This window comes from Prunus mume, linkage group LG1 (assembly GCF_029339155.1).
Source record: "Prunus mume cultivar Tortuosa linkage group LG1, ASM2933915v1, whole genome shotgun sequence".
Classification (NCBI taxonomy): Eukaryota; Viridiplantae; Streptophyta; class Magnoliopsida; order Rosales; family Rosaceae; genus Prunus; species Prunus mume.
Window position 1 is genome coordinate 1618096 of NC_142698.1, and position 72089 is coordinate 1690184.

General features: G+C 36.3%; 3 protein-coding genes and 1 pseudogene across 5 annotated transcripts; 3 read left to right on the forward strand and 1 right to left on the reverse strand.

Moving 5' to 3' along the window:
- Window positions 1-3174: 3174 nt before the first annotated feature.
- Window positions 3175-14161, forward strand: LOC103329564 (uncharacterized). 2 transcript variants are annotated; one of them, XM_008232056.3, is made up of 15 exons: window positions 3175-3630; window positions 4179-4700; window positions 5126-5227; window positions 5349-5401; window positions 6121-6178; window positions 6548-6630; window positions 7681-7758; window positions 8108-8187; window positions 9390-9571; window positions 10000-10074; window positions 10987-11027; window positions 11283-11388; window positions 11661-11743; window positions 12985-13058; window positions 13712-14161. In XM_008232056.3, exons 1-15 carry the CDS (start codon window positions 3454-3456, stop codon window positions 13816-13818), a joined length of 1821 nt encoding a protein of 606 aa, XP_008230278.2. In that variant the 5' UTR covers window positions 3175-3453; the 3' UTR covers window positions 13819-14161. The 2 variants fall into 2 exon arrangements, with proteins under 2 accessions (XP_008230278.2, XP_008230284.2); XM_008232062.3 differs by having other exon boundaries at window positions 5129-5227.
- Window positions 14162-25273: 11112 nt separating this feature from the next.
- LOC103329578 (BEL1-like homeodomain protein 1) lies at window positions 25274-29362 on the forward strand. 2 transcript variants are annotated; one of them, XM_008232074.2, is made up of 5 exons: window positions 25274-25505; window positions 25872-26803; window positions 27629-28002; window positions 28139-28199; window positions 28273-29362. In XM_008232074.2, exons 2-5 carry the CDS (start codon window positions 26048-26050, stop codon window positions 29047-29049), a joined length of 1968 nt encoding a protein of 655 aa, XP_008230296.2. In that variant the 5' UTR covers window positions 25274-25505; window positions 25872-26047; the 3' UTR covers window positions 29050-29362. The 2 variants fall into 2 exon arrangements, with proteins under 2 accessions (XP_008230296.2, XP_008230304.2); XM_008232082.3 differs by having other exon boundaries at window positions 25318-25505; window positions 25895-26803.
- A 12291-nt stretch (window positions 29363-41653) lies between these two features.
- LOC103329594 (beta-glucosidase 24-like) lies at window positions 41654-45834 on the reverse strand. The gene is made up of 13 exons (XM_008232093.2): window positions 45655-45834; window positions 45439-45508; window positions 44711-44769; window positions 44461-44536; window positions 44119-44196; window positions 43938-44025; window positions 43591-43846; window positions 43360-43475; window positions 42873-43090; window positions 42755-42786; window positions 42546-42648; window positions 42237-42345; window positions 41654-41834 (listed from the first exon to the last, which is right to left on the reverse strand). Exons 1-13 carry the CDS (start codon window positions 45832-45834, stop codon window positions 41654-41656), a joined length of 1566 nt encoding a protein of 521 aa, XP_008230315.2.
- Window positions 45835-67925: 22091 nt separating this feature from the next.
- Window positions 67926-69238, forward strand: LOC148920661 (E3 ubiquitin-protein ligase PUB24 pseudogene; annotated as a pseudogene).
- The last annotated feature ends 2851 nt before the right edge of the window (window positions 69239-72089 follow it).

The window sequence follows — 72089 nt, forward strand, 5'->3', positions numbered from 1 at the left end:
GAAGGTTGAAGGTATCTGCTGCAGGAGGAATCCAGGGGGTGTTGTGTCGCGGAGAGAGAGAGAGAGAGAGAGATTCAAAAATCTGACCTGGTAAATTACCATTTTGCCCCTCAACGTATTTTAGTTGTATCTCCCTCAATACAGCTAAGATTTGGGCCCACTATACGTCTACGGACTCATCTCGACGTGCTTTACACAACGGTACAACTGAAATTCCTAAATTTGTTCCCGAAAAAAGAGTCAACTTTTAAACCTTTAAAATATTCCTAGGTAAAATTGTCTTTTACTTGAATAAATTAATAATTAAATATTAATTTAGGATCGGGTTGTTACATCTTATTTCCAAACTTATCACCTCTCCGGTATCAAGTTTGCGGGGGAGTGTTAGGAGGTTACAAGGGTTACCATAGTTAAGAGTCTTCAATGACAATACATTAGTGTTTGAGCTATTATGTTGTTATTAGCCTTTATTAGGATATAATGGGTTTTCCGTTTCATTGTAACCACTAGGAAGATATCTTATAGTTTGAGTATAAATATAGTTTGTAATATCTCAAATATTATAATTGAATATATAGTTTCTACAAAATCTGTTAGATTGATGATGTGGCACACATTAGACCTCACACATCCAATAATATAACGCCACATGGATTAAATAAAAAATGCATTTTAAAAAATATATTAAAAATCAGAAAATATTAATTAAAAAAACTAAATTAAACCAAAAATAAAAAACTGCAACTTTCTCATCTCTTCTCTCCTCTTCCCCCCAACCCACCCCACTTCTCAGCCTATAATGGTTTGGGTCTGCAAAATCAGGTCTTTGTTCATTTTGGGTGTATAGCCTGCATCTTGAAAGATTTATGTATAAAAAGGTGTGGGCATTTTGGGTTTCTTCTTCAATCAAGCACATATATCTTATAATGATGCACAATGGTTCCGAATTGAGGATGGATTTGATAGGCTTTGAGGAACCATGAGGAACAATCATTCTAGGAAGGAGGTTTTGAAGCGATGTGCTAGTGTTCTTGGTCCCCTGTGCTCTGAAATCCAGTCATCAATGTGTTGCTATTTTCGTTTGGACTTACTGAGAATGAATGGGGTCAGATTTGGGGCCTTGCATGTGAGGTATAATGATTGGATGAGGCAGATAGGGTTGGAGTTTGTGGTGGTGAAGAGTCCAGCCGCCATGGAAGTACTTGGATCAGGTTGAGAGTAGAGAGAGAGAGAGAAGAGAGACTGTTGTGATGGTGGGGGTGGGTTGGGATGGGGAGAGGAGATAGGAGAGAGGATAGAGGAGAGAGGAAAGAGAGGAGAGAAGTTGTAGTTTTATTATTATATAGTTTTTAATTTTTAATAATTTATTTTTCATTTAATCCACGAGGCGTCGTATCATTGGATATGTGAGGCCTACATGTGTGCTACGTCATCAATCTAACATATTTTTGGACGGAACCTGACGACAAGGACTACTTGTGAACACGCATGATAACCTTGACCACGAATGACAAAAAAATAAAAAGGACGCAATCTGATAGTTTTGCAAACCTCAAGGACGTTTGTGATAAAAAGCCATTTTTTATTTTATTTTTTATAGTTGTATAAATATACAAATTGAAACAAAATTTTTATTTTTTGGGCTTGAAAATTTATAAATGATCCAATTTCATACAAAGAGAGATATTGGGCCTAAAAAAGAGAGATGTTTTTGATGTTGGGCTTGGTGAAATATTAGTTATGAGTTAAAAATGTAGCATTATAGTTAAATAATTTTGCAAAAAAATAAAAAATAAAAAAAATTATACACAACCAGTTCGATTTGGTTTGGTCTGGTTTGGTGTGGTGTGGAATCAGAACTAGAACCAGTTGGAACTAGTTCGGTCCGGTTTAGTACCTATTTGTTGACTTTTTAGTCAACCAGTTTATTTTTTATTTTTTTCCATCCGGTCTAGTTCAGTGCCGGTTTGTTGACTTTTTAATCAACCTGTTTTTTTTCCTTTTTTCCCATCCGGTCTAGTTCAATGGTTTGTTGACTTTTCAATCAACCTGTTTTTTTTCTTGTTTTTTTCCATCCGCTACGGTTCGATGTTCTAGTTTTTCGATCTCGATACCCACCCCTAGTAACCAACTCAAGGATGTCAACCTTGGGTAATACTTCAAGAGTAAAGTTTCTACTCTCTTCTTCTCATAGTCAAGAGTGTCTAGGAGAGGAACAATCTTCAGACCAAAAAAAAATAAATAAAGGAGAGGAACAATCTAAACGAAACCTTAAGATATTTGGGGTTAATTTTTTTAAAGCTCAAAGATTCATTTTTAGCTTTCGTTGCCTTGAGGTTACTTGTAACCTCATCTTTGTGGCCAAATCAAACTAAAATTTTAATGTTTCTTGTAGTGTTGTGGCGGGTGCTTTGGAGAAGGTGGGATGAGGATGAGAAGAGATTATGATTTTTATTCTTTTATGTTTATTTTTTAAAATATAAATGTTTAATTATTATTTTTAGACACATGTCACTTGCTTGGCAAACACTTGTTCAAAAAGCTGGGTCCCCTTCATGCCACGTGAGCCACTTTAATAGATTTTATAACAGACTTGACTGTAATAGGGCAAAGTGAAACGTCAAACATTGGTCAAAGAGGTAATATAGGTCACTTTGAGTTTCGGAGGGTAATATGAGATTTGATTATAGTTTCATATATAAAATAAATAAATAAATTAAAAAAAGGCGAAAAACTGGGAGAGAGAGAGGTTGGGCTTTATCAGGCATCTGCATAGCACACTCGCATGCTTGATACAAATTTTGGGGCCGGCACGTCCCAAGAGCTTCACCGTAGAAAGAATAATGCTCCATTCTTGGTTTTAGTGAGTAGTTACTATTCATACTTCCAAAGATCTCATGGCCCTTATCAACCAGGCCAGCATATGTCCACAAGCTGAGAGATCACTCAGAAATGTGATGAAATTGGGTTTAGCTTGGTGTTCCCTTTGCATTATACCAGCTAAACAGCTCATGAAAATACATTCTTTTGGGGCATGTAGTCAAAAGTTCTCGGCCTATCCTCAATTCTTCCACATTTTTGTAAGAGCACTTCGCATCTTTATGTTCACAAACAATTCAAGTCTTCATAGGTTGACTTTGGACTTGTTGGCCAGCTTCAAATGCCGCCAACACCAAGGAGGATTTAAAAAACCAAAAAAGATTGTTTAAGGATTTGGTGGGTTTTGCTTAGTGGGATTTTTGGTTTCTTTCATACAGAGAGAGAGAGAGGTTGACACTAGCGGGATGATTGGTGAGCTCTCTTTTACGTATTTGGGAAAAATAACCCATTTTTGAGCGACCCGTTAAACATGGTATTTTGGAGTTATTCAAATCGTGGTTTTTCTGCTTGGGCTTTGGCCCTCATTTCACCCCAAAAAAAAAAGAAAAAAAAAAGCAGTAGTCTCTGCTGCAAATGAGAGTGAAAATGGAGTGTGCAACTGCAAGAAGGTTCTTTGGTCCTTCAAGTTCAAGATTGTCAAATCCAAGGAGGAGGAGGATAGTGTTGAATAGAAATAATGGACTGAGTGCCCACAACTTGTGCTCTTCTTCTAAATTCAAAATTCAAGCTCAAACCCATCTGTCATCAGAGGTAATTTCTCCATCCCCACATCACCATAAAAAAGGAAAAACGAAGTAAATGCTAATTTTTGCAGTTTCCATTTTTCTATTATGATTTGAGTTTGTTGTAAATATTTGAATTTTGATTGTGGGTTAAACTGGGTATGTAAAAGGAGATATGGACCGATGAAGAAAGTTTGGGTTGTTATTGAGATAATTTAGCTTCATTTTATGCATTTTTGTGGGCGGCTGTAGTCTAAGTTAAATAGATATGCTTTAGTATTTGTATACGGAATTCATTTGTGGACGGCTGAAAGTTTTAAAATTCAAGGGGGAATAAATTTTGCATAGAAGAGGAATCCTATTGGTATTGGTTAAATTTTTTTGAAGCTGTGAATCTAATCAAAATCAGTACTAGAAGTTATTTGAAGCCTAAGTCTAGACTCTAGCCCATCATATATATTCAATTTGTAAATTACTCTGAATTTCTAAAACTAAGTCATAGATACTACAAACGTTTCAATTTCCATGTTTATTGTTATAATCACTATTATTAACTAGTAAAACTTCTATATGCAGGTAGGCATTGCCAAGCAAGGAAGTTTGACTGATTTTGGCGTTCAGGAATTCGTTTGGCCTTCTCCTACTGATGAAATCCCATTTTGGAAGAAGGGCTTCCCTTCTTGGGATGCGAACTTGGAAGTTCCCTCTGAAGTAAAGAAAGATTCCAAACTCATGCACATAATTCATGTCACAGCTGAAATGGCACCAATAGCTAAAGTTGGTGGTCTTGGTGATGTTGTAACTGGACTTGCTCGAGCATGTTTATCGCGGGGCCATAGAGTAGATATAATGCTTCCTTTCTATGAGTGTATCCAGAGGGAGCAGATCGATGACTTGACGTTGATCACAACATATAACTCTTATCATGATGGAAAGTGGATTCCCACTCATGCGTATAGTGGCACAGTTTCAGGAATCCCAGTTATATTTATTGAGCCATCACATCAGTTCTTTAAGGGCCAGCATGTATATGGGGGTTCATACAATGAGCTGGAGGCATATCTGTTCTTTAGTCGTGCTTGCCTTGAATGGATGCAGGTTGTTATCTGTACTTCAACTCAAAACTGATAGAAAGTTAATTTTTTCAGTTCTTATTTATGTGCATTGATTAAAAAAGTCAACTTGGTCTCCTGCCCTAGAAATGATAGATCGTAGAGGCTTTGTTTGTTGGCATCTTGGCTTTGAGTTTTAATTTGCATGAAAAAAATGGATATGGAAGCGAAGGACTTCTTGAATTCATGGTCCCATGAATGAGTTGCATATGTAGTGTTGTTTGAATATTTGTAGTACTTATATACACTACACAGGAAAAACAAATAAATAACTTCCAACATTCCAAATCAAGTGTTTCTTGGCTGTTCTGCCAAGTTATTTGTAGCATGATATCCTTGTTACAATTTATTTAAAACTGTCGACTTCACAAATTTTGTTCTTCCAATTTCTGACAAGAGTATGCATCATAGCAGGTGACTGGAACACAACCTGATATCATTCATGTCCATGAATGGCAGACAGGTGCTTTACCCTTGCTTTATTGGGATATGTATCATTATCTTTCGCTTCAGGTATTTACGTTGTTATCACTACTGTGTCATCTTCAAGGTTTCTGATGGATAACAATGTTGTAATATAGTTCATTTTTGCATATAATATTAATATTACCTTGTGTGATTCACTAATTTGTAGAAACCGAGAATAGTATTGACAATCCATAACATGGAGCATTATGGTGAATGTAGGTAAGTGAAAAAAATTTCTTATAGAGAGAAGTAAATAAATGCTTGTGTACTCTTATTTTTTCAATATACTTTGTCCCCTTGAGCTATTTCCGCTCCATTAATTTGACTTGATCATTCTTTCGTAGTTGAGAATCCTTGGATTTCTTTTTACCTGACTGAACTGTCTCAATTATTTATAGTTTCACCTAATATTGCAAGGTTTTACATGTGCCTTGTTCATGTTCTACTGATAAAAAATCCCAGTAAATTTCTTCTTAAACTCAATCATGGATCAGGAACCTATACTTATAAGCATATGTTTCACATAAAATTATTGAAGTGATTCTTAGCCAATTCTTGTGTTTCTGATAGGTATGGCCCCAATATTGGAATTGTGTTAATATGAATATCCTTGAAACATTCAGATTGCCTCACATATACAGACTCTAAAAAGTATATCTAATGACACCTAGTAAGTATTTTTTTTAAATATTTTTTTTTATTGTTGCTTTTTTACTTTAGTATTTCATTCCTCTGTTCCAGAAAGAATGCTATGTGACCTGTCAGTAATGGACTTCAGTTATCTAACAACAAAATACTTGTTTTATTTGTTGTATTCTTAAATTCACGTGACATTTTGTGATCCATGCAACTTCTAAAAGAGCTGTTTCATTATTGTATATGAAGTTCTTTAAGTCTTCCAAAATATCTTCATAACCGTTGTTTTATTTTTTTGGCAGACAGGAGCAACTTAACATGTGCGGTCTTGACGGATCTCTATATGCAACCTTTGACAAAGTGAGCTCTTTACATGGATGTGATTCGTGTGTGTGTTTTTATATTTTGTAAAATTTTAATTGGTTCTTTGTCACATGCGGTCACAGAGTAATATCATAGATGCTGAGTTCATTGCTTGTGCTAATTAGGCTGAAGCTATGTATTGAGATTTTAATCTGGCGTTGCTAGGATTTTTCATCAATTGATAACATGTTTCTTTGGTCACACCTAACTATTACCTTCTGGGTAGAAGGAAAAACAGTATTTTTCACGTGTGTGTATATTTGTCAGTACCTTTGCAAACTCAGATCAGCCCTGGTTGAATTTTCAAATTACTATCTTTAACAGCCAAAACTTACCATGTCTCTCACACTTATCAATATGGTTTAGGCAGTTGATGATCGAACTGTTGGCCATAATCCTGAGAGGTTAAGCTTATTGAAAGGTGGAATTGTCTACAGCAATGCAGTAGTGTAAGTGGTGTTACTAATTTTTGGGTTGTTCTCTATTTTTTTTATTTCTTGATAAACTCATATTTGCAGTTGATATCCATAGCCAGCCATGACCAAGTAATGCACATTTTCTTTGTATATTTTTTTAATGCCTTGAGTTGTCTAACTACGTTGGCCAAATGATATAGAAAAAGGTTGCTTATCATAAAAACTAAAATAGGGTTTACATTTTGGCCCAAGCGTTAAAATATTTGCTGTTGGTGGAAAGAAAAGGGGTGTAGTTCAGGGAGATGTGCTATGATGGCAATTTTCTGGGTTATGGATGGAAAGGAATATGAGGGTCTTTGAGAATGTGCTTCGTGAGCAGGTGAAGTGCACATGGGATAGGGTTCACTTTTGGGTTTCTTTGTGGGCATCTGTAGCTTCAGAGTTGAAAGAGCTGTCTTTCTCTGTTCTATCATTTTGGAAAGCAGCTGTTTTTAGTAACTCTGGTATTGTGTTACTAGGTCTCTCTTAGGATAGAGTTGATGTTGCAGGTTTCATGTTAAGCTTTTTTAGAAGTGGACTAGTTAACTATCTTTGTACTTATTTTGTATTTAATGGAAAGTTTTGTTTCTTATTACAAAAACAAAAATCATCCATTTGAGACTGCATCTCTTCCTTTGAGAGGGTGCCAGTACCAGTAACAAAGTCATGGTTGTGCCCAGGCTTCCCCACATCAATCACATTCAGAGTTAATCTGTATTATCAAGCTGCCCTCATGCATCTCTGAAAAGTGGTGCAACAGTTAGACTATACTTGTCCTGTGGGATAGAGTAAAGCATCAAGGTCTTTCTACTCCTTTCTCACTGACAGATACATATACCTGCCTTAAAGTAGCAAAAGGGCCTTTACCAAGAACTTGATTAAATTCCATATTAAGTCCACACAAAGTTTCTTTAATTTCCTTCAGTGTCATCATATATTTTCCATTGTGCCTGTGCAGGCATGAGCACACACCCACCCACATTGGCACAGACAAGCTCCCCTTGTATCTATTATGTCAACAAGTGATTCTTCTTTCACTTTCAGTACAGTTTCTCCAACATATCTCAAGGAAACACTCTGCTCTGGATGGCTTTCGAATACTTTGATAAGACACCGTGATAAGTAAGTTCCTTAACTGTGATAATAAACACAAATGGTTTTGCATTTTTATTAAAATCGAGGTTTCCTGTAGATTGCTCTGTGGTTGAATCTGACATTATTTCTTTGTAAGGAATTGAATCAGACATGTTGAACTACTGTTGCAGTACAAGATCCGGCAATTAGATAGTTGCACTTAGTGATCTCTTTTCATGCAGTTTTGCCCCTTGAAAAACTGCAATAACATTATGCTTTTGGCATATCACTTGTCTTTAAATTCAACTTTATTTCTATTTCTCCTCTCTGATTAAGAATATAAAACCTCTTATTGTCTTTGCATCTGTTGATATTTAAATTTCATGTAATTCTGTAGGTACGTAGGTATAGTAAATGGAATAGACACTGTGATGTGGAACCCTTCTATTGATGTTTTCTTGCCTTCAAAGTTCCATGGTAAGAACTTATGAGTAAGTTTGTATTAAATTTGCAATTTGATCATATATATATTTGAAGCTTTTCCTTTTCAAATATAAGCTTTTCTTATCTATCATTTTGTTGAAGTAGTTTTGGAAATAAAGCTAGATCAGTAAATGTCATAAGATTGCTAGATGAGGATGGAAAATGTTATTTCTCCGGGTCGTGTGTGTGTGAGTGAGCATGCGCCTGTTTGTATGTTCATCTGTGTGACTCACGTAATAAATGTTTTAGATATAGAATATTATATTCTTTTCTATTTTGCTCTTCCTCCCTCGAGATTGTAATTAATGGGGATCTTGGTGGCCTCTGTACCTATTTGCATAGGCTAAGAAATAATCTCGTGTAGTTTTCATTACAGTATTTGTTTCTTATAAAATAGAATATTATACTACATTAATTTAGTTTCTACTGTGTTTTACTAGTGATTAACTATTTTAATGTTTTCTTTTCCTTCATTTCCTTTTAGATTACACTTATTAATAGGCCATCCTTGTAAATGAACCCTAGTTTTGCCTATCAATTTTAGATTAGAAGACTAAAGTTAGAGTTATCCTGAATTTTTATTGTTTTTTGTTCTCTTCTTTTTTTCCTATGTGCTACATCTTCATCTGATAAACTCTAGAGAGGGAGCTGCAGTTTGCCTGCAGAAGAAGCTGAGAGAGAGAGAGAGAGAGAGAGAGAGAGAGAGAGAGAGAGAGATCAGTGGGATCCTATCCCTGACATCAAACACTATTCCTATCTACAATTTTCAGTTAAGTTAATGATCATGACATCCACCAGCAGCATATATCTCTGTGCGTGCAAGAACTTCTATGCCAGTGGCTGTAATTGTTTTCTGGCATTTTAATTACAGAATCCATTAAAAAATGCATAAATTACTAGGATTTATTTTCAGTCCCAGAAAAGATTAACAAACAAAGACTCCTTAGCTTAGGAGTGGCATGGGTAGTACATCTATGGAGGCGTGTTGGATGGTATAAGTACAAGTTTCCGGTTTGTTGTTTTTGAAAGTTTACACTTCTTTGGAGTGTCTGTTAGTCTTATCCTTAATGTATGTCGGGTTGACCAGGATACACTGGGGTGAAGGGTCCATGCAATGCCGGAAACTCTGTTGCTAAGAATTTAACCCAATGCACAGTAATTTTTATTCTCATTATCATTTGTTCTGTCTCTTGCAGCTCAAAACTCTGAGGGCAAAAAGTTATGCAAATACTATGTCCAAAGAGGACTTGGTTTGGCCTCGAGAAACCATGTGCCAGATACTGCACTCAAGGTGCCCTTGGTTGTGTGCATCACTCGCTTAGTTGCACAAAAGGGTCTTCATTTGATTATTCATGCAATTAAGCAAGTTGAAGAACTTGTAAGTTTGTTAGTGCATTACATTCTTTTGTGCTCCTAAGTTGTGCCTTGGGTGTGTGGATAGATGGGTGGGCATGGATGCGTTGGTGCATGTACACTTGCATATGCATGTGTGTATACTTAAGTTTTCCTGTATGTGTTGTCAGACAGTTTGGCAGTTATATGAGACTGGGCCCTTAAGAAAACTAGCAGTGTAATGTAAGCTGGCACAAGATTGGTTTTAGAAACAAGATGTCCAACAGACCCGACAGAAAGACATTGTTTGGAGAGATTTTTTAATTTGTTATGAAAATTTTGGCAATTCTTTGCCTGTATTTTTTTTTCCTTCACATTTGTGCTTTAGATCTTCCTGACTACAATCTCAATTAAGAGTAGAGAATGTGTTTCTGATTATTTTCTCTTTGCTCCAAATGCTGGAGTCAATTTCAGGGTGGACAGATGGTTATACTGGGAAAAGCTCCTGATTCTCGGGTTGAAAGTGAATTTGAAGGTCTTGTGAATTTGGTAATGGATTTGACGTTTATGTCTCTCAAGTTATACTAGGATTCAAGACATAATAATGTCTGAATTACTCTGTTTTTTCTTGTTTCATATTTCCCTTGTTGGTTCTCTCTTTGTTTAACCATGATTTGGCTTGTAAGTCTTTGGTTAATGACCATTCAAATAACTCGAAGAGTGTAAACTATATTTGGAGTGTATACCCAATAGTAGCTTTAAAGAACACTGTCTTTTTAAAAGCCAAATCACCCTTGCCCTTCATCTGGGATATGCATCAGGCTGTCAGATTTCAAAGCTTAGCAAGGAAATTTGTATGCTCTATGCTGTCTGCTCTTCTAGGTTCCCAATTATCTAATGCTATCTTTGTCTGTCCAATAGCAATATGATACTACTCAATTTTTCAGAGTCAGTCCTTGCCTTATTAATTGAAACAAGTCTACCAGATATTTGGAAACGAATGACTATTTTAGAATAGAAAGATAACTGCATTGAGAACCAGAAAAAGAAGGCATTTTATTATATTGCTACACTTATAGTGTGGCTCACAACACAAATGTCTAATAAATGTATTTCTTACACCAAACAATCTAGATGCAATTTTTTTCTTCTTCTGTTTTTCCTGGTTGTCATGCTTCTCACTTTGGATAGTGTCCCATATATGAGAGGATTTGAAATTTGTGATTTTGTTAGTAATTAATAATCATCGAAAACTTATCGTTTTTTAAGTCGCTAAAATTGGAATAATACAGAGAAGATGTCAGAAGTATCCTTGACAAGAGCAACAGGATATTCAATATTCCATGACATATTGAGTTTTGTGGAAGATCTGTGATTTTAAATATTTTTCTTGTTTTCTGTACCCTACCTTTTGAGTCGAAGAAAGCTGACAGACATTCATACTTTGTACCCTTTTTGTAGCATAACCAAGGTCCCAGCATTCGGATATTGTTGATGTATAGGTAATCAATCTTGAAACACCATCCAATTCATAATTTACATTTAATTGTACTTACAGATCTGTTTAAATACTATATTCATATTTTCTTATTCAGTGTTGGAACTTATTGTCGTGGGAAGATATAAATTTATTCCATACAAAATAGCTGAAGTGCCTGTCCTTTCTATATAAATTTCTGTTTATTGTCCAAGAAAGCTTACGGCTGATGTTTCTGCTTAGTAAATAAGTGGTGTTTCTGTTTTGCTTTGCAATGCAGTGAGGAGCTATCCCACTTGCTGTATGCTGCTGCAGACCTTATACTAGTTCCTTCCATGTATGAGCCATGTGGACTTGCCCAAATGATTGGAATGCGTTATGGGGCAGTATGTACTTCTATTGGACAATTAAATCCTACCATTTGATTTTTTACTTTAGTGATGGCTATGTACTAACAACTCTTCTGAAGCATTCTAGTGCTGGGAAACTATGTCTCACTAGCTACAACGTCTTGTCTATCTCTGGCTTTTTGCTTGTATAGCATTATATATAAGATATTTTTATTCACACTGCAGTAAATTGTAGATACACAAAATGAGTTAGTAGAGAAAACCAAAGTTATTTAAAGGTCTCACTTAGGTTGAATCAATTGTTTCAGGTCCCAGTAGTTAGAAAGACTGGCGGTCTTGCAGACACAGTCTTTGACATGGATGATGAGCCAAACCATGAGATGGCCAATGGGTAACTTCCTTTGCAATTTCTGAATATTAAATTAAGCTTTAACGGATTGGCTCACAACTTGAATCCACTGCACCAATTTGCTCGAGAAGCTAGGCAAATGCCTATTTACTATTAACCAGAGGCATTTTTCTCAGCTTTAAATACTAGGAAATAACTACTTTGGTCAGGTGTGGCGGTGATGGTGTCTATAAACTCAAATTCTTTATGGTGTGTAGGAAAACAAATTAACGACTGTAGAAATAAAGTCAAGCTGCAGTGATGCACTAACCAAATATTTACTAATCTGTATTGTAACAAGAAAGGCATTGTAAACTCAAACTTGATGAAAATGTAGAGAGCATGAAAACCGAGTAAGAAACTAGACAAGACACAGGACTGGAATGTGTTTCCAATCTTAAATCATACTAAATTATTGCTAAAGATTATTCAAATTTTCATCGAAAGGCCTAAAGTTACAAGTGGGCTGGAAGCAAAAAATTATGGCACAAGCAGTTCATGAGGAAGAATATGAAATTCCTTCTTAGTTTGTTTTAATCTCTCACTGTGCTGTCATGAATATGCTGTGTTTAAGTTGGTGGAGATTTTTACTGATGGATCAAGTCAAGGATAATAACACAGATTTATCATCATAGATTAGGGTACACCTTCCGTGTACCAGGGTTGAATTAAGCCTTAATTATTAAAGAAAACAGATCAAAGAACAAGGTTTGGCAGGTCTTTGGTTACTCTCCAGAGCTTAGGCTAACCATGTTTCTTTGATTTGCCTCAGACCACATGAACTTGTTTATACTAATTTCTTAGAAGTGTTTATTCTGCACTTTAGAGTGATTATTTCTTGATTATCAAGTCACTGAACTTGTGTTCACCTTTCACTCATCCTCAATGTTTAGATTATATAAGGAATTCTCTCTCCTTCTCTTTCTCTTTCACACAGACACAATTTAGTTTTAAGTGAAATTACTAATTTACAATTAAGAAGAGTGCGGAGACAAGCTCATTTAACCACTAGCTGACTTTTTTCTGTCATATTTCGTTCAAAGCATTGCCATTTATTTATTTTCAAAGAGAAGGGATCCTTTTTTTTGGTTGGTACTGTTCCTCACCAGATGATTGAAAAGTACATGCTCTGAGGTGCTAGTTCACATTACTAGGGTGATAGTGTGTTGCATATGCCCTGGCTGTGTGTTCTAAGTATAATCGTAGAAGTGTACCTATGAATGCTGCAAATTTGTTTTTGTTAGGTTTGTTTTTGAAGGAATTGATGAAGGATCCCTAAGTAGGGCCCTAGGTCGTGCATTCGCTTGCTACAGAAACAGTAAGTTCTGCTTGTATCATTAGTATTATTATTATTATTGTTATTATTTTAGAACCTCTGCTTGTATCATTATTAAATGTCTTTCATATGGAAAAAGTTGTTGAATTTCAAATTTCGGTGCTGAAACGACAAGAACCAAAGTGGTAAAAGTGGTAAACTACAGGGACCAAAAGTAACTTTTTGCCTAGAAATAATGCTTTTTGAAGTTATAATAAAAGAAACAATGAAGGCAGGGCTGGTTTGGTTCCTGATTCAGTACAGTTTCTGGCATTAAAATCATGAAAACAGATAATAGTTTGAAAATATGCAGCCAAATCAGTTTCCACAACTGGTTTTTCACAAAAGTTTCTGGAGAAATAACTTAAAATAGAAATGGGTTTTTTTTGTGTGGAGAATCTGGTTTAAGTTTCAGAACAGAAATTTTTTAAACTATTGAACAATACAGAAACTGTTCTGAAGCTATATTTGAAGCTATTGTCTTTTGTTTTTTGAAGCTATATTTAAAAACTCAGCCTACTGCAGCCCAAAGCAGTTCAAACGTTGTTTTAGATGTTTGCAATTTGATCAAAGTGTCAGTCATTGTCTTTGTTTTTTTTTTTTTTTTTTTTTTAATCTTTGTTCATTTTATAGTATTCTGTTAATTACTGGTGCAGGACCAGATGAATGGAATGGCATTGTTAAGAAGGTTATGGCAGTTGACAATAGCTGGAACAACACAGCTGGAAAGTATATTGAGATTTATGAATCAGTGAGAGCATGATAGCTACAACTTTTAGAAGGGGATTGCTACAGAAGCTTCAGTTTTCCCCGGGCTGAAATTCCTAGTGCTGGACGATCCTTAATGGTGTTCATCGGCCGTATTTCGTTAGAAAGACGTGTTAAAGCAAGGTTTCTTCGCCTTGCATCTAATGAAACCACGATGAACCCAGCTGGCAATGCATCATCCCAAGGCCTTGTCTCAGATGGTGGAAATGTACATTGTAAATGCTGATTATAGACTAGTGGGTTTCGTTTAACTTGCTTGTACACTGGTTGGTTTTATATCACTCTGACGAAAATGGTTCTGAGTAATAGATGACAGTATAAATATATTGTGCTAAAAACTACTACACAATTTTGAGTTCCATAAACACACGTAGAAGATCCTCTTTCTTACAGTAAAAAGGCACTGCATTTAGACTTTAGTGGTCTTAGGTTCGGGTGGCCGGTTGGCATTGTATGCAAGTGTCTGAAGAGGAGCCAGCGTTCGGAAGACTAAAATGTTAAAACGTTTTAGTATTTAAAATTGTTTTATGTTAAAATGTCATAGTAATTCCCCGTGGAACTCAAAAATCTGTTTCGGCAGCATTTTATAACAAAGATAGGAGAAAACGAAAAACATATTTATTTATTTTTTTTAAAAAGAAAAAAAGAAAAGAAAAAAAGAGAGTAAATATGACACATCGGGAATAGAAAGTTTAACAAAATGTCAAATTGTTATCATCAAATTTGAATTTGATGTATAGCTCTAAAGCTTAAATTTCTTTGCATAAGCTTTGCTTGTTTGTGATATAAATCAGTTAGAATAATGACCTCATATCTAGTAACCCCCACAACTCACTCTATTGTTTTAATTAGTATGTGTCATTTATCTAATAACATCCCACCTTATAAAAATTTATGTTCCGTCCTTACAAAGAAATATATGATGTAGAACATATGGCCGAGTTGATGGAGGAATAGCTGGACAGACACGCACGTTGTTGCGATAGCAAAGTCCAATTTGTGCAAGTATGGGCCCCGAACTCAGAATCGGGCCCATGACCTATCGTTTCGAAGAGAACGGCATGACAAGTGCAACACATTGCTTTGCTGTGACATATAGGTGACTTTAGCCAAATTCTATCGTTTACTTTGACTTTTCAACGTTTAAAGTTTTTAGAATATTTTGGGAAACTTTTATTATTTTCCTTTTTGTTTTCTAATTAGCTTTCCTAGCAAGTCTAGGGTTTCTCACTAGCTTTCCAAGCAAGTCTTGAGTTTCTCTTGTATAAAATGAATGCATTGGAGCATCCTGGATCATTCATCTTATTTTCAATCAATATATTTGAAGTCTACTCAATTTATCTGGTGGATTCCAGTTTGTTGGTGGATTCCGACATTGTTACTTGTAGGGTTATCATTCGATCTCCCAATCCTTTATATCTTGTTGCGTCAGTTGGTATCAGAGCTAGGTTTTTGTCTGACTCGAAGTGCCTCCAATGGCTCATCCAGACGGAGAAGATAGGACATGTGGAGACGGGGAACCAATCACTTGTGATGAATTCAATACAACAATCGAGGGTCTACATCAAATGATCCTGACCTTGGGAAACCAAGCACGGCCAGATGAAGACAGAGGAGAAGACCGGCATAAAGAATGATGTCCCCCACGGCGCCCTTGTCAGGAAAATAGCAATGCAGAGTTCGAGGAAGAAATTCATGACGATCATGCCCAACCCAATAACCAAAGCCAAGAAGGCTATCGCATGAAGAATGAAATTCCATATTTCAGTGGGCACTTACAAGTTGAAGATTTATTGGATTAGCTTGTTGAAATGGAGAGGTTCTTTAGGGTTTAGGCAATTTTAAGAAAAAATCTACCGATTCACCTGTCCGTGCAAAAGACAAAGGTAAAAAAGTTGCATAGGTTCATGAGAATAATAATACTAACAAATGGTAGGGCACAAAGGGAGCAGCAGAACGTAGTAGCCGCATTGGGGATAAAGGTCTTTTCCAAAGACCGAATCCTTATCCAAAACCTTATGGAGATCACTGTTATCGTTGTGGCAAACCAGGCCACAAATCCAACGATTGTCCAAATCGTCGGCAAGTTAACTTGTCTTAAGCGAATGAGGATGACAATGAGGATCATGGTGCTGATGAAAATTATGAAGGAGCTGATTTCGCTTATGAGGAAGTGAATTAATAAACCTAGGTTTGGAGCGGGTGTTATTCGCACCAAGACAAGAGGAAGGGCAATGACATAAAATCTTTTGATCTCTTTATATCATCAACAACAAGGTGTGCAGTTTAATTATCGATGGTGGTAACTGTGAGAATCTTATATCCAAAAAAGTCATGAATTATTTAAAGTTGTCAATAGAGAAGCATGAATCACCTTATTCCAAAAAGAGTGCAGAAAATTTTGCAAGGGTATAATGAGTTGATTGCTGATGACCAACCCAACCAGCTACCTCCCATGAGAGATATCCAACATTAGATTGATTTGGTGCTTGGAACAAGTCTCCCCAAACTGCCACATTACCGCATGAGTCCCAACGAGAATGACATTCTACGAGAGAAGATAAAAGAGTTGCTGCAAAAAGGGTTTATTCGTGATGGCATGAGTCCTTGTGCAATCCCAGTATTGCTGGTGCCCAAGAAAGAAAAAAACATGGCGTATGTGTGTTGATAGTAGGGCGATCAACAAAATTACTATTAAATACATATTTTCAACACCTTGGATGACATATTGGACGTGTTGGGGGGTTCTATGGTGTTTTCGAAGATAGATTTTTGAAGTGGTTACCATAAGATTTGCATCAAGCCAGGTGATAAGTGGAAAATTGCGTTCAAAAGCAAGGATGGCTTGTATGAATAGATGGTGATGCCTTTTGGCTTATCAAATGTGCCAAGCACTTTTATGTGCCTTATGAACCAGGTTCTTTGTCCTTTTATTGGTTCTTTCGTTATGGTGTATTTTGTTGATATTTTGATTTACAATCAAACCAAGGAAGAACATTTGGAGCATTTGAAACAGGTCCTTTGAGTTTTGGAGGAAAACCAATTTTTCATCAACTAAAAAAGTGAAATTTTTGCACCAATAAATTACTCTTTCTGGGTTATGTTGTTAGTGAGGATGACATTAAGCTGGATGTCGAGAAGGTGTGAGCTATTAATGACTGGCCTATACCGAGAACAGTAAGCAAGTTATAAAGCTTTCATGAGTTAGCTACTTTTTATCGAAGGCTTGTTCGTGATTTTACCACCATTATTGCATCCATCATTGAGTGTTTGAAGTAGGGAAAGTTTCAGTGGGGTGATGAGCAAGAGAAAAATTTCTCCCTTATTAAGCACAAGCTATGCATAGCCCTGGTCCTAGCCCTTCCTAACTTTGAGAAGATATTCGAGGTCGAATGTGATGCAAGTGGGGTGGGAGTAGCGCAGTTTTGTCTCAAGGGAAGAAACCAGTGGCCTTTTTCAGTGAAAAACTTAGTAAAGCTCGCTAAAAATGGAGTACTTACAAGCAGGAATTTTATACAGTGGTTTGTGTTTTGAAACAATGAGAGCACTACTTGGTGCAACGTGAATTTGTACTATGTATAGATCACCAGTCCTTGAAGTTTCTCAATAGTCAGAAATCCATGAGCAAGATGCATATAAGGTGGAGCACCTTCCTACAGAAATTCCCTTTTGTGATTAAACATAAATCAGGTACCCTTAATCCTATGGCGAATGCTTTAAGTTGAAGAGCAAATATGCTAGTTACTATGGCTCAAGAGGTTGTGGGATTTGAGTTCTTGAAGGAGCTGTATGAAGTTGATGAATACTTTAAGGAGATTTGGTTCAAGTGTGTTTACAACCAACTTGCTGCAAATTTTCACCTCATTGATGATTATTTATTTAAGGGCCACAAATTTTGTATTCCTGAGACATCCTTGAGGGAGAAGCTAATTCAAGATTTATATGGAGGCACCCTATGTGGACATTTGGGAAGAGACAACAATTGCTGGCATGGAGAAACGATATTATTGGCCACAATTGAAAAAGGACATGAGAAAAATAGTGCAAAAGTGCTACACTTGTCAAGTGTCTAAAGATCAATCTCAAAACACTGGTATTTACATGCCATTGCTTGTGCCTAATGATATCTGGTAGGACCTTTTCATGGACTTCGTGTTGGGACTCCCCCGTACACAAAGGGGAGTAAATTATGTTTTTGTTGTTGTTGACAGGTTTTCCAAGATGGCACGCTTCATTGCTGTAAGAAGACGATGATGCTACTAGCATAGCCAAATTATTTTTCAAGGAGGTTGTTCATTTGCATTGAGTACCCAAATCCATCACCTCTGATCATGACACTAAGTTCCTCAGTCACTTCTGAGTTACTTTATGGAAGATTTTGGAACCGCCTTTAATCGCACACCAAACTGATGGCCAAATAGAAGTTACTAACAGAACTTTGGGTAACATAATCTGTAGAATCTATGGAGATAAACCCAAATAGTGGGATAACGCACTACCTCAAGTGGAGTTTTCTTATAACAACGTTGTTCATAGTGCCATAGGAAAATCACCTTTTGCTTTGGTTTTCACTTCGGTTCCTAACCATGTGATTGATTTAGTGAAGCTACCTAAGAACCATGGTGTAAGTATCGCAATTGAGAATATGGCAGAAAATGTTTGGCCAATGAAGAATGAGGTGAAGGAGAGGTTAGAGAAAACCAATGCTAAATACAAAGTCGACACAGACAAACATAGGCGAGTCAAGGTGTTCAATGAAGGCGACTCCATCATGGTCTATATGAAGAAGGAGAGGTTTCCAGTGGGTACTTATCGCAAGTTACAGCCCCATAAATATGGTCCCTACAAGATTCTAAAGAAGATCAACGACAATGCTTATGTTGTGGACTTGCCCCTATCTATGGAGATATCAAGCACTTTTAATGTTGCTGACCTGTATGCATTTAATGAAGATGATATGCTCTATCCTGAAGAAAACTCAGGGTTGAGTTCTTCCGAAGCGGAAGAGACTGATGTAGAACATATGACCGAGTTGATTGAGGAACAGATGGACAAGAGCGCACATAATCGCAACAGGAAAGCCCAATATGTGCAAGTATGGGCCACGAGCTCAGAATAGGACCCATGGCCTATCGTTTCGAAGAGAACGGCGTGACAAGTGCAGTGCATTGCTTTGCTGTGATGTATGAGCTATTTTAACCAAATTCTATTGTTTACTTTGACTTTTTAGCGTTTAAATTTTTTACAATATTTAGGGAAACTTTTATTATTTTCCTTCTTGTTTTCTAATTAGCTTTCATAGCAAGTTTAGGGTTTCTCATTAACTTTCCAAGCAAGTCTAGGGTAGTATAAAAGGAATGCATTGGAGCATCCTGGATCATTCATCTTATTTTCAATCAATATATTTAAGGTTTACTCAATTTCTCTAGTGGATTCTAGTTTGTTGGTGGATTCCGACATTGTTACTTGTAGGGTTATCGTTCCATCTCCCTATCCCTTATATCTCGCTGCATCAATATACATATACAATCTTTAAGAATATGTCATTCATTAATTGGTAGTAAAAAATTGGTTGATGAACAATGCAAGTATAAAGAACAAAAACGCACGTGAGAAAACTAATATCAAAAGTATAAATAAAAACACTGAAGACTACTAAACATCTAAATTTTGTAGACTGTGCCCACTAGGTCTGGGCAATTGGACTAGAAACTTGGCCAACCCACCCGAACAAAACTGATTGGGTCGGGTTGATTTGGTTAAATATTTTTTTTTGACATTCAGCTTGTGGACCCGATCCGGGGCCCATATACTAAACCCACGGTTTACCCAACCCAACCCAATTATTTTAATTATATTTTAATATACACATGTAAGTCATTCGTTGGGGGGTTATTATATTTCCCATACACCCTCCACCACCGGATACTCCCTAACTAAACAAATACCCTGGCTTATGCAAGCTTTCTTCTTCGTCGCCACCATGTCTCTGTCACAGCTCTCGTCTCATTGCCAACTCTCCGTCGCCAGCTCTCTGTTTTTAAAACCCTTTGATTTTGATCTCATCTCTCATCTCTCATTGAATCTGACTCTCTCACCAATATTAGACTGGATCTCACTCACTAACACCAACTACAATTTGCTCGAAAAAGGAAATTTCTTTATTTACAGTCTTCTTTGCATATTTGTGTGCGTGTATTAGGAAGACTGTAAGGATCTTCACTTGTCATACTTGGATTTCTCTTATTTTGCTAAAATACTATAGGAGAAAGTAAGAAAAGTAAGTCTTAAAGACCAATACATTTTTTTGGAGAACTTTAGTTTTCCTTTCACAAAGCTTCATGGGCTAAATACATATTATCTTAATTAGTGTGTACCAAAGTTGATATTGATATCGAATGATTACTGTAAACGTGCTCCAAAGTGTGATATTATTATTTTTCATTCTTTCTCTACTATTCTCTCTGTTATTTTCTTTGTATTCAATGTCTGTAGGAAAAAGTGAAAATCTATGTATGTATTTATCTTGAGTTTATGAATCTTTTCATTGTGTAAATTTGTCTATAGAAGATAGCCAACTAATTGTGTAAATTTGTCTGCATTGGCTCCCTTCTAAGTGCAAACGAGCTTAATTGAATAAACTTCCATTTATCAAAGAGAGCCAGCTAGAGTTTGCATTGTGTAAATCTGTCTGCATTGGCTCCCTGCTAAGTGCAAATGAGCTTAATTGAATAAATGGAAAAAGTTTGATATTATTTTCCTCTTGCTTTCTTTACTACTCTTTCTCTATTATTTTCTTCATTTTCAATGTCTATAGGAAAAAGTGAAAATTTGTGTATGTATTTATCTTGTGTTTATGAATCTTTTCATTGTGTAAATCTGTCTATAGGCTTGAAAATACAAAGTATGGAAGGAAGTCCTCAAACTCCTACCATTAACATATCTCTCACCAACCCAAATGAAAGTCCTAGTCCTATACCTACCACTACTCCCACTGAGCCATTAGTTCAAGGGGGAACATCTACACTTCCCCCAATTCCTAAGAAGAGAGTACCCATTAGGAAAGCATCGAAGATTTGGAAGCATTTTACTAAGGACACGGTTGAATCGAGGAGTGATATAGGACCTAGAGTTTCTTACAATTATTGCCATCAATCTTATATATGTGATCCGGTAAGAAATGGAACATCTACATTATTGCAACATTTGAAAGTTCAATGCACGAGGAGTTCTCCAGTGAAAGAGGACAACAAACAAAAGGTTCTTTGATTTGATAAGGGAGGCTTAGTTTCACACACATATAGCAGAGAGAGAAGTAGACTTGCTTGTGTGAAGATGATAATAATTGATGAGCTTCCTTTCAGGCATGTGGAAGGGATTGGTTAACTTTTTTGTGAAAGAGCTACAACCTAGATTTGATCTACCTTCTCGTAGGACATTGCTAGAGATGTTTGGTCTCTCTTTCAAGAAGAAAAGGCAAAACTCAAGAGTGTCATATCTAAAAATTCACAAAGAGTCTCTCTTACCACGAACACTTGGACTTCACTACAAAATGTGAATTATATGGCTCTCGCAACCCATTTTATTAATGATGGTTGGAATTTGCACAAAAGGATCCTAAACTTTTGTCAAATTACAAATCATAAGGGTGATGCCATTGGGAGACTTGTAGAAAAGTGTTTGAGTGATTGAGGCAAAGAAAAATTATTCACTATCACACTTGACAATGCAATAGCTAATGATGGTGCTATTAGGCATATGAAGAGGCAATTGGGCCAATGGGGCACTCTTTTGTTGAATGGGGACTTTTTACATATGAGGTGTTGTGCTCGCATCACTAATTTGATTGTGTTTGATGGGTTGTGTGAGTTGAATGATTCAATCAAGAGTATTTGGAAAGCTTGTATGTATACAAGATCCTCACCATCTCAATTGGACAAGTTTAGGCAATGTTTGATGTTGCAAAGGCTTGATAACAAAGGTTTATTGCCCTTGGAGTGTACAACAAGGTGGAATTCAACCTATGAGATGCTAGAGACCACCTTAAAATTGCAAAAAGGTTTTGAGAGGTTGGAAGATGAGGACTCAAACTTTGCATCTTACTTTGAGGAAATCCTTAGACGTCGTGAGGATGAAAGGCCAAAAAAGAAAAAGAAAAAAAAAAAGGAAGGCTTGAAATGCAATGGAGTTTAAGAAAAAAATTGAGTCCCCCAAGTGTAGTGGATTGGGAATATGCAAAGGTTTTTGTGAAGTTCTTGAAAAGGTTTTATGAGGCTACCTTGAAGCTTAAAGCTTATAAGACGGTAACTTCCCATGTAGCCTTCCATGAGATGTGCTCTATTGTTGATCTCTTGAAGAAAATGATGACAAGTGAGGATCCTTTTATGAAAAAGGTGGCCACTTCAATGAAATCCACGTATGACAAGTATTGGGGTAATATTGGGGATGTGAACCAACTCCTAATAGTGGCTGTGGTTCTTGATCCCCGTTACAAAGTGGATTATGTCCACATTAGCTTTGGTGATTTGGAAGAGGATGCTTCCAAAGTTAATGTGATGATAAGTGGGGTGAAGGATCTTGTAATGAAGTTGTACGAGGCATACAGGAAAGAAGATCCAGTTGTTACCCAAGCTTATGTGGAGGCTAATTTCGAAGGTGCGGAGGAAACAAGTATTGTTGACAGTGATGAAAGGCTTGAAAAATTTATGAGATCAAGAAAAGAGAAACATGTGGTTCAAATTGAGAATGAAGTTGATAAATATTTGTTGAATCCTCCTGAGAATCCTAAAAATGCTGGGTTTAATTTGCTGGATTGGTGGAAAGAAAACCATCCAAGGTTTCCTGTGTCAAGTGTTCCATCAAAGGCTGCCTTTAGTGCTGTAAAAAAAGTTGTGGATCCTTTTCGGGCTTCTTTGACTCCAAAAACAGTGTAGACCCTTATTTGCTCCAATGATTGGCTAAGGGTTGCTAGCATTAACTTCCACAAAGAACCGACTGAAGATGAATTGGAATTTTATATTACTTTGGAGAAAATGGAGAAAGGTAAGAGTTGATTTCTTGCTTTTATTTGTTTTTTCATGTATTTGGTTTTGTTTTAACTTTGTTTATATTTATTTATGTTTTCAATGTTGTAGAAATGGAAACATTGCAAATGGTTGGAAAAGAAAACATATGTACCAATTATTAAGTCTCTACCTTAAATTGAAGACTTTGAGTCCTATAGCACCAGCAACAACAGTCAAGATGAAGAACCATCAATATGTTCCATTACATTTTTTGGTGATATTTTGTTTTTGTAATGTAATGGAACATATTAAACTGCAATTTGTCTGGTTTGTAATTTAAATTGGGGTTGACTTATCATGTTTTTGCCTTTAATTTGTAATTGCCATAGTGGATGTAAAGTAGATGAATGGCCATATTAATGGCATGAATATTGCATGAAGATATTGCTACTTTGTAATGAGATTGAACCTTTGATTTGATGATGGATATTTAGGAGGATGAATGGATGCCTAGCTTTTTGCTATGAATGAGATAGATGGAATGTGCTTAAATATGATTTTTAGCTGCCGAGGTTTGAGTTGAATATCATGTTTTGTGCAAAAAGAAATGGGCATAATTTGAAGTCAACATTGCCCATTTACCGCAAACCAAACCCAATCGAACCATAAAGTCCGGTTACACGAAGTGATCGGTTTTTCACTTACATGATTCGAGTTCGGATTGGAAAAAGAGCACACCGAAGGTTCAGGTTCTGTGTTCGAGTTGGGCCCAAAACCAAACCAACTCAACCCGAGTCCAAGCCTAGTGCCCACGAACTCTAGTGAATTAAAAAAAACCATCTAAATAGAAGTTTTGAAATAAATGTACACATGTTAAATCATCGAAGTTGAAGTCGATATATTGATAACTTTAAAATCTTAAATAGGAAGTTTTTCAGTGTATATGGCACATCTCAAAAATCCAGACACCTACTTTGAGGGTTTCGAAAATATAACACCTATGTCCCAAGTGTTATACTCCCAAAATGTATTAAGCTCTTTTTACTTAGTTAAAATGGATTGGATCAGAGTTTTCATGGCAGCAAAAAAAAAAATACTTTATACATAATTTTTATTCGAAAAGTAACAAGAGGTAATGGAATAGTACCAATAAAACGTTATTTCACAAACCAGAAAGTAATCTTCACTCTGCGATATTCAAAAGGTTGTGATTTACACTAGAAGCCGCACCAACCCGTAATATTTTGAGTTTGTCCTTGTGTTTGACATTTATGTTTTTATTTATTTATTAATGTTTTTATTCTTGTTCATATGTTTTTTGTTTTTGTTTTTCTGGTTGTCATATATGTTACCTTAATACATTTAGCCTTTTTGTTTTATGTGCACATTTTCCATGAAGGTTACTCAACATATATATATATATATTTTTTTTTCATATCGATACAAGATACGTAACCAAATAAATACATAGAATTTGGGTATAACTTTTTGTTTTTTTATTGGATATAAGTGATATTAGGAGTGGGAGAATTTGAACACGAACTTGAGTGCATAAGTTTATGATATTTAACCACTTGAACTACGATCCGTTTACAATTTGGATAGAACTTTAGAAATTATACGTCGAGAAAAACATAGAATTTGAATAAAACTTTAAATTTCATATGAAGTTTCCGCAAAAAATATACAGCCATCTGCCTCACTATCACAACTACTAACTAGACCACTAATTTGTAAATTAAGACCTCTTTTAACTGGGCTACAATCAATTTACAAGTTCCTTTCCTTTGTCCTTAAACCTATTGGTTAAAAGCATTTACATTGGTGTTCAAACTTTTCAGATGCATTATCTTCAACTCTCGCATCTCCAGCCACAAAAATTACAAAAGGAAAATAATATAAAATTAAAAAGTAAGTGAGAGACAAAGAGATATTTTTAAAGTTGGCAAAAGCTAAGGGACTTCCCAACCCAAGCATGCACCTCACTCTTTCTATCGTACTCAATTATTTAGCCATTTGGGGTAGAAGCAGACGTTTCCTCGTCTTGCAGCTGTTTCCATATCCTGCCCCACTTTCCTTTCATTTTTTTAATTTCACATCTCTCTATCTTTCACTATTTATCATCCATTTTTTATAATAAAAAAATTTCCATAGTTTCACATCAAACGTGCCTGCATCAATGACTTGGTGCTGGAATTTTCTTGTTTTTATCCATGAAACAAAAGAAACTAACCAAATACACTGCATGAAAGATAAATACGAGAGTGTAATGAAATTTTTTTTCAACTTGTTTATTTTAATTCCATAAAAAGAATATGAACCTAAATATATAGTCGTATGCATTATTTCTGCACTCTATTTGGGTGAGAATAATGATTAAATTATATAGAAAAAGGAAAAAGAAAATGAGGGGTATCTTATGTGGTGAAGCTTTATGAAAGCCCCATCTGTCTTTATTTATTTATTATCATTTTCAGCAAGAGAGAGAATTGCAGGAGATGGAGGTTTGAGTCTGACAAGAGCTAGCAACTCGAAACGAAAGCCTAAAGAGATTTTGTTATGTGAATAGCTCCGATGACGATAGGAGACTGTTAGATCCACTGACATGTACTGCTCAGATGAAAATCCATCAGTCCATCCACTCGTGTGTGTTTCAACTTTCAACCATAATTGGATGGTACAGAACTCGAACTCCCTGTTCTCTGCAAAAGGCCCTTGATGGGTTCCATATATATAATTTCCATTTTTTCAAAATTTTCAGTCTTTTTTATAATATTACTTTAAATTTGTTATGATCTTTGATGCGCTTTGTGTCACTAGCTACTACTTTCATCATCATCTAGCTATGCAATCCTTGAAAGTCATCTCTCTCTCTCTCTCTCTCTCTCTCTCTCTAAATTTTACATATAGTTCGTGGTGAACTTCACCCCTCCTTTTCTTCAGAAGTTTTCTGGGTCTCAATAAAACGACTCTCACTATTTTAGGCAGATATAATTTGAGGTTTCTGATTCATGGGTTTTCTTGGCTTGTTTGAGATCTGCAGATTCTTGTTGCTTTTTTCTCCAGGATCTTGCTTGTTCAACAATTGCGAAGGACCACTGATTAACCGATTAATATTGCTACCGGCTGGATCTTGCATATTAATTAGGTCTTGATGATCAAAATCAATTAGTAAGATTATATATGTCCGTACAAAGGAGAGCTTGAAGTACTTACTCCATGGCAACGTTCTTTCACCATGGAAGCTCTGAAATCCAAGCCCCAACTGATCATGCTCTCCAGACACTTTATCTAATGAACCCCAATTACGTGCCATCCTTCTCTGACAGTGCCCAGCAAAACCCAACACCTCCTAGCATGCTTCTTTTCAATCACACTCCGCCTCCAACAACCCACCACCTAGTCGGCATCCCGCTTCACTCTGCCGCCGTTGGATCAAACAATTCACACGATCACAGCCCTCCATCCTTGCATCACCAAACTGATCCATCTCGGCTTCACTACAACTTGTGGGGCCCAATGGGTGGCCAAACCCCCATCGGAGCCTCCGCGGTGTCCCCCACAAGTGCAACTACTCAACAGGGTTTGTCTCTCAGCCTCTCAACTCATCAGCAGCCAGGTTATAATAGTAACTACAGGCCATCATCATTTCCTGCCGAGCGTGACGTCCCGGACAAGGGGACTTCTCTGTCGTCGGTGTCGGCTATATCACATGGATTTTCAGGTGTGCTTTTGGGGTCCAAGTACTTGAAGGCTGCACAAGAGCTTCTGGATGAGGTTGTTCATGTTGGAAAGGGAAGCAACGCCGCCGAATTGGACGGTGGGATTAAAGATAAGATGAAAGTGAGTCGAGAAACAACGGCTGGGATTGGAGCTAGTTCGAGTGGTGGTGCTAAGCAAGGAGCTGAGCTTAACACAGCACAAAGGCAGGAGCTCCAGATGAAGAAAGCAAAACTTGTCAGCATGCTTGATGAGGTACTATTAAATTCTATGTTCATTCTTTTATTAAAATTTTTGCTGTTTTTGTGTTTTCATTGGTCATATTGATTCTGTAAAGTTTCATTTGTTATGCACGATTGTTTTTGATGTCTTATGCAATTTATCCAAATATGTAATTCAACCACACTTCTAGTGAATGATTGAATAATAAAAAAACACACCTGGCACTTGGGCAAGAGTTGGGCAGAATTGCCATAAGTCAGGCCTGTAATTATTAACTCTAGTTCCGCTGGTGGGTCCAATACGAAAATGTAACCACCTTTGTCAAGGGAATCTAATTTACTAATTTGTGTTTAGCTTATGATTATTACACGACGTTTAAAAAAAAAAAAGGTTTAAGATGTTAATTAAGTCGATTCGAGAAAGATGAAGAAATTATTGTGTGTGACGATAATATGACGTGAATGAGAATTGAAAAGTAGCTACTTGGTGGACTATAATACTCTTGAGTTTGATTGGGGAGGAAAAAGAAAAAGAGAAAAGGAAAACGAAAGTTGGGGCTTAATTGCAGTGGGTGGGGATCTGGGACCATTGTGTCTGTTTCATGTAGTTACCAAACTTTCCTGCTGACCCCTTCATTAATTAATGTATACATACATACATATATATATATATATATTTTTTCTATAAAACAAACATACGTAATAAAAAACTAGTACGACAGAAATGAACTAAAGTGGGTCATTTTCTTTGTTACCTTTTCGTGCATTTGGTTTGTTTGCAGTGAGTCCATTGGCCAAAACTGTCATGCAGCTCTGTAAATATGCTAATTTATTTATTTATTTGTCTTTTGTTATGAAGGTGGAGCAAAGATACAGACAGTACCACCAACAAATGCAGTTTGTGATCACTTCATTCGAACAAGCCGCGGGTTTTGGTTCAGCAAAATCATACACTCATCTTGCCCTGCAGACAATCTCCAAGCAATTCCGGTGCCTCAAAGACGCAATATCAGCTCAAATCAAAGCCGGCAGCAAGAACTTGGGTGAGGAAGAATGCTTGGGTGCCAAGATTGAGGGTTCAAGACTCAAGTACATAGACAATCATGTAAGGCAACAGCGGGCATTGCAACAGTTGGGAATGGTCCAGCATAATCCCTGGAGACCCCAGCGAGGATTGCCTGAACGAGCTGTTTCCGTTCTTCGAGCCTGGCTCTTCGAGCACTTCCTTCACCCGTAAGTACTTTTTCGAATTAATTCGACGCTTCGGTCGTGCTAAAAACCCTAAAAAATTCCCAGTTCGGTCTAGTATTAAATTCTAGTACAGTTTATAGGACGTATCAAACTAACAAATTTCTACTTGGATTTGTAGCTATCCCAAGGACTCAGACAAAGTAATGCTGGCAAAACAGACCGGGCTTACTCGGAGTCAGGTAGGTATTTACTAGGTTGTCATTAAAGTTTTGCAACGTTTAAGGCCATAGACTGATTAAAGTTACAAAGCAGGTCTCTAACTGGTTCATTAATGCCCGAGTTCGTCTTTGGAAGCCAATGGTTGAAGAGATGTACGTGGAGGAGACAAAGGAACAAGAGAAAAATGGTTCCGGGAACAATGCAAATTACAAGGAGTCAGGTTCAACAACTCCACGAGAGAGTGCTTCCACTAGAATTGATGATCAAATGTTCCGGTCGACGCATGAAAACTTTAGCAACCAGCATCCTTCTCCAAACGAGAAGTCGAATAATTCTTCATTGTCAGCGTCTCCCATGGCAGGGTCTCTTCAATCACAATCAGGATTTAACCTTGTGGGAATGTCCAACATGCAAGGAAGTCCCAAGAAACGAAAGAGTTCTGAAATAGAAAATTCTCCAAGTAGCATTCTTTCCGTGGACGCCGACATGAAGGCGAATGAAACAAATAGAGAAATCACTGCAGATCATGCCAATGGTTTTGGCACATACCCCATTCCAGAGATAGGAAGGTTTGATATGAATCCGGAGCATTTGGCACAAAGATTTCATGGAAATGGTGTATCCCTCACTCTAGGCCTTCCTCACCGTGAAAACAGCTCTCTCTCAGGAACACAACAAAGCTTTCTCTCTAACCATGGCCAAATTAATATTCATGATCAGCTGGGAAGGAGATTTAACACAGGAGGAGAAGCTGATTTTTGTGCAATCAACCATCCACAACCTTCACATTCCGGCATCGATTATGAGGACATGGACATGCGAAGCAGAAAAAGGTTCGCTGCTCAATTGTTGCCAGATTTTGTGGCCTGAGGGGAATATTGTGCACACATTTTGTTGCCAATGTTTCTCCAATATCACATTGCCACTGTATAGAAGGAAATTATAAGAAACTAGTATAGAATATAACTGATCGTGAAAAACGACCTAGCTAGATAGAAGTTATTACTTTGCTTGGATATGTTAAAGTAGGTTTGGGGATTGTAAAAGTTGATACCGTTAGATTCTAGGCAAGCTGAGACTTAAAAGATTCCGTACATATGCAAATTTAAATTTTTGTTTGTGCATTAATTGTAAGTTTTCAATTACTGGAGAAGGTGGTATAATATATGAAGCAGTACAATAATATGGTCTCTCTAGCATTTTAAATTTCCTGTTTATGTAGTCTTATTTTTTTATTTTTTATTTTAAGTACAAGCGATAGTCTAAATTAAAGAAGAGGATTTCTCACACAAACAACTAAGATGCCATGGGAGTTCGAACTTGAAAGGCAAAAGTTAATCCGGAACCTAGTTGATCAGACAAAAGAGAAAAGACCATTATGAAACAGAACATACAAACGCTTAGGCCAAAATGGGTTAGTAATATAATCCACCTTTTAGGTTGCATTAAGTGGAACGCTTTGTTGTTGTTTTGTTATTTCTTGATCTTTTCTTCAAGTCATATAATACACAATTTTAATATAAAAAAACGTGATCACTTTGTATTATTTATTCAGGATGAAGACAAACAAAATTAATCATACCTCGTTATCATCGAAGCCCTGATCGTCCACCATGCCTTGAAGAAATTGAGTTCTTCCTTTCCCTAATATGCTTTTGGCTTAAACAATCTGCACCCTTCATACGTAGTGTGTCCTGTTTTCATTTCCTTTGAAGGCATCAACATGGAAAAGCTTCCCCGTGACGTTGCCCTCGACATATTTTCCAGGCTGCCAATCACTTCCCTAATGCAAATCAAGTGTGTGTGTCGATCTTGGCGTGCCTTAGGCAAAGACCCTCGGCTCCTTATAATGTACCAGGCCATAGCAAATAAGAGAAACCCATGTCTCATTCTTCACTGCGATTCTCCGATCCAGAACAATTTACATTTCGTTGAAAGCAGCCAAATTAGACATCATGGGCACTACACGAACAATGCGAGAAGGATCAATGCACAAATCCGATATGTTGCACCCGAGTTCCATGTTGTTGGTTCGTGTAACGGCCTTTTGTGCATCTCCAACGCACTTTACATTCGGCTGCCAAACAAAACCCAATACCCCAAACAACAAGAAGTAGCCTTTGAATTTGGTTTCCACCCCACCACAATGGAGTACAAAATTGTTTGGATATCACACTTAAACAACTACTACCAAGGTCACCAGCTGCCTCTACAGTCCCGTGTCCAAGTTTTAACTCTTGGCTCAAACGCTTGGAGAATTTCGGTCTCTCCTCGTTGCAAGCTTGAGCAAGGATCATCCGAGGCATTAGTCAACGGTAATCTTCACTGGGTGACAACGCGCCACAAACATCAGCCTGGTCCTTGTTCGCGTATTGTTTGTTTCGATTTAGCTGAGGAAAAGTTTAGGGAGATCGAGAGTCCGGGATGTGGAATTCTCAACATTTGCAATTTTCATCTTGTGGTCTTAGGAGGGTGTCTCTCAGCTGTTGTTTGTCATGATGATGGAAAAATTGATATATGGATAATGAAAGAGTATGGTTTCAAAGGAGTCTTGGAACCAAGGATAACGTAATTGGGGAGAATTTATTTAGAAGCTTAAGCGAAAGAAGAAATTCTCGTCCAAGCTCAAGAATATGGAAGAGGCCAACTCTAAGCAAAGGTAAAATACAGGTTCTATGCTATCTGAGGAAAGGAGAGATATTGCTAGAGTATGAGAATGGAGTCTTGGTTTCATATAACACAGAAAGCCAGGAGTTTCAACAACTTATGATTCATGGACTTCCCAAGTGGTTTTGTACAATTGTTTCATTTTGAAACCCTTTATCCCGCTGACGTACGTAATTCTTCAAATGCAGCTATAGGAACCAGTATTAAGGTTACGGTTTTCTTATTCAGTGATCAGATTATATAGCACTCTTAGCTTTCAAATGATAGGCGGGGTTTCAGGTGAAATTTTTTATATCATTTTTTAAATATACAATTGTTGATTTTGGTAGTTCTATGTTTAATAGTGTTAATAAATACATGTCTAGAATTGGGTTTATTTATAAATTTGTATTTTTTTTAATTTATTTTGGTAGTTCAAATGAATCAGTCATTTGATTTCTGTGATATTTCATGTTTCATTTACAATTATAGGGTTATTACCTTCGCAAATTACAATTCACTCCACCTACTTGCTTTCCCGTTTTGAGGGTTCATTTCAAGGTCCAAAACTGATATGATATACTTCAAAATAATAATAAGAAGAATATGATATTCTACTACTAAAATAAATATTCTGCCGTTTTGCTAGGTGAATAAAATGTGCTATTATTTTGAAAAATTCATGTAAGCCACAACCTAAACCTAGATTACTTTAATTTATGCAACCGAAGCTATTTAAGAGATATTGAGCTTCTATTATATCTCCCAAATTCTAGCTGTTCTTGAGCTTCTATTATATCTTCCAAATTCTAGCTGTTCTCTCCCTCCGTAAGTCCTGAAGGAAAACTCCATAGAGGGGGGAGGAGGAAGAAGCATCACTGCCCCTCCTCCCCCTCTTCTCTTCTTATATTTTCCTTTTAGGTTAGTGAATAAGTCCATTGTGGCGTTTTGAGTGATATGTCCACTGGGGTGTTTTGAGTGAAAAGTCCTTGTGACTTTTGAATAAAAAACCTCTTGTTTCTTCTAAGTTATGGTTAGATTGAAGTTCCACATCACCCCTCTTAGTCTAAGTTCTCAATCAAATCCTACTCCTAAAACCCACTCCCTACGCCGCTTATGTTTTTTAAATTTGATTCTACACCGTCTTTGACAAAGTTGTTGTTTTCATTTATTTGTTCGCACTTATGCGTAGGTAGATTGCCGGAAATTATATTTTTCCTATGTTACGGATGCGGTGGTGGTGTGGCCATGACGACGCTTCTTCAGGTGGTGGTGGTAGGGTTCGTTTAGGCTCATGGGTTGATTTAGGATTTTGGTTATGTTGAGTTTGTGGGCTTTGTTGGGGCTTATGACTATTTGTGGTGATGTGGGCTACTAGTTTTAGTGCGGCTTTTGTTCGCGTTAGTTTTGCTTTTAGCATGTTAGTTTATTGCCCTCTTGGGATTGGTATTTTAGATGTCTTGTTGATGTCTTTGATTGTATCGTTGAAGTTTATCTAATGAAGTTTATATTTGATCCCAAAAAAAGAAAAAGAGATATTTAGCTTAAAAATAATAAAAACTTCATCATAGACTAAGAATGTTCCATGACTCTCTACCACTACTCTTTAATGGAGAAGAGGAAAACTTTTACCTTTGAAGCACCACCTCTCAAGGTCTATCACCCTAAGGAAGGCCTTCTTCTTTTGGCTCTAAAGAAATAGCCCCATAAATGTGAGATCTCTAAGTTCAACACACCAAGAACGTGATGGAAAAGATGAGTTATTCCTTGAAAGGAATTGATGCTAGTGAACTTACTTTCAAGATGGTCGGCCTTGGCTATGGCGTGGGAGAGCTTGATGGTTCTCTTCCGCTTCACAAAAATAACACAAAGAGATTGATGGCATTGGAGGCTAAGTTCCGAGAGAAAATATCCTGATCCCTTCTCTCTCCTAGTAAAACCGGCCCTATGGTTCTCTTGTGCCTATTAGGTTTACGTGGTCATCCTTCTAATGCCCACTTAATGTCAAATGCCCAATAGGTCCAAGCCCAATGGACATTGAACCCGGATTTCTTCTTGAGGCCTGAACCTAACCATTTGCATTTACTTAATTATTTACTCTATATTCAACTAATTAATTCATGCACGTCATCACTATTTTCTTTTTCCATCCAACGACCGTAGGAGTGTGCGATATATTTGGTTCTAATAGGCAAGGCAGTGGGTGATCCAAACTCTCCTTGATCGATTGTGAATTAAAACCCCCTTTCAATTCTCCATTTTATAAGCACCTAGTTACGATATGTCCCTAGGGCTTCCAGAAATTGTGACTGTGTCTAACAACATGTCACGATTACCCAAGCCAATATAAAAGGAGGTTGAGAACCTATTAATTTGGAATTATAATGTAATACAATCCTTCTCTTACTCAATGCTCTTGATCACACTATAAAGGCACAAAATTCAAATCAAGCTCCAAATGCAAATCCTCAGGTTATATGACTCATAAAAGCACAATCAGAATCTCTATTCTTAATCATGCTCAATGCTTTGGCCAAAGACTACCGAGTCATATCGTCAAAGCATTCTCATTCTTTATTTAAGTTAGAGATCCTTTGACGTACACTCACATGCTTCCATGAATTGATCATGAACCCAAACTACACCTTAGATTCATGCCCTAGAGAGAACATGGCTATTTAGTATGATCAAAGGTCTACTCCAAGCAGTGGTGGACTTGTGCAGCGCACAAGGAGGTGCGCCTGCACCTCCGGCCGCAAGAAATCGCCATTACAGAGCCTGGAGTTGCACCTCTGCTTCAAACCAGATATGCACATAATGTGTTCGACGAAATACGCAAACCATTGGGCGCATGGCTGGTGCGTGCTACGCGCTTCTTCTTTTTAACGAATCTCGGCCAAAACGACGTCATTTTGGACCGGATTTTTAAAATGCGATGCTTTATTTATTTATTTATATATATATATATATACCTTGCTAAAACAACGTCATTCGGACCAAGGTTTTAAATTAAAAAAAAGAAAAAAAAAAAAAAGGGAAGTGCTGCTGTAAGTTGTAACACGTGGGCTTTTCAAAAGGGCTTCTATTCCTTACTTAATTGGATTTTAATTGGGAGTTCTCTTTATTCAATTGGGTTTTGGGAATTCCTTAATTAAGTAGAATTGAGAATTCTCTTTATAAAAGACCAATTTAACATCACCCAATTTCATCAAAGTGTGTGTGCATCACAAGAATCATGCCTTTTTTTTTTCCTTCTTGAGTACGCCAATCCAAAGTAAGTCGAATGCATTTTTTTTTTCTTGAGCAAATGCCAATTTTGTTTATTCTATTTTAAATATTTTTTTCTTATTTAGCTCACTCTGTATTAGTAAGATCAGTAGCAAACTCGATGAGAAAGGGGCTACGTGACACGTTATCCGAGGTGTAATTAATTTTTATTTGTTTATTTAATTGATAATTTGATATTGATTATTTATTTAATTAATAAATTATAGTAAATTAGTCATAGTAATAGATATAAAACTCTTATTTTGTTTTAATTGTACATTTATGGACGTTCCTAACATGAATGATTTATTTGTGCCACAAGGGAGATCACGATGTAAAGCTCAGAAAATCACAAACCGCCATTATTATTGTGTGGACCTATTTCTTACTATCATTGATAAGCAACTAGTGGAATTGAATAATCGCTTCACTGAGGTAAATACTGAATTGCTTCTTTGTACAACATGTTTGAGTCCGGCTTATAATTTTGCATCACTGATTTTTCATCATTGAACGGAATTACTGATCTGGCAGAAAAATTGGTGAATACCAAAAGGAGTAGAATATACAACTATGTATATTTACTTCTTACATTGGCTTTAGTTTTACCCGTTGCAACAACTTCGATTGAGAGAGCTTTCTCTGTTATGAATATTGTGAAAACACCATTGAGTAACAAAATAGGGAATCAATGGTTGAGTGATAGCTTGGTTGTTTACATTGAGAAATATATTTTTTCTTGTATTAGTAATATAAATATAATGCGACTTTTTCATGATATGAAACCTCGTCGGCAACAATTGTAGGTTAATTGTAATGTTATTGTTTTAATTTATTATGAATAACATTAGTATTGTTTAAATTATAAGGATGCTTAGTTGTCTTTATTTATTTTTTTGGAGCTCTTAGCTTTTGAAAATTGCACCTCTGCTGAAAAATTCTTAAGTCCGCCGCTGCTTCCAAGAGACAACTATTGTGCATGCTAAAGACTAATTTACATTATATCTCCAAACCAATCTTGTGTCATATCCCAAATCCAATAGTGCACATATAACTATAGTCAATGAAGTCTAGTAGGCCAACCAACTAACTTTTAGTCCAGCGGTTCTTCTCTTCCTAATATTATAAGAAGTTTCAAGTTTGATCCACCATCCATTGTCAAAAAGAAAAAAAGTTCACATGGTTAGGCCAGCTCAAACATCACACTAACGTATATGCAAATAACAATAAAAAGAAATGTCTTTTTATCGTGACTTGCTCTTGCAAACATTACCACAAAACTAACTAGAATATGGTTATACCCACATTTTTTTCTTAAGTAGTAAGCCCCCATCACATGGGGTATTTGATAATATGATCCCATATTGTAAAAGTTAAGTTCTGCATTTCGTTTCCGACCCTACATTCCAATTCTCACCTTAATTGTCTTTATTCTAGTCACCCACAAAAGAATATTGAAGTCAAACCCATCCAAACCTCCGCTACTTTCTAGTGCGATTAGAGATAAGTTTTAAGTGGTCTCCTAATAGGCTTCAAAATCCATATAAGAAAACTTATTTTAGTTTAGCACGGAAGGGATTCCTTATAGTATTTGACTATTTTGCCTAGGGTGGCTATTGCTGCCCACCATGACCCTCTTTTTCAAACTCTCACTTTGTATGACCATATAAGTTGACCAAACCAAAAATCTTGAAATACTAGAAGTTTGTGAAGAGAACCTTATATTGCAAAAATCATTTGAACATATACAGGGAAATATAATCAACACTATGACAACGGAAGCTTGAAATCAAAACCAAGAGTTCAAAAACCAATAGTTTTCCCTCATCTTGTAAGCCTAAAGGATTTAAGTTCTAATCACTACTAAAGAAAGAAGAAACTCCTTTACCTTTGAAACACTACCTTGAGAAAAGGTCAAGGTTGATCACCCATAAAGGGCCTTCACTAAATGATTCCCTAAAAAGAGCCACCCAAATGTATGGCCTTTAATTTCATGCACACCAAAGGAAGAGAGAAATAAGAAGGAGATGAGAACCTAGGAGGTCGGGATGCTCGTGAAGGAAACATATATATAAATTAAATTCATTGAATCTTAGGCTACAACTTGCATGAATCAACTATTCAAGAGAGGCGGAAGCAAAACTTTAAGTCATCTTGAGCCTATACTATCCAATTTTCCCAAGTATCTTTCAATGTCTAATCTTATTTATGCCCAAAATATCAAAATCCTAGAGAAATGATGAGACTTTCTTACCCTTGAAGCATTCTTGGATGGTCTTCAAGTTTTCACCTTTGGAAATGCCTTCTTCCTTGCTTAGTCTCCATAGATTCCTCACAAAGATACCAAAGTAGATATCCTCTAGCTCATACAGACCAAATTTAGAGAAGATGTGAAGAAGATAACCAAGAAGAGATGAGGTTCTCTCCCTCTCCTCTAGGACCGGTTTTAGCAATTAGTGGAGAGAGATAATCTCTCCTCTCTCTCAACTTCACACCCAAACTTAGGAGGCTCAAACCCTAGAGAGAAATGGTGTTTAGTGTGCCTTATATAGCCATCACATGGGTGAGAAATGGTCATTTGTTCTTCTTGTTACATTTATTGATGTGCAATCCATAGGTTCCAATTAGCAAGGCCAGTGGGTACGTTCGATTCCTCCGAAACGTGTTTGAATTAAATCTCATCATTTAATTCTCCCTATTGGCGATGGCTCATTACAATTAGACCTTGCAGGGCATTCACAACTATGAGTGACACCTAGAAGTATGTCATGGCAACCCAAGCTAAGTAGAATTGTGAAGAATCCATTCAAGTTAAATTGTCATGCAATTGAGTCCTTCTCTAGTACAGTACTCCTAATTCATATTATCAAGATATGGATACTTTTGTCAAAACATTAATATGAATTTTCAACTTATATGATCACATCAGTTATGTCTGAAACTTCCTTTCTATATCCACTACTCTGCCAAGATTTCCTTAATCATATCTTTGGAGCATTCTCCTTCCTTACTAAGATTAGAGATCCTTTGTTGTACATTCACTTGCCTCTTGAGAGCTTATTTAGAATCATGAAGACCACTTTTTGAATCATATTTGTCAACACGACTGTAGAGTGATTTCAAAGGAAAACGACTCACCCACAAGACAACTTTGATGTCTCAGGTCTGAGGACTAGTTTGCACTATTGCAACTTATGAGTTCTAGTTTGACATGTGAGTAAAGCCCCAATCCCAGAACTTGTGGTTTGATCGCATTCAGTGTACTTATCTCTATAAGCACTTACACACTTATCTTAGTGTCTTTACACGCAATGACTTAAGACTAGTAATTCTCCCAATCGAGCGGATATAGTGTGTTTGTTCTCAAAACTAGGTGACCAGTAATGGGCTCAAACTTAAGGATGAGGTCTGATCTAATCTACCTTCAGTAAGAACTTCCCTTTGGCAGGTTGAGGGTTATCTACAAAGATAGAGAGGGAAGAGTAGTAGGTAAGACCTAAGGCATCGGGGTGGTACCGGATGAGGGCCCTCCGATGCTAAAGTTAACCGAAGGAAAAATGAGTTAGTTATGACAAAACAAGAGCATAAGTATCGAATCGGTATTACCTTGTATCATAGGGGCAAAAGGCTTTATTTATAGAGGTTTTGGGGTGTCCTCTTGGTGTAAAATTTTGATGTGGGATTCATGGGGTAAGCCTGGGAGACTGCCACGTGTCCTAGCAAATATACCAGTAAGGGAACCTAGAGATTCCTACAAGATACCTTTTGGGAGGTCAAATCGACAGGGTGCCGAGGGCACCTGTTGACCCTCAATTTGCAAGCATGTGGGGCCGGCGAGTGCGCATGAGCCCTGCCTGGTGTTAGGTTTTTTCCATGTGTCATGGCATGAGAGGCCGGTCAGATATGGTACAAACATAGTGTGTACCAATTTTTGCAGATGATCAATGCCTAATTGATAATCTTATGGCTGAGAATATTTAGGAAATGATGTGAAAGTATGAGAGGTCTCTTTATATCTAACCTCATTTCATACCTCTCATACTATTTCATATTCCAAGGACTGTTGTTTTACTGTTATGATAATAGGCCAAATATTATGGTTGAAAACAACAATTTTGCCCATAGGTGATGGTGAAATATCTAGAAAGCAATATCACATATTTGGATTTAGGGAATATTTTCAACAGCTAGTGCCAATCCTTTCTAGGTGGCTGGCCAAGGCTAGAGGATGAGAGGGCTGAAAGAAGATGTTACATGACATAACCTAAAAATTGAATATTTGAGACCAAGTATCTTAAGGCTTGGTTTAGATTGTTCCATCCTAAACACTCTAGATTAAGAGAAGAAAAGAGTAGAGACTTTACCCTTGAAGCACTACTTAAGATTGACATTCTTGAGTTGGTCACCTTGTAGGAAAAAAAGGATTCTTTTGGGTTCACCAAAGAGACTTGTAATTTCTCTACACTAAGGAAAGGGGGAAGATTTGATGCAACTTAGGAAGGAGAGGATGCTAGTGCTTACTCCCTAGGGTGGCCGGTTTTGCTAGGTGGGAAGAGCTTGATGGTGTTCACACTCTCTCTTGAAGCCACCTTAAGAGGAATAATTCATTTATATAGACACACAATGAGGAGACCAAAGTATCCCATTCGTAAAACCAACCATATGGGTTCATTGGGCCTCTTGGGCTCATGTAGTCATCCTATTATACCCAAATGAATTGACTAGCCCAATGGGTCCAAGGCCAATGGGCCATGAATCCGATTTTATAGTTATGCCCAATCTACCCTATTCCAGCATTCTCTTAATTAATTTAATCTCTATTAAATTGGTAAGTCTATGCACATCATATTTATTTCGTCTTATTCAACATTATTGGTGTGCGATCCATTAGGTTATAATTGGCAAGGTAGTGGGCGATCCAAAACGTGAGGAATAGGTTATGGGGGGTCCTCAGGAATAGGTTATGATGTCTCCACTCCTTTTAATTATCCCTTTATTAGGAATGAGTTATGGTGTGTCTTCATCAAGGCTTCCACAAACTGTGAGTAATGTTTAGCATCATGTCAAGGTTTCCTAAGCCAATATAGAATGAGGTTGTGAACCTATTTAGTTGGAATTGTCGTGCAGTATGGTCCTTCTCCAATTCAATGCTCTCGATCATACTATTATGACACAAAATTCATGTCAAGACCTTAGTGTGATCTTTAGGCTCATATAACTTATTACAGCGTGATCAGGAACTCATTGCTTTGGCCAAAGACTTCCAAGTCATATCGTCAGAGCATTCTCCTTATGTACTGAAGGTAGAGATCCCTTATTATATTCTCACTTGTCTCCATGAATTGATCGTGAATCCTAACCATGGGGAACCATGAGGTTATGCCCAAAGGCTTCAACATGGCCAAAGGCACACAATGCTTCCATGAGACAACTTGTGGTGTCTCATGTCAAGGACTAGTCTACACTATTTCAACTCGGGAGTTCTTAATTGACATGTAAGTAAAACTTCCATTCAAGTTCTCTTCATTGATCACATTCATTGAATTCATTCTCGATTGAACACCCATAAACTTATCATATTGTCTACGAATTACTCGAGACCAATCATCCTCTTGATTGAGCAGATATAGTGCATGCTGGTATTTTTGGATTGTCAATTCCCAGTTGACTATCCTATGATTAGGAACTCTTTAGGATTTGAGCATAGTTGTAATTTCAATGTAATATGGTCATTCTCTAATTTCAATTTAATACTATTTTATTAAATGTTATAGCCACCTAGATGTACTATTTAAATGTTATAGCCACTCGGCTATACTATTTAATAATAAGAAATTATGAAAAAAGAACCCTCCTAGTTGCATTAGTTTATACTTTATACGAATAAAATATGCACATGTTTTATTCAAAAAAAATTTGGCAAATTACAACTTAAAAGTTTGGCCACTATATAATATTTTAATATAATTGATTTAAATTTTTAAACATATATTATTCGTATTCAATAATATGTGATAATTATGTTTATAATACATGAATTTTGTGTGTATTATTAAAATTTTGTAAAAAATATGTGTATAAAACATGAAAAATATATATGTACATGTTCAATACAAGCGTTGTACATTTGTTTCTTTAAAAACCTGAATTTTACCGAGTCTTGAATACGTGTAGGAAACACATATGTATTATTGAAATATAGGTATGTACATGTATAATACAGTATTAAATGTGAAATTGCAAAATTATTTATAAGGGTAATAACTCTGAAAAAGTAAAAAATCAAAAGGGGACAATAGAGACTCGAGTAATAGCCTAATAGTAATTGATAATCCGGAAAAAAGAAAAAAGAAAAAGAGGATCCAAGTATATATGTATATACAAAGCATAGCCGCTCAGCTATACTATTAAATTTAAAAATAAAAATAAAAAGTATTTGTCTCAGGAATTTGAGATGAAGGATTTAGTTGCTCTGAAATACTTCCTTGGAATTGAAGAAGCAAGGTCAAAAACTGGTATATTTCTGTCTCAAAGGAAGTATGTGATGGATCTACTCACTGAAACATAAATTCTTGGATGTAAGCCTATTGACACACTCATTGAGATGAATCGCAAGTTGTGTGAAGACATAGACCGGTTGTTCACCAATAAGGAACAATACTAGCGCCTTGTTGGAAAGTTGATATATTTGACACACACAAGACTAGATATTGCATATGGTGTGAATGTGGTTAGTCAGTTTATGCATTCACCCAGTGTTTCTCATAAGAATGCAGTTGATCGGATCTTAAAATACTTAAAGTCAGCCTGTGGAAAAAGATTAATATTCTCAAAGAAAGGAAATCTTGAAGTTCTTGGATATACTAATGCTGATTGGGCTGGTTCCATTACAGATAGACGCTCTACATCGTGTTACTTCACATTCGTTGGAGGTAACCTAGTCACTTGGCGAAGTAAAAAATAAAATGTGGTTACTCGGTCTAGTGCAGAAGCGGGGTATTAGGGAATGACTCAAGGAGTTTGTGAATTATTGTGGATGGACGCCGCCTCCACGCCCTAATTCTGTATAGGGTTCCTTGCCCTCTGTTTAGCTTGGTATGGAACTTGGTGCATGATTTTGATTTTTCTATTGATTTATGCCTTTTGTTGTAGCTTGCTTGCCTTGCTGCTTGTTAGGGGCTTTCGGCTTTTTATCGCCTTGTTTTTCTTCTTGGCTTTCTTAGCCCCTCTGGGTCCTCTGTTCTTTTCTGCTGCTCTTCGTGTTTTAATGAAATTCCACTTCGACCAAAAAAAGAAGAAGGCAATCCCCAGTCTCTCAAGACACAATGGCTGACATGAGAAAGTTTGGGTTCATAATTTGGTAACCTAATCAAATCCGCATTAAACATAGATAATTAGAAATTAGAAAAATCAGAATTTGAGATCAATACGAACCCATCGGAATTCAAAACGTCAAAAGGAATTTGGTCACCCAACCGATTATTTATACTTGTTCATACACAAACAACATCACATTATACATTATTTATTTGGTCACAAACAAGTCTGCAATTCGATTTCCCTAGTACTTAGGAACTTTACTTAGGAACTTTTTGAACCAATGGGCTGAGAGTTTTGGGTGTCTTTTCAACCCATTTTTGTAATCCACGAAGTTCATACCGAATCGAACAGAGTAACCATTATTCCATTCAAAATTGTCCAACAGAGACCATGCAAAGTATCCCTTAACATGGACACCGTGCCTGCACAAAAAGATGGAATTAACAAAACCTAAAAAGGTTAGGCATATATATGTATATGAATGTACATAGTATATATATGTTTTTTTTTTAGTACAAGCGATAGTTTAAACTAGAGGGGAAGGGGTTTCACACACACACACATCTGATACCATGGGGGTTCGAACCTAAGAATTGAAACTCTTCAAGTCAATGCCCTTTTTCACTGGGCTAGACCCCATTGACCGTAGCATATATATGTTACATTCATATATACGAACATACATCTATATGTCATATGTGTATTTATAAATAAACTAAACTTACAAATTAATATATGGATATATGGGGATCATATATGTGTATGTGTAATGTCACACACATATACAACACAGGGGATATGTATAGGCTTTGTTGAGCACTTACTTGATGGCTCGTTGAACGTAATAGAGGTGGTGATAGTAGTAGTCAATTCTCTGGCTATCATTAAGGGCTTCCTCAAGTGACAATTTTGGATGGCTGAACTCATCAATCCCTACAACAAATATGTAACATGTTAGTCCTTTAGTTTTAAGCTTGTTCATTTTCCAAAAAGAGAAGGGCTAACTCCTTTAATTATTACAAAGTGAACAGAAATGTCACTAGCTTAATAGTTAGTTCATTTTAAATGTATACTTAATAGCAATAATTACACTACATGTGAAAACTTGATGATGCAACTAACTAAATAATTACCATTCTCCGTAACGTAAATGAGTGGATCATTATACTTTCTCTTTGTGTAGAGTAAAAGATCTTCAATTCCTCTTGGATAAACATATAGCCAATCTGAAGCAGCCTGTAATACCATAGAAATTGAGAGATTTGTAGAGGTTACATTTGTCTGTGAAAAACAATTAATAATACCACTAACGCTAACAGCTAAGCTAATTTGACATGTGTACCTTTGGACCAATAGAGACCCCATTAAGCTCAACTGCCACAATATATATGGTCAAATTCTAATTGTTATGAGAAACTGAAAAATTGGTAATCAACAAGCTTTGAATTTGTACTACGTACATGAAAAATTAGCACGAGCATCTGTCAAGTAGCTTGCATTTACAGAATTATGTTGAGGTGCATAGGCTGCATAATAAGTAGTATAGTAATTTAATCCAAGAAAATCAAATGACCCATTTAGCAATTTAGATTCTGCTTTCGTGAAGTTTGGTAGACGATTTCCAACAAGAGACCGCATACAGTGCGGATAGTCACCACTTGTTATTGGCTCCGCAAACCTACAAAAATGTGGAAATTCCCATTACAAACTTAATGCTAAATAGGATATTTTCTTGTCGGAAAATTTGGCATGTTATATTGCCGGAAATTTGGCTTATTATAAAGCCAAAACACAAGTTGCTTCCAAACTTAAACATTCATAAAGCATATTTTTATTTGTTCAATGTATTTAAATTAATATTCTATTAACATATATATTCGGGAAACAAATATTAGATTATGCTAGTACATATTGTAAGCGAGTTACAGATTTATATTAGGTACTGACCATCCAAACATAAAATCCAAGGCTCGTAATGCAGCATTTTTATGGTGCTTGGCTTCAGAAACAGGCACAAACCAATGTGACAATAGCGTTATCCCTATCAGACCCTTTTGAGATGCCTGCAGATTAATTTTGAACATAACAGGATTACTGAGTCATATAGAATTCTCCATTATTCACATATAGTTCTCAATTAGGACCTAATATTCTAGCCCAGCGTGCTGAAAAAAAGACCTGATAGTTCTTCTTGTACAATTCTACAGCAGTTGCATGTGCAAGGAGCTGGTTGTGTGCCACCATATATGGTTCGGTACTTGAATCCCCACCAGTGCAATTTAGCTTCTGCCAATTAGAACATCGTCCGGGCGCAAAGTCCCCTTTTGCATAACCACCAACACTATAGCTCCATGGCTCATTCAATGTGATCCAGTATTTTACCCGATCACCAAATTCCTTGTAGCAAAGCTCTGCATAGTCTCGAAAGTGATTTCTGTACACACACGAACGATGGTTGTAAAAATTAAAATCAAACATTGGTTTCTAACATATTTGAAATGGTATATCTTAATTTGTTCACGTACATAATATGAGGGCTTAAGAAACCACCGTATTCGTCTTCTAAGGCTTGGGGAAGATCCCAGTGGAAGAGAGTTACATATGGCTTCAGACCTACATGAGTAATAGAAAAGAGTTGACTAAGTGGTGTTTCAGGTGGGATTGATATTGAGGTTTTATGTGATTATATATAGAAAGCTGCTTCACCATTGTGTAGGAGTTCATTTATGAATCTGTTGTAGTATTTGATTCCTTTCTTGTTCACGCCCCCACTTAGCTTTCCATCTAATAATTAAGAACAAAACAAGCAAATACACAAATAACTCAATCAATAATAAGTGGTAAGGAAAGAAAAGGGCCAATGGTAAACTATTCCTTCTCTTGGTTCAATTTTTTCGATAATGACTTTAACTGATGGCACAGCTAAGCTTGCAACACTTTCTTAGTTGCTTATATACAACGATATAAAAGGAGGGCCACATGAATTATTATTTCAAGGAAGAGACATGTTCTGTACAATATATACATGAATGTCATTGATGAACTCACTCGGTAACAATCTTGGCCATGAGATAGAGAATCTATAAGCATCCAACCCCATGTTCTTCATAATCCCCACATCTTCCTACAATAACACAAAAGATATAATTATAAAAAAGAGCCTTAAAAGGATCTCATTTTCAATTTCCTATAGCTATGTTCTCTTCTCTTACTGGGCTCGAAGCGAAAAAGGCATATGTGTTTGTCAAGTTTCTTTTCTAAGAAAAAACAATGAGAGTTATGTGACCAAAATTTAAACCTTATAGTGGTGATATTCATCAATAGCCACATCTCCGTTGCTGCCATCTTGGATTCTTTCTGCAATTAAAAGAACCAAAAAAAAAAAAATTATCTAAGCACGACTATTATATAACTAACTAGGCCCTATCTCTCCTTAGAAAAAAAAAAACTAAAAAAACTTGGTCCATTGTTTAATAAGTAAATTTGACTAATCAGTTTTTCTCCTAGAAATGCTCTGCTCTGTATGAAAAATAGGGTCGTCTCTAAGCAAGAGGGCCATAGCTTCGCTGGGGAGCTATTTTGGCCCAAGCTCAAGCCCGGGCTTGTGGTGGAGCCCACAAAGCAGTGTTTATGAACAATAAGAGTAAATTTAGGTTTTAACCAAATAAAAAAATTTCATTTTTGGAAAAAGCCAAAATTTTTTCAAAAAAGACAGAAAAACCTCTTAACTTTCAAATCAAAGACATGCAAATGTAAAGGATTTCTTAGAAATCCAAAAATAAATATAAATTTTGTCCATTTTGGCTTCTTTTACAAAATTTCTCTCTCCTTTGAGTTTTTCCAAAATCTCCCAAAAATAAGTGAGGTATTAGCAACAACTTTTATCGTCGAAAAAAGTCAAATCTAGAAATCAAGTTTAGTGACGGTATGTGTAAAAACCGAATTTGAAAAGGAAATTAAGACTTCAAAGAAAAGAGAAACAGAATATTAAGTGTATATAAGGAAAACAAAGCCTAGAAACACCACCTGGATGTTTGTGGGTGTAGGTATCCCATATGCTTGGTCCTCTACCACCTCCCCTTGCAGCACCTTCATACTAAAATTTACACACACACATAAAAGAGTACAGAATGAAGATGCCAATGTTCATGCATGGATGTTTAGTCTGGCAAGAAGAAACTAATTAAGTAATTAAAACAAAAATTAAAGCGTAATTAAGCCCCCAAAAGAGAAAAGACTCACCTGGTAAGAAGATGAAGCTGAGCCAAATATGAACCCAGCTGGAAAACTGCTTCTGTTGAGGAAAGCAATGTCATATTGACTGGGTGTAACTGGAATGGTGGCTTGGCTATTTGCCAATGCAAAGCCAATTAGTTGCAGAAAATAATTTCCTAATAGCAAATATCCTAATTGGATTGCCATAACTTGAGGTTTTGGTGATCTAGATAGCTTGGCTTTGCCTGTGACGGGGTTTATATATGGAGGAAGGACACATCACAGAACAGCTCGAAAGTCAGGAGTCTCAAGACACATGTACACTGTGCATGCAACGGTTAAAGCATCTCAAATGTTCCTAAAAAAGAAAAATTAAATTTAAACGACCATTAAAAAATAATCATTTAATGAAGCTAAAATGTTAAATTACTGCATAGCCTAAATGACATTTGTGAGGCCTTGAAAAGTAACAAGGCACGTAGGCCTTGTTTGGTGGGTTGGATTGGAATGGATATTTTTAATTTAAATGGACATGGGTTCTAACCATTATTTAGTAAGCTTAATTGCGTCTCAGACTGGATATGGACATTGAATCCGTGTCCCAAATAACTATGGCTCCAGAACCCAAGCCCAGATGTGGGTTTAGGATCCGAGTCTTTTTCAAAGAGCCAGCCCGCCTCTTCTCTCTTTTGTTGACGAGCAAGCCTCTTTTCAAGTTCTTCTCTTCTCTCTCTTCCCCTCTCCTCTCTCTCTCTGCCTCTGTGATTTTCTCCTCGTTTTTTTCTTTTTTTTTTTGGTCGAGCCCCCTTTCTTCTTCTCTTCTTATATTTCTTCTCTTATGCTCCCTCGTATTTCAACCAATCTTTTCACTTCAATCTCTATCAGTCTCTCTCTTGGAAATAGGAACAAGAAAAATGGAAGGAAATGGTGGGTTTGAGGAGGAGGGGAAAGTCTGGGACCACAGATATTTTTTTTCTTCTGGGTTTTGCGCCTAAACTCAGAATCGGGGGCCCTTTCCTTCAAAAGTGGAAGAAGATATTTGTAGCATCATGTATGTTTGCTGTTCTGCTAGATCCATTGTTTCTCTACGTTCCTATGATGAATGATGATATCAAGTGCCTGCAATATGACATAAACTTGAAGACAATATGACATAAACTTGAAGATAGCCGCTCTTCTTTTCAGATCATTCAATGATCTTTTCTACATATTTGACTTATTTTTTAAATTATTTGTGATTTTTTTTTTTCATTTTCTGGGTTTTTGTGATTTTTTTAAATATGAATATTGGTTTTGTAATTTGATGAGGTTTTAATTCATTTTTTATGATATTAAATAGGGTAAATTTCTGAATACCCTCCAAAACTATGTCGACTGTCAAAATCTCTACTTCAAATTATTTTTTCAGCCAATTTAGCCATCAGATTATTTTAAATAGTCAATTTAGCCCTTACCGTTAGTTGTCATACAATTTCATCTAATTTTCTGTCTAGATACCCAACTCCCATCTGCGAACCCTCTCTCTCTCTCCTCGTCTCTTCTTCTCTCTCCCTATTTCTTCCTCCTAGGCCTCAGCCCACCCTACCCCCAACAATACCAAGCCAAGACAACCGCCTAAAAATCTCTTCCAAAACCCCCAGCCCCCAATTTGGTTCAATTTGACTTATCCCAAGGTGACGCCCGATCTCTAACTCTGCTTTTTGTGAAGTGGTGAGAGCAGAGCAGGGATCGGTGTTTTTTGTCTGTAAGCCTGCTACGTGGTTGCTCAGACGGAGGTTTGGGATCCACGTGAGAAAGAGGTGTGAGGGTGACTCCAGATATCTAGCTCTGTTGTTAAAGTTCTGCTGTTGAAAGGTCTCATAAATGAGAACTTGAGTCTGGGTTCTCTGCTGAAATCTGCAGAGAAGCAGTTCTTGGAGATATTTGCGAACAGATATGTCGGCGAAGTGCCTCAATTGTTAAGTGTGTATCAAGGGATGGTAGATATCAAGGCTCTCTGATCTGGTATGTTGAAACGAGATGAGGATGTAATTATTTTTAGCCACCTGATGCTGCCTTAACTCAATGTATTAGCTTGCTTTTGGCCATTTTCGAAATATAAGAATGACTCTCAATCCTTTATCCCCTGCTCTTTGAGTAATTCTCCTCTGAGATGCAGCTCGCTGGCCTAGTTAAGTATATCAGTGCCCAGAACCAACACCCTCAAAACCCAGATTACCCTGCCCCTCCAAAACCCATATTACCCAGGCCCCAATTTGGATTTTCCGACTATTGATTTTAACCTCTTCTCTCTTCGATTGATTTCTTTCATTCGAGCTCTTTGGCGAAGCAGAGAAAAAAAAAAATTTGCTGGTCTCCGGTAGCTTGTTGGAATTGTGTTCAAAGCCAAAAACCCATCTGGGTTCGAGACCAGCAGAGAGACGCGAGACAAGGCAGAATAAGAGAGAGGTTTAAAAAATTAATTTTTAATTCAATAGTGAATCATGTGCCTGGCATGTGACTTTTTTAACAGAGATTTGGATGGAAGTTGTCAAAAACTAACGGTGGGGGGTAAATTGGCAATAAAATTTAGTAAGAGGGCTAAATTGGCTGAAAAATAAATTTAGGATGTAGATTTCAACAAGCGTGATAGTTCAAGGGGGTATTCGGCACTTTACCCTATTAAATAATCTAATAAACCGTAAAAAAATTTTGAAATTTTTTATATATAAAAAAACAGTCCAATGTTGTCCAGTGTGGCCTTATACCAAGCAGTGGACATGGACTTAAGTCCAGTCTAGTCTAATGCTTTACCAAACAACTCAATAGGACTTGAAGTCCAACCCAGTCCAGTCAAATCCAACCCACCAAATAGGGCCGTAAAGTTTAATTAATGTCATAGCTTGATTTGGAATGAACAAGGATCCACTAAAAGCATATAGTTTATAAAAGCAAATTAAACATTAGCAACAATGCTTTACCACAACAACTAAAGGTCCATGGCTGATTCAACGTGATCCAATGTTTTACCCAATCACTAAATTCCTTGTAACGAAGTTCTGCATAGTCCTGAAAGTGATTCCTGCATGTACATAGAGATGTTTGGAAAATTAAAAATCAATGGGAAATATTGATTCTAAGGACTTCATAGTAGTATAAATGTGTTAACTTACACTATGTGAGGGCTCAACAAACCACCATATTCTAGTCATCATTAGTTGTCCTGTGTGTAATTCCTTTTAGCTTATATTTAGAAATTAGGACTTGGGTATTTGCTAAAAAGTTGAAGTACATTGAAGAGTTTATGACGCTACACAATCAAGATAACTTGTGCATTCATTTATAATAGCAATCATTAGGAAAATCAGCATCTACATCACAAAACTTTGTCTAGATGACTATTCATATAGGCCAAATATTTCCAGCGCGAGATTTTAAATAAAGGCACTTAATTTTGTTTATTATAAGTCCAATCCTTGGCTGTCAAGTCTCTCATTTTACATTTTTCATATGGGTTTTTAGAGAGAGAGAGAGAGAGAGAGAGAGAGAGAGAGTTTGTGTGTGTGTGTGTGTGTAAATTATGTTTTGCTTTTTGGGGGAAGAGTTCATGGTTTCTTGAATTCCTTTTGGGGCTTTCATTGAAATTTCATTTTTGAAACGTTTGCTTAGTGATACAAAATTTTCATCTCTCATCACTTTCATTTTCACCATTTTGGAAAACTTGGTTTTCTCTTTGGTTTGTGTAAGAGTGTATGTGGCATAGTTTCAAGATTTCATTTTGAAAGCTACTTCTTTTTTAGAAAATCTTACTATAGCTTTGCACATTCAAGCTTTAATCTCTCATATTTTTCATTTACACCATTTTGAAAAACTTGGTTTTCTCTTTAGTTTGTCTGAGATTGTTCATGGCTTTTGAAATGAGGATTTCAAATCTAATTCTATCTTTGAAACCAAATTCACCCATTCAGAATTTTTTAGAGTAAAACTTCTACTTTGCATTCTCTACTTGGTGAGGTATGAATTTTCATTATGAGATTTTGAAAATTATTCTTCGAAATCTACTGTGTTTTTTATAATCTGCATATGGGTTTAGTTATGACTATTCATCTTCTTCAGTCTGCATCTAGGTTCATTATGACTAGCCATCTTCTTTATTCTAGATCAAATTCTTGGTTGATTTCTTCAAGAGGATGGTTTCTTGAAGGAATTGACCCATTTTCATCTCAAAATCCAAATTTCATGGTTCTGTTCAATCCGGAGCTGAGTTGCAGTGCCATGGGGTGAAGAAATTGATGACTATCTGCCATTTCCATGAAGAACAAGCTCTAGCTCAACTAAGTTTGGAGAAAAAGGTTGCACATTGAGGTAGTGCTTATTTCCTAAATAGACCTATGTGAGAACCTAATATATATATATATATATATATATACATTTATTTAATTATTCATACTACATATTAATTTTTCTTATTTAAATATTTATTGTGAAGACTTATAAGTTATTAAATCTTAAGCCTAGTATCATATTATCCATTTGGTTGAAAGATGATACTATTCTTGTTTTCCACGTGTAGAGGCTTAGAATTGGTTTTAATCAAATCATCATTGCCATGCCACCTTGCATGCTAGTAACAAGTGGTGTTGTGATATCATTGGCTAAAGGTGGATGACTCACATTATTCTCTTACTTTTCTATCTTATCTTTTGGTGGTGGTGTTGTGATATCATTAGCTAAAGGATGATGAGTTACATTATTCCCTTACTTTTCTATCTTATCTTTTGATGGTTTAAAATATTGTATATATAAATATTATTTGGTTGCATCCGTTGCCTCTCTTATAAGTATCATACTTTCTTACTTCAATCATTCATTCCAATCCTTTAAGATAGACTTCTACCATGAAGTAGGGGTGGGCACGGTTCGGGTTGGACCGGCTTTTGCCTCAAATTAGAACCAATATAGTACTATTCATCTGGTTTGGTTCAGTTCGGTTTTAATAAAAAAAAACTCAAAAATTTTCCGGTTTGGGTTGAACCGTTTCCAATCCAATTCGGTTTTGAAGTGGATTATAAAAATTAATTTACAATTCTCAACTGAAATATTATTATTATTACTTGAAAATTAACAAATTCTTCAATTTCATATAAAAATAAATATTAAAGTTAGGAAAGAGAGATATTTTGAAATTGAACTTGGATCAATATTAGTTTTTTTTTTTGTGGTGAAATTAAAAATATAGCATTAAAAATAAATATATATTGAAATTATATATTTTTTAATTTGACAGAATCGGTTCGGCTCGATCCGTTTTTGAAGACATGGAACCGGATCCAAAAACGGTCCAAACCAGTCGAGTTCGATTTTTGACCGGTTTTTGACTTTTTGGTCAACTCAATTTTTTCCTGTTTGGTTCGGTGTGGTTCGGCTTGAATTTCAAGTTCGCCGGTTTGAGTGCCCACCCCTACCATGAAGTAATGTTAGAGAGAGAGAGAGAGAGAGAGAGAGAGAGAGAGACACACACACACACACACACACACACACAAAAGATGAAGATCGTATGTGTTTGTCTTGCAATATTTCATACTTATCATGGTGAGTGGGTTATGTAGTGTGTTCTAAAAGTTCTTATTTTGTGATAAATGTGAAAATCATGGATTATCATGGATTTATTCTATTTACAAATCTCTCTCTATTTTCAAGTCAAAAATATCTAATTTGTGCAATATTTCACACAATATATATTATTTGGAGTTTTTGGGAAGTATGTATTATTCATGGAACATGAGAACTTCAGTGACGGGGTATCCGAAGGATAAATGTACTAGACGGGGACATAGTGTCAGGACCCAACCCAAATTCCACTTTGAAATCTGTGTCGAACCCTGTGCGTGTCCAACACCTAGCAGGTATTGGCATAATTGTCCAAAATACCCCTTATTGCCCTAATCCAAAAACTGCTCTAAGGTTTGACTTCTACTAGAAAATCGGCAGAGTCTCCTTTGAAAAACAGACATTTACCAAATTATTTTCACTTGTAAAAATCACAGTTTAATATTTCCCAACTTCAGCATGCACAATGCTAACACACAATTTACTAGATGGCCTCCAGCCTCAAATTTAACCTTACCAGGGCAATATCAATGTAAGCTACGAATTTGTTTCTTACTTAACCCAGGTTGCCTACGTACCCTTACTGAAGGATTAAGCCACACATAGTTCTTTCTACAAGAAAACAAAGTTCAACCCATATGTAAGCACATGAATTAAATATTCCTTCACACTTTCCCAAAACCAAGAGCTTCAATGCTAATCAATCTGCTGAAACTTAAGCAAAAGATATTGATTTTCAAACAATCTTCCACTTATCGCATATGTGCATAAACAAATACATATATATATATATATATATATAATAGCTCATTATAGATAAGTAGGAAAACGAGAAAATCATTAAAGTAACATTGGCCACGTGAAACTCTAATATCAATATCAACGGTCTGAATAAAAATGTGCTTCCATATTTTACGTGTAAAAGCAAACTCATCACTTAAGAAAATAGTTATGAATTGTATAAAATCCTTAAACTTAGAAAACTCTCAATCTTTATCTCATAAATCTGAATACATGTATTAAAACTTTCACCAATAAGTACCAAGATAATATCATCAATTTTTAGTTTAAAACATCTCAAAACTCAAATACTCTCCACCTATGCCTACCCCCATTCATAATCCATCAATTCCACTAATATTCCGTCAATTCCAATAATATTCCATCAATTCCAATTACCATGTATGTTACAACCTCACCAAACTCGAGGGACATGTGGTCAGCTCGAGAATGCATATCCTCACAGAACTCAGGGGATATGTAGTCAACCCGAGAATGCATATCTGTCAAATCTCCTGACAAGACCTTGGAAGTTATAATCAACTTGAGAAAGCAAATCCTAGCACCACACGATTCAGGCGTCCCCGAGAGTATCCAACCCAAAACTAATTAGTAATGTAGAAAGAACCAAAATATTTTCCATCTACACTGTGAGATACTCTTAACATGCCTTTTAATGTGTGCATTCTTTTCCCCTAATGCATGGACAATTCTTATGGAATTGTTGAACTTACCACATGGATAACTCGGATCTAATACCATGTTAGAATGAGAGCATCCAACTCAAAATTATTAATCGATCACAGTGAATGAAGAGGTGCAAGATATTTTAAACTCTTTATATGCTAGCTAGACTTCCATCTTTAATGTAAGGCAAATTGATCAAAAAAGACATGTGGGACAAAAGACCAAATCTAAATATTTATATACATATAAGTTGATCCAATTGATTATGTATACATTCATAAGGAATAATCTGAGTGCAACCCATAGACAACTAATGTGTTATATCTTACAACTGGAATTTATTTTTGTTGATGTGCACAAATAACGTTCACATTATTGAAGTAATACAAATATGGAATGAGGGAAATTATCATATGTTACATACAATAACTATATTTTGATTTGATCAATGTTTTTTAGGAAATTTTTTAACCAATGTGCTGAAACTTTCCGATATCTTTTTGTTCATCGTTGTAATTCACATAGTTGATACCAAACCAAACAGTGTATCTAGAACTCCACTCAAAGTTGTCTAGTAATGACCATGCAAAATATCCCTTTACATTGATACCATCCCTACACAAAAGAATAGAAAAGTTCAAATACACTTATATCAATGTAATGATTAATTAACTTAAATGTAAGAAGGATAGGCATAGAACTAACATATTATTTGTTAATAAGAACTTAGTTGATTGCTCTTTGAAGGTGCGAGAGGTGACGGTAGTAGTAGTCCACTCTCTGGTTATCATTAAGGGCTTCCTCAAGTGATAATTTGGGATCAATATACTTATTAATGCCTACAAGGTGAAATGTGGTATCATTTATAGGCTTCAATGTTTTTCTTCACCTGGAATAAAATATTTTAAAAAAAATCTTTATCTTTTAAAAAAGTAAAATAATAAAATAATTAAAAATTATAAAAAGTAATTATAAAAAAAAAAAACCCATCCCCACTTCTCCCCCGACCCCGGTGTTATCGATGGTGGTGGTGGTTGGGAATGGTTAAGATCGCTGCGAATCTTTCCTCTAGCCACCACAACCCAGCAACCTCATTCCAAACTCCAACACACTTAGACCCCGAGAATCCGGTAGAGGTAAAATCGCAAAGGAGAGGCTTTGAGACCCTTCTCCCAGATCTGTCCCCTCTTACCAAGCAACCCATGTAGACTTTCAAACCCTTCTCTCTCTCTCTCTCTCTCTCTCTCTCTCCCTCCCCCCCGATCTTTGTGCTCTAGTTTTGTATATGAGTTTCATGATTTCTTTTCCTGAAATCTAGTTAAACAAACCATAAATCAGTTGTTGTTATTGTACTTTTGTTGCTAGGTAATAGAACTACAACTGAGCTAGATAAATGTGCATTTGAATGAAATAACATCTAGTAAAACAAAGTAGGAATCAGTGGTCATTACTGCAGTTTTGTTGCTAGGCAATATAACTACAACATAACTAGATAAATGTGCACTTGGATGAATGAACATCGAGTAAAATGAAGAGCGAATCAGTGGTCATTACTATACTTTTATTGCTAGGTAATAGAACTGCAACATAGGTATGTGCTTCGTTTTTGCTTTAATTCTTGTGAAGTTTCTGTAGAATTGTTATACTTCAGTCCATTCTTATCTCTTTTAACTACTCTTTCTTTTTGTTACAAGTCCTAATACATTTTTTTTCATCACCATTCTTGGTTATACGTACAAATTTACCGGCAGTTTGGAGGTTTTAGGGATGAAGCTTCGTGGAGAGAGAATGAGGCAACTCAGTTTTTGGGTCGTGTGCTGAAGGGTTTAATGAATTAAGATAATGGTTTAGTGAATCATGAACATTACTTAGGATATTTGCGGTGGCAATTTTGTAAATTTATTTGGGGGTTTTAATGAATTTGGGTTGGGCTTCATTGGGTTTCTTAGAGGTGGTAGACTTGTACATTTGTTTGGGTTTTTTAATGAAATGGGTTGGGCTTCATTTAGTGGTATTGTTGTAATTTAAAGGTATTTTGAGTGTTAAGTGATGACGTGTCTTTTATATGGCCCATTTTTTTGCTTCGTTGAAAGAAAATATTAATAAAATAATAATTAGAAATTTTAAATTGAATATATACTTTTTTTTTTAAGTAAAAATAAAACTAACCCCTCTCCCCAATCTGCCTTCCTCCCTCCCCGCCCCACCACTTCCCCACCCTCCCTACACCTCCACAGTCACCTCAACCCAGCCACCCTACCCACCAGTGGCTCACGCCCTCTCTCTCTATCTCTTTCCCCCTCCTCTTCGGATTCCCACCAGTGCTGGACTTTAGTGATGAAGCCGTCTTGCTTTATGTTCAAATGGTGTTGAAGGGTATTTTGCCTGATAAGTTTACATTTTCGTTTGTGCTTGAGCGCTTGCTCCAAGGTTGTGGCTTTCTGTGAAGGGGTTCAACTCCATGGGGCACTTGTTAAGATGGGTTCGATGGAAGATGCATGTATTGAGAATTCTCTGATCCATTTCTATGATGAATGTGAGAATTTGGATTATAGCCGAAAGGTGTTTAATGGAATGGCTGAGGTTAATATCAAATTGATGGGTTTCTCATTTATGAAATTTGATACTAGTTTCTTATGGTTTTCCCATGATTGCTTCAAAGATAATGGCTTCTAACATTTTTGAAAATTTTGGAGCAGAATCTGATTAAATGATTGTTCTTGAAGACAATAATTGTGATTTAGTTTTTCAAATGTTACATTGCGTTTGTGATTTCAAAATCTTATCTAAAAGCCTGACAACAACAAAAATTCTTATGGGTTTGGGATTCCTTATTACTATAAGATTCTCAGATATTTAGGTTTGTTTTCTTTTTCAAATAAGTCCCTGCTATGTAGGGAGACTTGTTTTACTGTTTTTCACTCTTTCCTTATGCACGTTACCACGTTTCTGTTAGTCTAAATTCTGGGCTGTATTCAGCTGTTTGTTAGTTCATGTAGGGCTATATAATAGCCGAAGGTTGATGTTCAATAATAAGTCATTCAATGCAGTTCTTGCATTTGAGTTCTTTGCTTTCTTGTTCCCATTCTCAACAAACTAGTATCAGAGCCCCCGCTAGGCCTAAGACAAAGAAGCCGCAGCTTTTGAGTGATATCCAAACATAGAGAGAGAAAGAGAGGGAGAAGAAGATGACCTCCGAAGGAATTTTGTGCAACCATCCATTCCACGTTTTGATGGTCATTATGACCATTGGAGCATGCTTATGGAAAATTTTCTTCGAAGCAAAGAGTATTGGAGTATGATTGAAACCTGTTACAGAGAGCTGGTGAAAAGAGCACGACCTCTATCAGAAGGGCATAAGAAAGAGTTAGAAGCATTGAAGCTCAAGGACTTCAAGGCCAAGAACTATCTTTTCCAAGCGATAGATAGAACTATTCCGGAGACGATCTTGAAGAATGACACATCAAAGAAAATCTGGGAGTCCATGAAAAAGAAATATGAAGGCAATGCTAGAGTGAAGCGCTCAACTCTTCAAGCCATAAGAAGAGACTTTGAAACTCTTGAAATGAAGGTTGGTGAAACAATTACTGACTATTTTGCAAGAGTCATGTCAGTAGCAAACAAGATGAAAGTGTATGGGGAGGCTATGACTGATGTTACGATTTGTGAAAAGATTCTTAGATCCCTCATCGACAAATTTAATTATATAGTCTGTTCGATTAAGGAGTCTAGGGACATGGATGCACTCACTATTGATGAGCTTCAAAGCTCGCTCATTGTGCATGAGCAAAAGTTTCACAGATGTAGTGGCATTGAGCAAGCTCTAAAAGTGACAATTGATGAAAGAGTTAGAGGCAGAGGTCGTGGAAGAAGCAATTACAGAGGAAGTCAGGCATTCAATAGAGCTTAGGTGGAATGCTTCAAGTGTCACAATCTTGGACATTTCCAGTATGAGTGTCCAAAGTGGGATAAGGAGGCCAATTACACAGAAGTGAATCAAGAGGATGAGATTTTGATGTCATATGTTGAATCACATGAGGTGAAATGGAATGATGCATGGTTCCTTGACTCGAAGGTGTTCCAATCATGTGTGGAAATCGAGGTATGTTCATCAATCTAGATGAGAGCTTCCTACATTCAGTTAAATTGGGAAACAATAGTATGGTGAATGTGGTTGGAAAGGGAAATGTGAAGCTGTTATTGAATGGAGTTAACCATGTTGTACATGAAGTGTATTATGTTCCAGAGCTCAAAAATAATATATTAAGCATAGGACAACTTCAAGAAAGTGGCTTGGCGATATTGATTAAAGGGGGAGTTTGTAAAATCTATCATCAGACGAGGGGCTTGATTATTCAGATTGTGATGAGTGTAAACATAATGTTTATATTGCTAGCTCAGACTCCATTCCCTACAAATGCTCAGCCAAAAAGATGTCTTCATACAAGCTCTCAAGTTCTCTCTTCCATTTGGCATTCATGATATGGCTACTTGAGTTACAAAGGTTTGAGAACCTTGCAAAATAAGAAGATGGTTCATGGACTTCCTTAGTTTCAAGCTTCAAATGCAACATGCAAGGATTGCATTAATGGCAAACAGCACCAAGATGACATACCAAAGAGAAGTGCAAGGAGAGCAAGTCAGCCATTGGAGCTCATTCATGCAGACATTTGTGGGCCTATTTCCCCTATATCCAATAGTAGCAAGAGGTACACATTATGTTTTATTGATGATTATGGTCGTAAATCGTGGGTGTATTTGTTGACAGCAAAGTGTGAGGCACTGAATTGCTTCAAGCTTTTCAAAAAGATGGTAGAGAAAAAAAAGGGTTGTTTGTCAAGTGCTCGCAGACAGATATAGGGGGTGAATTCACTTCAAATGGCTTCAATGATTTTTGCAAACAAAGTGGAATCAAGAGACAATTAACCACTGCATATACACCACAACAAAACGGCGTAGCTGAGAGGAAAAATAGAACCGTGATGAATATGGTTCGTTCCATGCTGTTTGATAAGAAAATTCTGAAAACATTTTGGGCGGAGGCTGTGAATTGGACTTTCTATGTTCTGAATAGGTGCCCAACATTGGCAGTGAAGAATATCACACCACAAGAGGCGTGGAGTGGAGTAAAGCCCTCAGTTGAGCATTTTCGGGTCTTTGGATGCCTAGCTCATGTTCACATTCCAGATGTAAGAAGAGGTAAATTAGATAATAAAAATATTTCTTATGTCTTACTAGGAGTTAGTGAGGAGTCCAAAGGGTATAGATTTTTTCATCCTAAAGCTAGAAGAATTGTTGTGAGTAGAGATGTTAATTTTGAGGAAGAAAAGCAGTGGGATTGGGGAGTGAATTTTGAGGCACAAATCTTGTTAGACTTGGAGTGGGGAGAGAATGAAGAAAACAATGAGGGTGAAGAGAGGGTGAGTGAAAATGGAGATGAAGATGGCAACGGTGATAGAGGGGAAAGAAGTGAGAGTGAGGGCAGTAAAGAAGCACGGGGTAGACAAGTAGGAAATCCTAATAGGCCTGATGAGAATCAAGGGAGAGTGAGACGTCATCCTCCTTATTTGAACGATTATGTTAGTGGAAAAGGTTTTAGTGAAGATGAGGCACACATGGCACAAGTTGTGGCAACTGAAGATCCTTTTTATTTTGAAGAAGCAGTGAGGAATGTGAAGTGGAGATAAGCTATGGATAGTGAGATCAACTCCATTGAAAAAAACAAGACATGGACATTAATTGAGTTGCTTGCTAGAGCTAAAAAGATCGGTGTCAAGTGGGTTTACAAGACCAAGTACAATGAGCATGGGGAGATTGACAAGGATAGGGCACGCTTAGTAGCCAAAGGCTACTCACAGAAGCACGACATAGACTACACAAAGGTCTTTGCACCAGTGGCAAGGATGGACACGGTGAGAACAATCATTGCTTTGGCAGCACAAAATGGTTGGAAAATTTTTCAGTTGAATGTCAAGTCAGCATTCCTTCATGGAGAGCTAAGTGAAAATGTTTACGTTGAGCAACCAAGGGGTTACGAGAAGAAAGGCAAGGAGCATTTGGTCTACAAGCTACACAAGGCTTTGTATGGATTAAAACAACCTCCATGAGCATGGTTTACTCGGATCAAAGCATATTTCATCAATGAAGGCTTTCAGAGGTGTGACAGTGAGAAAACGTTGTTTACAAAGAGGAACAGAGAATGAAAGATTATCTTTGTAAGTATCTATGTCGATGATTTAATTTTTACTGATGATGATGAGGATATGATGTCTAAGTTCAAGAGTTCTATGTTAAGGGAATTTGATATGTCTGATTTGGGAAGCATGAGATTTTTCCTTGGCATCGAAGTACTTCAAAGAGCAGATGGTATCTCTATATGTCAAAAAAGGTATGCACTGGAAATTCTGAAAAGATTTGGAATGATGGAAAGCAATGAGGTGAATAGTCCGATTATTCCAGGCTTTAAGCTCAATAAAGATGAAGATGGAATCATTGTGGATGAGATGTACTTCAAGCATTGGTGGGAAGCTTGATGTACCTTACTGCCATGAAACCAAACATGATGTTTGTCACCAGCCTCATAAGCAGGTATATGACAAAACCAACTGAGCTTCATCTACATGTTGTGAAGAGAGCTCTTCGATATCAAAAGGGGACTGTGAATTATGGCTTTCATTACAAGAAAGGTGGAGATGGTAAATTGCTTGCTTTCACGGATGGTGATTATGCAGGAGATATGGAAGATAGGAAGAGTACAAGTGGCTATGTGTTCTTGCTGAGTTCTGGTGCTGTGTCATGGAGTCCCAAAAAACAGCCAGTTGTTACGCTATCTACCAGTGTGTGTGTGTGTGTGTGTCAAGCAATTTGGATGAAAAGGGTATTGAAGGAGCTTGGGCATAGTGATGAAGTATGTACTCATATCAAGTGTGATAATAGGTCAACCATTAAGCTTTCAAAGAATCCTATGATGTATGGTCACAGCAAACATATCAATGTAAGGTACCACTTCTTAAGGAATCTTACAAAGGAGGGTTTGATTGCTTTGGTTCATTGTGGGAGTGATGATCAAGTGGCAGATGTAATGACCAAACCACTGAAGGTTGGTGCATTTCAGAAGCTTCGGAGTCTGTTGGGAGTTTGTGAGATTGCTAATGTAAACTAAATGCTTGATGGCAATTAGTTTAAGGGAGGGAATGACGGGTTTGGGATTCCTTATTACTATAAGATTCTCAGATATATAGGTTTGTTTTCTGTTTCAAATAAGTCCTTACTATGTAGGGAGACTTGATTTACTGTTTTTGACTCTTTCCTTCTGCACGTTACCACGTTTTGGTTAATGTGAATCATGGGCTGTATTTCAGCTGTTTGTTAGTTCATGTAGGACTATATAATAGCCAAAGGTTGTTGTTCAATAATAAGTCATTCAATCCAGTTCTTGCTTTTGAGTTATTTGCTTTCTTGTTCCCATTCTCAACAATCTAAAAGCTGTTTTTGGGAGACTTGCTGAATTGGTTTATGGGTTGTGACTATTACGTGACGGTGGATGGTGTGAGGAAGATAAGCATCGGTGTAAAATTTCAGGGGAAGAAGGGGGGATCGAAAGATGAGGGAGAGGGAGAAGAGATGAGAGAGAGAGAGAGAGAGTGCGAGCCACTGATGGAAGTGGCTGGGGATGGGTAGGGGGGTTGGGTTAAGGTAACAGTGGATGTGTAAGGAGGGTGGGGAAGTGGTGGGGCTAGGAGGGAGGGTACAGATTGGGGAGAGCATTTTGTTTTATTTTTTCTTTAAATTTTTTATATATATTCAATTTAAAATTTTCTAATTAATTATTTTATTAATATTTTCTTCTACTAATCAAAAAACTATGGGCCATACAATAGACATGTCATTACTTAATGAATTGTTTAACAGTCAACTTAACAAAAAGTTTAAAATGGTCAGATTTGAAAACAATGGGGTGTAAATTTATGAAATTGAAACTATGGGGTCCTTATTGAGAATGACCTCAAATCTTGAGGGGGTCTCTTGATGTTAGCCCTATTATTAATTGGCTTCTTAATATTTACTTGCTAATATTTGCTCGAGAGAGAGAGGCAGCAGGCTTTTACATCAAATGGTTAAGAATAATTACACACGTATTTTCAATTCTCTCATCGATAGATTTGTTTATATATATATATATAGCTTCTATTGAGGGATCCCTTAAATAAGCTTATTTGAGGGACACTCTTGTAAGACCCACCACACATTGTTTTTCAATAATTCAAACAATCTAATTTTTAGATATTCCCTCAAAGCTCATATCTACAAAAAATCACTTGAATCCGAAACCAATTGACCACTCAATTAGATTATTGTTATTTTAGTATTTTCTTGAAGTATCTGTTTATCTATTTTGTTGCTAGCAATTAGATGCCTTAATGATTTTCTTTTTTTTTTGGATTTTTTTGCAAGGATGATCTATGAATGAAGACTTGAAAAATATATGGTTTGGATTGTTAAAAAAGAAATTTGTAGAGTGCCCTAAAAGTCCATCAAATAAAATTATTTGAGGGATCCCTTAATGGAAGGGGACTATATATGACACATCTTGAGACCCTTAGATTTAAGCACTTTCAATGGTTGAGATTAATGGTAAAATAATTTTTTTATTTTAAAAAATAGAGTTAATTTTAGTTTAGTACCCTAAACTGTTACTCTTAAGGCATGTTTTCCCCTGCACTCTTAATTTTAATGATTACATACCCTAAGTTTTCAATTTTTTGCAATTTGGTTCCGATGTTAGCCTCGCCGTTAGAATTTTTGTTAGTTGTTGATGTGGCTTAGATGGGACCCACTTTTTAAAAATTAAATTGCTTAAAATATTAATAAAATATTACAAACCAATTAAAAATATTTAAAAAAATATTATAAAATTGAATAGAGAAAAACCTAACTCAAGAACCCAACCTTCCCCTAGCCGCAACCCTCCCTCAACACCCAACTCTAGCTGAGCCCCACCCCATAGCCTCAGCCACACCACAAAACCGGACACCTAAAGCATTATTTCCTATATTTATATACCTCTTATATTTGGTTTTTGTAGGGAAAGTTAATTAAAAATAGCATTATTACCTTACTTTCCTTATTTTCAGCTATTTTGCGCTCTTTGAAGGGTTTTGACTGAAAATTGACTTTTCGAATGAATTTTCAGCTCAGACATCGAAGATAATTGTATCAAAGTTTCATAACTTTTACCAAGCAAATGCTCCAGACTAGCAAGTCAAGACAACCTAAGTTGAAATCCTGTTAGAACTGCATTGTTGTGGGAGATTGAAGTTTTGAAGACTTTTCCAACTTTTCCTAGTTGCGTGTGATATATTTTTGGAAAGCTTAGAGATCAAGCTACAGTTCTCATATTTTTCCACAATTTTTTAGGAAGTAGAAAGACCCCAAAACGTGCGTGCAAGTTGGCTGACATGTTTCCAAGTCAAAGAATGATTCTTTCTTAGTTTCTTTCGTTAATTGTTTGGGATTTTATTTTGCTTTAGAAGAGTTTTTCCAGACCTTTTTAGAGCAGGGTTTAGTTGTTTTAAACTATATAAGGTCACCCAAAGATCTTTCTATGGACCATCTTGATACCATACTTTTTCACCATATTTCAATATACCCACAAATATATCAGAGAGAGAGCTAAGAGTTGCTGCCGCGGTGCTTCGGAGCTTACGAAGATGTTGCTGTGGAGAATCTAGAGATCAAATCTATCTGCCAAATCTGTTTTATGGCAACAATTATTTTGTTTATCTTCTCTTTTGTCATGAACTAATTTCCCTTACTAGGGTTATGATTGATAAGTCCATAAATTTACACATTTATGTACTCTTTATACTTAGTTTTTGTATGAGAATTTGATTTAAAAAGGACTTATTACTTTATTTTATCAATTTTCAGCTTTCCAGAACAAGTAATTTGTTTTCAACGGAAATACTACTTTTTTGTGGAGTTTTAGTACGAGACCAATTGAAGATGAAAGCTAAGACCTTGAAGATGATTGTGGAATTTTTCTAGAATTTTTAAAACAGCCAATGAGAGCAGTCTTTGAAGTTAAGTCAGCATAAGATGCAATCCCGTCAAAACTGTGCTGTTGTGGAAGAATGACTATTTGAAGACTTTCCTGATTTTTCCTTAAGGCGTGCGATATATGGTTGGAAAGATAAGACAAAAATATACAATTTATATATTTTTCCCGAATTTTCTTGGAGGAGGAACAACCCCAAACGTGCGTGGAAAGTAACTAAAGTGTTATCCCAGTCAAAGTAGGAAGATGAGTCAATTACTTACCTATTTTAGATTTATGTTTTACTTAGGTTTTTCTTTATTCTTGGGCTGCTGTAAAAGCCTAGCTAGGGTAGGAATAGATGTATGGTGTTTTATTTAAGCATGAAAAACAACTCCCTTGAGGGACACTCAAAGACTAGGAAAAATTGGAGACACCGAAAGACTACCGCAATTGGCTAAGTTTGATTGTTTCTTCCTTATGTTTTTGCTTATGTCGAATTCTATGATTATGTGTAACTATTTTTTTTTTTTTTTTGCTAGGGCATGATGCAGCCCTAGTATGATAATTAGTTTTCTTATTTTACCTATCTATTGATTGTTGTTTGATGTTGGATTCTTAATAACTGTGCGTAATAACTTGGTTTTTTATCATGATGCTTGATCATCTTCTAGACTTTTAATTGAGTTAATCGGATGCAAATTATAGTAAATACCATACTTAATTTGAGGTTTGCTTCTTGTGATAAGAGGCTAGATCGGATTACTAGTGGTAAATTCATTGTCCTAGTACTTCTATCAATTTGAATTTCTCATTATTGTGTTTCGTGACTTCCTACTTGTTTTGTCTTTTAATTTTGTTGGTAATTAAATCATTCTTTCAAAAACCCTTTTTGTGTTTACGTGAGTATGCTATGTGTTTAATTTCTTATTTATATAATTAGAGTAGTTAAAGTATTTTGTTAAGTAAATTAGGTTAGACTAATTGGTAATTGAACTCAGTCTTCGTGGGAATGATCTCGTATTTGCTATATTATATTACGATTGACCTTGTGCACTTGCGAGTATAATTTGTGTTTAGACTAATCTTTATAATCTCCATTTTTCAGGTTGTCTAAAATTCATAACAACGATGTAGCCTGACCACGAATACTTAATTTTCATAGTTATATTAATTTCTAATTACTATTCTATGTTGAGTATTTGTTACTTTTCTTAATGCTTTGAATATCTGGCCAATGTTTGGTGTTTGCTTCTCGTAACAAATACCATGTCTTAAATGAGTGTGCCCGAGAGGGACTAACATGACTCATGCAATTTTCTTGCAAGTTCTCATAGAACTTAATGAGTTCTTGATTTTCTAAATTCGTTGCTCGAGATAGAATGAGTTGTTAATTAATAGTACTTTTGGTTGAGCCCGAGAGGGGATATCGAATAAATTAAGAGAAACCAACTGTCAACATGAGTAGTAATTGAGGTTAAGTGGAGTTGGTTATGGTGAAATTGGATGCTTTAGTGTCTCATCAACTGATTTTCCACTGTTAATTAAATTGCTATTTTTTACATTTGTTTTAATTTAGTTTAATAAATCAATCATTCTCATTAATGAATTTTTCAAATACACTTTTTGAATTAATCATATTTGGTTGTTAAAAGGAAATTACTGTCTTTGTAAGAATAACACTTCACTTTTCTATATATTTCTGGGGTGGATTGTGCGCTTGCAATAATTTCACCACACTAGCCACTTCTCTCTCTCTCTCTCATCCTCCCCTCATGCCACTGCCAAGATTCATCCACTTGGAGCCATTTACGGTGCTAGAGATCTAACTAAATTGGCAGTTGGGTCATCAAAGTGGTCGTCTGATGTGGCAGAGTTCGCTGATGTACTGGGTTTTAGATTCGAGTAGGTGACCGAGACATTGATGACCAGACTCGACTTGTCGGACTCGATCCACGAGTTCACTAGGTCGCCACTCTTGAGATGTACTTCGAGGGAGCTCAGATCCCTAACACGTGTCGACATCATGGAGTTCGCTGCCGATGGACTCCAGATTGGGGCGACGAGGAAGGCCACGCAGCCGCCGATGGACTTCTACAGGTTGGGGTTTTTAGACAGTGGCTCCGCGAGTTGGATGTTGGGTAGGGTTGATGGTTAGGTGTGGTGGTGAATGCATCGGATGTTTTCTGGGTTTTGAAGGAGGATAGAAGAAGACTGGTTGGGAGGGAGGGAGATGAGGTGGCAGCGAAGGTGTGGTTTGATTTTAGGAGTGGGCTATAATGGGTGGGTGTTGAGAGAGGGTTGCAATAGGGGGAGGGTGGGTTATGGGTTAGATTTTTTTCTTCTTCAATTTTATAGTATTTTTAGTTTTTTTTTAATATTTTTAATTGGTTTGTAATATTTTATTAGTATTTTAATCAATTTACGTTTTAAAAAGTGAGTCCCACGTACGTCACATTAGCAACTAACGGAAATTTTAATGGCGAGGCTAACATCAAAACCAGATAGTAATCATTAAAATTGAAAGTGTGGAGGCAACACGGGTATTAAATTGAAATTAACTCTAAAAAATAAAAATAAAATACTATTTCTCTCTCCTCGTCTCATTTTTCGGGAAGATAACACTTCTCTTCCCAAAAACCGTTCTCCCATTTTCTTCGTACCATTTTTTTCCTCTCCCCTTCTTATCTGGTCCCTGCTTATTTTTCTCTTATTCTCCGACGTTTATTTTTTCCTTTTTTATTTATTTATCAAACTTCTTCTCCAACTTAAACCAGAAAAAATGGGCATGAGAAATGTTATAACTGTGTAAATCTTCACATACCTTTCATTAATCAAACCTATTATTCCAAGAAGTCAAACCAAATATTCTTCTTGAAGAAAAAAAAACGCAGTAAGGCTAAGGAATGTCGATGGAGAGGGCAATTAGGGGCGCTGACAAGATATGAAATGAGGTTAACTCATCCTTGAGCAGGTTCAATGTTGAGATTGTTGTTTTATAAGCCATCCCTTTTATTAGAGAGGAAGAAGAGCCGGTGGTTTTGGAAGGAAATTGTTTAGGATATGAAGGCTTCTGCAAGGATGGCCAATGGCCAATGTGTGTTTCAGTAAATTTTCGAAAGCTCTATCTATTTGAGGACAATGATGTCCCCTTTGACTCCATTTTGATTTAACTATATGCAAAAATAATTTAGTTAAATTATAGTAGATCCATTAAATGTTGATATGAAAATTGTAAATCCCATTTTTTATTCTGATTTGAACTCCACATAGGCCAAAAAGCAATTAAAAAAATTTAATTTTTTTTTGGGAGTTTAACTAAAACATCCAAAATGGAGACTGAAATTATAAAAAAATCCAACACCCAAAACACTTTATAAACACACCCAAAACCCATTATTACACACACTCAAAACTTATTTATAAACACACCCAAAAAATATACAATTGTTGATTTTGAGGTTGATTTTGGGTGTGTTTCTATGTTTAAATAGTGCTTGAGTTTTTTTATAAATACATGTCTAAAATTGGGTTTATTTATAAATTTGTATTTTTTTATAAACAATTAAAATTAATAAAGTTAAATTTTTTAAATCAAATATATAAAAAATAAAATTAGAAAAAGTAACAAAAAGAGAGAGAGAGAGAGAGAGAGAGAGAGAGAGACCTAGGTGGTGGGTATGGGGGAGGTGGGGATGGGGTTGGGGAAGATGAGATATGTATGTATATAATGGTGGAGTCAGAAAATTCATCAATTAGGGTCAACCTCAAATAATAAAATCATCGCAAAATAAGATTTTATTTAATAATACAAAGTCTTTAGTAACAACTCATATGTCATTTCAATACATTCACAATTGTCCTCGACGAGTGTTCATCTCTTGAAATCTTTTCATAATCACTTCATCATCAATAATATCAAAGTATCTTTCTCACATATATCATTCCAATACATTTACACTGTTATGATTAAAGATTTATTGAATAGATGTCATGATTCAATGAGACAAAGTTGAATTCATACAGAGAACTAACTTCAATTACAGTTGAGGGGGAAAAAAAAGTGAATGACTGACGCAAAGGAAGACTTGAAATAGAATAGGTTTTAATTTAAGTGGTGCAAAGGGGCTGCTTTAGCTTTTAGGTTAGTAATTCTTAAGTTAATAAAAAAAGGAAAGTTCAGAAGGGTCATATTTAATAATAAATTATATACAAAGGGTAAATATTAACGAATGCAGGATTATTTACAGAACTTCAGAAGGGTCAGCTAACCCTTGTTGGCTTTTATTGGCTCCACCTTTGTGTATGTATGTATGTATTAACTCCAATTGAGATATATTAACTTTTCACATGATGTGAATCATGTGAATCGCTATTGGGTCTATAACTCAAAGCTCTTTTTTTTTTCCAAAGCAATGTGAATGATGCACATTTGCTTTGGGGAAAAAAAGGGATCGTTATATGTTATAAAATTAACTTGTCTCATCATGACATATGGTAATTATTATCTTGTTACAAAGTTTGAAAACTACATATAATTCGTCACAAGTTAACTTTTCAATCCTTGAAAACTTGACTACAAAAAAGAACAAGTAATCTTACAATGATCAAATTTTGAATTTTATATATAATCTTACTACATATCAGACGTGTGAATCATTTTTTTGTTTGTTTCTTTTCTGGTAATTCAAGTCCACTTACTTCAAACATAAGTTGGAATTCATACATAGAGGAACTCTAGAAGTTGCAGTGCAAACGGCTTTTCGTAATTTCCTTAATTCTTCTGACATCTACAGTGCCAAGTGCCGCCCACAAATTTTGCCGTCTTCATTTCTTCAATCCCATGAAACTTTCCACAAGTTCGTCTGCATGGTCCACTCCACTATTAGCTAATGGGGCCCCCCATGCCCTCATGGAATACGACTTCAGCTGCAACAAGTGGAAGTCTTGGGTGGATAACTAGAAGAAAGTTGAAGTAAATGTGATTTATAAATTCATCGTGCGTTGACCAACCCAGTCAGAATATGAAAGTTTGACTGCCAAAGCCGACATCTGAATAATATTACCAAATTGATGACAATTTTCGGTGGCGTACTGTCATTGTTTTCAAACTTATCTTCCCCAATTAAAACAAGCCCGCTTTCTCTTACCACAACACAAAAGTTTGTATATAAAAGCCAACCAGGGCATTTTACATTTGGAAAGAAGACTTACCCTAATTTCAATGGAGGAAATTCAGATACCTGAGTATTTCATATGTCCCATATCTCTTCAGATCATGAAAGACCCAGTAACGGTGTTGACCGGCATCACCTACGACCGCGAAAGCATCGAGCAGTGGTTTTCAACAACACACGACATGTCGTGCCCGGTCACAAAGCAGGCCTTGCCAAGAGACAACGCCTTGACGCCTAATCACACGCTCCGCAGGCTGATCCAGCAATGGTGCAAAGAAAATGCAACCAACGGTGTAGGTTTGATCCCAACTCCGAAACTTACCCTGAACAAGATCTACGTCTCTGGACTTGTCCAGGATCTTGGGGTTTCTCATTTGCAGGCCAACGCGTTGAAAAAATTGGAAGCCCTTGCATTAGAGAATGCTCAAAGGAACAGGAGGTCCATGGGTGAAGCAGGTGTTGCCAAAGCTATGGTTTTGTTCATTGTAAGATGTTACAAGGAAGGTGCTCAAAGAAATGGTGTTCTAGAAGCTTTGAGAATTTTGCACCATGTATGGAGTGTGGCTGATGATCATGAAGTTAAGCTTATTGTCAATGGAAGCAATGACTTTCTTGAATCTTTGACATGGGTTTTAGGATGTGATCCTGAGATGGATAACCATGCGATCCTCATGAAAAGCGAAGCGATACTAGTAATGAAAATGGCAATGGAAGTCATAACTGCAAGTCAGCTCGAGCTGTTGAATCTTGAATTTTTCAAGAATATTGTAATGGTGTCTAAAGAGAAGATCTCCCAAGAAGCTCTCAAATCTGCACTGCATGTTCTAATAGAAGCATGCCTGTTGGGGAGAAATCGAATGAAGATGGTTGAATCCGGTGCAATTTTCCAACTCATCGAGCTTGAACTAGCAAGACCCGAAAGGCACATCACCGAGCTGATCTTCAATCTCTTGGCCAATTTGTGTGGCTGCGCTGATGGGAGAGCACAGCTTCTAAAGCACGCTGGTGGAATTGCTTTAGTGTCTAAAAGAATTCTTAGGGTTTCACCAGCAACAGATGATCGAGCAGTCCATATACTTTCATTGATCGCGATGTTCTCAGCGACACATGAAGTTCTTCTGGAGATGCTGTTAGTTGGAGCAGTGTCAAAGCTTTGCATGGTAATGCAAGCAGACTGTACAGCCCATTTGAAGAAGAAGGTTAGAGGGATCTTAAGGCTGCATTCTAATGTATGGAACAATCAACCTTGTATTGCCGTATATCTTGTAACAAGGCCAAGGTAACATTACTACTAACTTTTACATGATAATTTATTATTATTTTTATTTTTATTTTTATACAAGCGATATTAGAGCCATTCTAGCTGGCAAAACTCGGGCTGGGGTTGGTTTGGGCCAAAAAGGGTTTCCAGCAGCAAAGGCTAGCCCTGACAGGAGGTGGGGTCCATGAGCCTGAGTTGGCTTGAGGGGGAGTTCAGCCTGAGTTCAAGCCAGGGTTTGCTTGACGTCAGTGATGACGTCAGCAACAAATTTTTTTTAAAAAAAATACCAAAAAATTCAGATTTTAAAAAATAAAATAAATACTTAGTCATATTTTTCACTTTCTACACAAAAACTCTATACAAATTCCTCTCCTTATATCTCATGTAAATAGTTATTGCCATGGCAATGGGTGGAAACACCACAACCTTTTACAATGGCAGCTACTATTCACGTAAATAGTAGCTGCCATAGTCCCCCCATTGCCATGACAAAGGGCAAATGGGTGGAGTTGCTCTTAAAGGAAGAACGAATCGAATGTAGGACCTCAAATATGTGACTAAATGCTCATAATCAGTTAAGCTACAAACCCTTTTCCATAATTAAATCTTTTTATTGCCAGTATATATTCCCGAACATTTTGTTCAAGACTTTGTTATCGTGTAAAGATTACGCGTGCGAATTGTGTATAACATTGACTTTGTAATTGGGCTCAAATTACAAGCGGAACAAAACTCAAACAACAAGCAGGGAAACGTGTATTACAGCAACAGTTGACTTTGAATTAGGTTGTCCTTTTCTTCATTTAGACATATAATGCTTATCTTCTCCCTACCAATCATCATAACAAACATGTCCAAATTGTTTCAAACTTGTGGTTAAATCTAAGTAAATGTGGGGTCTATTCTTCTTGTTTGTACCTAAATATTTATTTATAAATAAGTAGACTGTTGCTATCAGGGACGGACTTACGATTCCGAATTGAGGCAGGCTAAATTTACTTTACGTACAAAACCTAATAAGAACAAAGAAAACTTGACAGTACGAGTGAATTTTATTAATAACCAAAACATATTACACTTAGTAGGGGGGGACATAATGAGTCTTACCCCTCAAAATACATCTAGTACAAAGATAGAAACTAGTAAACTAAAAAAAAAAAAAAAGACAAGAAGAAATAAACATGCAATGTAAATACAAACAACATTATAGAAGTTGCACCCTTCGAGTCTTGATAGAGTTAAAATCACTAATTATCGATTCATTATCTATATTATTTCTCAATGTGTAATAACATACAATTAGAAAGAAAGTCATCACCTATCTTGCTCCGAAGTCAATTTTTGATAAGTCTCATACATGAAAATGCTCGTTTTGTTGTTGCTATAGAAACTGGAAGAGTTAGCACCAAACGAATCAATCTATCAATTAAGTAGTATGTTTGCGCTAATCTTGTTTCAATTAAGTGTTGAAGTAATATAGGAATGGAATCAAGATTCTTGAAGGCTGGAATGCGATCCATATCAATCTTATAAAATCCCAATTGTTGATGTAAAGCTTGCAACTCAGTTGTACTGAATCTTGAGGATAAAATTTCTCAGCAAAAGTGCATATATCACCAATGTTAAATCACTTGAAAGCATCACGAGGATCCAATGCTGAGCTAAAACAAAGGAGTTCCACAATTCCATCTGGAAATCAAGTATTTAACTCCCCCAATTAATAATCTATTACCTCATTAAATACATCAATATGATAATAATGCTCAAATGTTATGCAATCTTTTTGTTGACAAGAACGATGAGTGCCCATTGTACAACGGTTACCCATATCAGGCATACAAATATCATGTGTTTCACAAAATGATTGCACACTATGTATAAAATCATCCCAAACATTTTTCTCAATTCAACAAGCTCCATTTTTGTACTTGCAACCAAATTCAAAGCACTCACAATGTCTTGAGATTTTCTTTGAAGTTCTTGACAAAGAAAATCAGTGAATCTCATAGTTTTGTCCAACGAATTCAAGCAAAAGCAAGTCCAAATATAACATAGAAATTTTAATACCTTCTGCTTCCCCACGAAATTGTGAGATAGGACCATGATAACTGATATCCTTAACAAGTGTCTTGGTAGCATCAAATAAATCAATCAAACTCCTAATAGAACTAAAATGTGAGCCCCAATGAGTACTTCCAGGTCGTTGCAAACAACGAATTTGGTTAACCCCTTTACCTGTTCCAAGTCTTCCAACCGTTAGTAAGTCTTCAATTTTAGCTTGACGAGTTGATTTTAACTTTTGGTCATTCTTCTTTTTTTAGTGCAGGGCATGCCACCACCAAGCCCCGAATTTGGGCTTGAATGGAATATAAGTAGATGGATGTGTTGCGTCCTAGATCTGACTTTAATCAAACGATTGTTCCGCCGAGCAAGGATCCTCATCATGGCCTAGGTTCTTTCACTACCTCGGGGTCAAGGCTATGCGACCAAATGATGTGGAGTGGGTGGAGATGAAGATTAAAAGTTAAACGTAATGAAATGAAGAATAAGTGCGTAAAGTAAAGGTGCTTAAACTTAAATATAATTTAAAGACAAATGCATAAAGTAAAGTGCGAAAGATAAATAACGTAAAGACGAGAATTAAAGTGCGATAAAATGAATCAAAGCGATAAATAAAGCAAGAATGAAATGAAAGCGATAAGAACAATAAAGTAAAATGAACTTGAAATTAAACTTAATTGAAGTGTGATAACAATGAAAAGTAAATCAATTGAAATAAACTTGAATTTAAATTACAAGATAATATAAATTGAACGAGAATTTAAACTTATACTAAGAAAAGGAAGAACTCGTTACATTAAGTGCATGAAAAGTAAAATCCTAAGTCTAGGAAAAGAAAAGTGCAAGATGAAAAATAAGTTTGTCTGTCTGA

Bases quoted from the DNA above. Each gene is read 5' to 3' on its own strand.
- LOC103329564 (XM_008232056.3), top strand. From the start codon at position 3,454: ATGAGAGTGAAAATGGAGTGTGCAACTGCAAGAAGGTTCTTTGGTCCT. The intron at 6,179-6,547 runs GTGAGCTCTTTA...AATATGGTTTAG, and splicing joins TATATGCAACCTTTGACAAA to GCAGTTGATGATCGAACTGT. The intron at 6,631-7,680 runs GTAAGTGGTGTT...TTTCACTTTCAG, and splicing joins GTCTACAGCAATGCAGTAGT to TACAGTTTCTCCAACATATC.
- LOC103329578 (XM_008232074.2), top strand. From the start codon at position 26,048: ATGGCAACGTTCTTTCACCATGGAAGCTCTGAAATCCAAGCCCCAACT. The intron at 26,804-27,628 runs GTACTATTAAAT...TTTGTTATGAAG, and splicing joins TTGTCAGCATGCTTGATGAG to GTGGAGCAAAGATACAGACA. The intron at 28,200-28,272 runs GTAGGTATTTAC...GTTACAAAGCAG, and splicing joins CCGGGCTTACTCGGAGTCAG to GTCTCTAACTGGTTCATTAA.
- LOC103329594 (XM_008232093.2), bottom strand. From the start codon at position 45,834: ATGGCAATCCAATTAGGATATTTGCTATTAGGAAATTATTTTCTGCAA. The intron at 44,537-44,710 runs GTTTAAATTTTG...GTGTTATTGTAG, and splicing joins ATGAATATCACCACTATAAG to GAAGATGTGGGGATTATGAA. The intron at 43,476-43,590 runs GTCTTTTTTTCA...ATTAATCTGCAG, and splicing joins TGTACAAGAAGAACTATCAG to GCATCTCAAAAGGGTCTGAT.